General features: G+C 33.1%; 2 long non-coding RNA genes across 3 annotated transcripts; one reads left to right on the top strand and one right to left on the bottom strand.

Annotated features, from left to right (window-relative positions):
* Nucleotides 1-42,172: 42,172 nt before the first annotated feature.
* On the bottom strand, nt 42,173-47,360 carry LOC127738927 (uncharacterized). 2 transcript variants are annotated; one of them, XR_008000222.1, is made up of 4 exons: nt 47,316-47,360; nt 45,583-45,658; nt 44,738-44,773; nt 42,173-42,411 (listed from the first exon to the last, which is right to left on the bottom strand). It is a non-coding gene; the product is annotated as an uncharacterized LOC127738927 (long non-coding RNA). The 2 variants fall into 2 exon arrangements; XR_008000221.1 differs by lacking the exon at nt 44,738-44,773.
* A 16,447-nt stretch (nt 47,361-63,807) lies between these two features.
* LOC127738923 (uncharacterized) lies at nt 63,808-64,974 on the top strand. The gene is made up of 2 exons (XR_008000218.1): nt 63,808-63,900; nt 64,416-64,974. It is a non-coding gene; the product is annotated as an uncharacterized LOC127738923 (long non-coding RNA).
* The last annotated feature ends 7,115 nt before the right edge of the window (nt 64,975-72,089 follow it).

The following is a 72,089-nucleotide window of genomic DNA, read 5'->3' as shown; positions in this document are numbered from 1 at the left end:
AATGACACAACTCTCCACCAGAGACCAAATGACATAGAAGTTAACATCTATAGGTCACCGTACGGCCTTCAACAATGAACAAAACCCATACCATATGGACAGCTATAAAAGTCCCCGAAATGACAAATGTAAAACAATTCAAACGAGAAAACTAACGGCCAGATTAATGTAAAAAACAATAAACGAAAAACAAATATGATAGACAGCAACAAATGACAACCACTGAATTACAGGCTCCTGACTTGGGACAGGCATACCACCTATTTTTGGCCCCGATTCATATCCACGTTAAATTCTATTTTTCACTTCCAAATCTTTTAGGGGGATCAATATACCGTTATTTATACATCAGACCGTACTGGTTTCCGGAACTTTGGATACACCAAACCAGGTACTTCATATCTGCATGAGAAACAGGCAAAATATGCCCTCAATTTAAGAATTCATTCATACATTTTTGTATTATTCAGAACTATCAGTCAATATGTGTTCTACAAGGATCACCAGTCCTTCACCAGTTGTGCGTTGTTGGGTTGCTGTTTTTTATTGATGGATACCTTGCATCTTCTTTTATTTATATTCTAAACATTGAAAATATTATCTCATTTTATAGCTGATGTTTATCATTTAAAAAAACTATATTTCACGGCAACCCCCTTTTCTAAAAGAAAAATCAAAACACAAAACAATGTAAAAAGCAAAAGTAAAACACAAAAAAATGTTTTCCACACATAATACGAAACAAAACAAGCTACTTCTCTCAGAGGTTAACATACAATGTAATTGGTTTGAAACCCTTATATAGTACACAATTTGCAAAATTTCCTCAGAGAAGGTATTGGCAAAAATCTGGATCTTTTATATACGTATTATATACGTTTGCAGGGTATTTGGCATTTTTCGTAGTTCTTGAAGTTGTGACCTGCACAGATTAAAATTAAATAGTTCCAAAAAATTTTAAACAACGGCTCAATCATAAAATGAGTCTTGATTATGGTTTTTTCCTGAAAACAAACACAAATTTTGCAAAACTTTGAAAATTTCCGAATTATCATACCTTTTTCATTAAATAATTTTTACATATAAGTTTGCATTACAAAATTTGTTATTTAACCGCAGTCTAGTGACTACAGTCTTGGTCTGTTGGGAACTTAGCCCTCGTTGGGACTGAGTGAAACCCGTACGTACATTGAGGCGACGGGATTAAATCTTAGATGCAACTATTCCTTTTTCTCTCCTAGTAATATTGTCTTATATAAGGGGGATGGTTGAAATTTTATATTTTTTTTAGTTTAACCCCGTTGCATTTCATTTTCTTTAACGTGTGTGACGGGTCATATATCGTAATGTTTCCCCCTTTCATTTTGAAAATTGAGGGTAAATAACAGGTCTTTGATTGTTTTTTTGTTGATTTTATATATATATATATATATATCTTTCATGGAATCGAGACAATTAAGAGCGAGACATATCGTGCATGTGTGGTCATCTGTCTATTTGTCGAAGACTGTATGTATGCATCAAGATGTATTTTTTTTATTTCTGTCGTCGGGCTGCTGTTCCATTGACGTATAATCCCAATCTGATTCCCCTTCTATTTCACACTTAATTTTCCGTGTACACTGTTGGCTGAAAAAAAAAGAAATCTGATAGCACTTATAAGACATATTGTTAGGACACCTGTCTTTTGTTGAAGACTACATATCTTCCTCTAGATGTCTTTCGGTTTAATTCTGTAGTTGGGTTGCTGTCTCATTGACGTATACCTCACATCTCCTTTTATTCGTGCATCGTGCTATGTTTTGTTTACTATAGGTTATTTGAGAATGATATGATGTCCTACACTCAAATATCGGTTGCTGTACTTCAGAGAAAATATCATACAGCAACGCCATAAACATTACAAGAGGGTCTGGATGGGGGCGGGACGGGGTGTTCCTCAATTCTGCATTCTTAGTTTTTTAATCCCCTTTTCTTGATTCATTATAAATTTTGCCTGTTATTCTCTATTCTTTATTTTTTTTCCTATTTTTCTCTATTCTTTTTTTTTGCCCTTTATTCTGCACGTTTTGTCCATTATTCTCTATTTTGTAAACCCCATCCAGACCCTCATATATTTGTGCAATGCAATGCAAAGATTAAAAAAAACATAACCTTGTCATACTGTCAAAGAATTTTATGAAACATCGGCGGAAACTTTTATGATTAAGAGATATACAGTTATAAAAAAAGAAGATGTGGTACGATTGCCAATGACACAACTCTCCACCAGAGACCAAATGACATAGAAGTTAACATCTATAGGTCACCGTACGGCCTTCAACAATGAACAAAACCCATACCATATGGACAGCTATAAAAGTCCCCGAAATGACAAATGTAAAACAATTCAAACGAGAAAACTAACGGCCAGATTAATGTAAAAAACAATAAACGAAAAACAAATATGATAGACAGCAACAAATGACAACCACTGAATTACAGGCTCCTGACTTGGGACAGGCATACCACCTATTTTTGGCCCCGATTCATATCCACGTTAAATTCTATTTTTCACTTCCAAATCTTTTAGGGGGATCAATATACCGTTATTTATACATCAGACCGTACTGGTTTCCGGAACTTTGGATACACCAAACCAGGTACTTCATATCTGCATGAGAAACAGGCAAAATATGCCCTCAATTTAAGAATTCATTCATACATTTTTGTATTATTCAGAACTATCAGTCAATATGTGTTCTACAAGGATCACCAGTCCTTCACCAGTTGTGCGTTGTTGGGTTGCTGTTTTTTATTGATGGATACCTTGCATCTTCTTTTATTTATATTCTAAACATTGAAAATATTATCTCATTTTATAGCTGATGTTTATCATTTAAAAAAACTATATTTCACGGCAACCCCCTTTTCTAAAAGAAAAATCAAAACACAAAACAATGTAAAAAGCAAAAGTAAAACACAAAAAAATGTTTTCCACACATAATACGAAACAAAACAAGCTACTTCTCTCAGAGGTTAACATACAATGTAATTGGTTTGAAACCCTTATATAGTACACAATTTGCAAAATTTCCTCAGAGAAGGTATTGGCAAAAATCTGGATCTTTTATATACGTATTATATACGTTTGCAGGGTATTTGGCATTTTTCGTAGTTCTTGAAGTTGTGACCTGCACAGATTAAAATTAAATAGTTCCAAAAAATTTTAAACAACGGCTCAATCATAAAATGAGTCTTGATTATGGTTTTTTCCTGAAAACAAACACAAATTTTGCAAAACTTTGAAAATTTCCGAATTATCATACCTTTTTCATTAAATAATTTTTACATATAAGTTTGCATTACAAAATTTGTTATTTAACCGCAGTCTAGTGACTACAGTCTTGGTCTGTTGGGAACTTAGCCCTCGTTGGGACTGAGTGAAACCCGTACGTACATTGAGGCGACGGGATTAAATCTTAGATGCAACTATTCCTTTTTCTCTCCTAGTAATATTGTCTTATATAAGGGGGATGGTTGAAATTTTATATTTTTTTTAGTTTAACCCCGTTGCATTTCATTTTCTTTAACGTGTGTGACGGGTCATATATCGTAATGTTTCCCCCTTTCATTTTGAAAATTGAGGGTAAATAACAGGTCTTTGATTGTTTTTTTGTTGATTTTATATATATATATATATATATCTTTCATGGAATCGAGACAATTAAGAGCGAGACATATCGTGCATGTGTGGTCATCTGTCTATTTGTCGAAGACTGTATGTATGCATCAAGATGTATTTTTTTTATTTCTGTCGTCGGGCTGCTGTTCCATTGACGTATAATCCCAATCTGATTCCCCTTCTATTTCACACTTAATTTTCCGTGTACACTGTTGGCTGAAAAAAAAAGAAATCTGATAGCACTTATAAGACATATTGTTAGGACACCTGTCTTTTGTTGAAGACTACATATCTTCCTCTAGATGTCTTTCGGTTTAATTCTGTAGTTGGGTTGCTGTCTCATTGACGTATACCTCACATCTCCTTTTATTCGTGCATCGTGCTATGTTTTGTTTACTATAGGTTATTTGAGAATGATATGATGTCCTACACTCAAATATCGGTTGCTGTACTTCAGAGAAAATATCATACAGCAACGCCATAAACATTACAAGAGGGTCTGGATGGGGGCGGGACGGGGTGTTCCTCAATTCTGCATTCTTAGTTTTTTAATCCCCTTTTCTTGATTCATTATAAATTTTGCCTGTTATTCTCTATTCTTTATTTTTTTTCCTATTTTTCTCTATTCTTTTTTTTTGCCCTTTATTCTGCACGTTTTGTCCATTATTCTCTATTTTGTAAACCCCATCCAGACCCTCATATATTTGTGCAATGCAATGCAAAGATTAAAAAAAACATAACCTTGTCATACTGTCAAAGAATTTTATGAAACATCGGCGGAAACTTTTATGATTAAGAGATATACAGTTATAAAAAAAGAAGATGTGGTACGATTGCCAATGACACAACTCTCCACCAGAGACCAAATGACATAGAAGTTAACATCTATAGGTCACCGTACGGCCTTCAACAATGAACAAAACCCATACCATATGGACAGCTATAAAAGTCCCCGAAATGACAAATGTAAAACAATTCAAACGAGAAAACTAACGGCCAGATTAATGTAAAAAACAATAAACGAAAAACAAATATGATAGACAGCAACAAATGACAACCACTGAATTACAGGCTCCTGACTTGGGACAGGCATACCACCTATTTTTGGCCCCGATTCATATCCACGTTAAATTCTATTTTTCACTTCCAAATCTTTTAGGGGGATCAATATACCGTTATTTATACATCAGACCGTACTGGTTTCCGGAACTTTGGATACACCAAACCAGGTACTTCATATCTGCATGAGAAACAGGCAAAATATGCCCTCAATTTAAGAATTCATTCATACATTTTTGTATTATTCAGAACTATCAGTCAATATGTGTTCTACAAGGATCACCAGTCCTTCACCAGTTGTGCGTTGTTGGGTTGCTGTTTTTTATTGATGGATACCTTGCATCTTCTTTTATTTATATTCTAAACATTGAAAATATTATCTCATTTTATAGCTGATGTTTATCATTTAAAAAAACTATATTTCACGGCAACCCCCTTTTCTAAAAGAAAAATCAAAACACAAAACAATGTAAAAAGCAAAAGTAAAACACAAAAAAATGTTTTCCACACATAATACGAAACAAAACAAGCTACTTCTCTCAGAGGTTAACATACAATGTAATTGGTTTGAAACCCTTATATAGTACACAATTTGCAAAATTTCCTCAGAGAAGGTATTGGCAAAAATCTGGATCTTTTATATACGTATTATATACGTTTGCAGGGTATTTGGCATTTTTCGTAGTTCTTGAAGTTGTGACCTGCACAGATTAAAATTAAATAGTTCCAAAAAATTTTAAACAACGGCTCAATCATAAAATGAGTCTTGATTATGGTTTTTTCCTGAAAACAAACACAAATTTTGCAAAACTTTGAAAATTTCCGAATTATCATACCTTTTTCATTAAATAATTTTTACATATAAGTTTGCATTACAAAATTTGTTATTTAACCGCAGTCTAGTGACTACAGTCTTGGTCTGTTGGGAACTTAGCCCTCGTTGGGACTGAGTGAAACCCGTACGTACATTGAGGCGACGGGATTAAATCTTAGATGCAACTATTCCTTTTTCTCTCCTAGTAATATTGTCTTATATAAGGGGGATGGTTGAAATTTTATATTTTTTTTAGTTTAACCCCGTTGCATTTCATTTTCTTTAACGTGTGTGACGGGTCATATATCGTAATGTTTCCCCCTTTCATTTTGAAAATTGAGGGTAAATAACAGGTCTTTGATTGTTTTTTTGTTGATTTTATATATATATATATATATATCTTTCATGGAATCGAGACAATTAAGAGCGAGACATATCGTGCATGTGTGGTCATCTGTCTATTTGTCGAAGACTGTATGTATGCATCAAGATGTATTTTTTTTATTTCTGTCGTCGGGCTGCTGTTCCATTGACGTATAATCCCAATCTGATTCCCCTTCTATTTCACACTTAATTTTCCGTGTACACTGTTGGCTGAAAAAAAAAGAAATCTGATAGCACTTATAAGACATATTGTTAGGACACCTGTCTTTTGTTGAAGACTACATATCTTCCTCTAGATGTCTTTCGGTTTAATTCTGTAGTTGGGTTGCTGTCTCATTGACGTATACCTCACATCTCCTTTTATTCGTGCATCGTGCTATGTTTTGTTTACTATAGGTTATTTGAGAATGATATGATGTCCTACACTCAAATATCGGTTGCTGTACTTCAGAGAAAATATCATACAGCAACGCCATAAACATTACAAGAGGGTCTGGATGGGGGCGGGACGGGGTGTTCCTCAATTCTGCATTCTTAGTTTTTTAATCCCCTTTTCTTGATTCATTATAAATTTTGCCTGTTATTCTCTATTCTTTATTTTTTTTCCTATTTTTCTCTATTCTTTTTTTTTGCCCTTTATTCTGCACGTTTTGTCCATTATTCTCTATTTTGTAAACCCCATCCAGACCCTCATATATTTGTGCAATGCAATGCAAAGATTAAAAAAAACATAACCTTGTCATACTGTCAAAGAATTTTATGAAACATCGGCGGAAACTTTTATGATTAAGAGATATACAGTTATAAAAAAAGAAGATGTGGTACGATTGCCAATGACACAACTCTCCACCAGAGACCAAATGACATAGAAGTTAACATCTATAGGTCACCGTACGGCCTTCAACAATGAACAAAACCCATACCATATGGACAGCTATAAAAGTCCCCGAAATGACAAATGTAAAACAATTCAAACGAGAAAACTAACGGCCAGATTAATGTAAAAAACAATAAACGAAAAACAAATATGATAGACAGCAACAAATGACAACCACTGAATTACAGGCTCCTGACTTGGGACAGGCATACCACCTATTTTTGGCCCCGATTCATATCCACGTTAAATTCTATTTTTCACTTCCAAATCTTTTAGGGGGATCAATATACCGTTATTTATACATCAGACCGTACTGGTTTCCGGAACTTTGGATACACCAAACCAGGTACTTCATATCTGCATGAGAAACAGGCAAAATATGCCCTCAATTTAAGAATTCATTCATACATTTTTGTATTATTCAGAACTATCAGTCAATATGTGTTCTACAAGGATCACCAGTCCTTCACCAGTTGTGCGTTGTTGGGTTGCTGTTTTTTATTGATGGATACCTTGCATCTTCTTTTATTTATATTCTAAACATTGAAAATATTATCTCATTTTATAGCTGATGTTTATCATTTAAAAAAACTATATTTCACGGCAACCCCCTTTTCTAAAAGAAAAATCAAAACACAAAACAATGTAAAAAGCAAAAGTAAAACACAAAAAAATGTTTTCCACACATAATACGAAACAAAACAAGCTACTTCTCTCAGAGGTTAACATACAATGTAATTGGTTTGAAACCCTTATATAGTACACAATTTGCAAAATTTCCTCAGAGAAGGTATTGGCAAAAATCTGGATCTTTTATATACGTATTATATACGTTTGCAGGGTATTTGGCATTTTTCGTAGTTCTTGAAGTTGTGACCTGCACAGATTAAAATTAAATAGTTCCAAAAAATTTTAAACAACGGCTCAATCATAAAATGAGTCTTGATTATGGTTTTTTCCTGAAAACAAACACAAATTTTGCAAAACTTTGAAAATTTCCGAATTATCATACCTTTTTCATTAAATAATTTTTACATATAAGTTTGCATTACAAAATTTGTTATTTAACCGCAGTCTAGTGACTACAGTCTTGGTCTGTTGGGAACTTAGCCCTCGTTGGGACTGAGTGAAACCCGTACGTACATTGAGGCGACGGGATTAAATCTTAGATGCAACTATTCCTTTTTCTCTCCTAGTAATATTGTCTTATATAAGGGGGATGGTTGAAATTTTATATTTTTTTTAGTTTAACCCCGTTGCATTTCATTTTCTTTAACGTGTGTGACGGGTCATATATCGTAATGTTTCCCCCTTTCATTTTGAAAATTGAGGGTAAATAACAGGTCTTTGATTGTTTTTTTGTTGATTTTATATATATATATATATATATCTTTCATGGAATCGAGACAATTAAGAGCGAGACATATCGTGCATGTGTGGTCATCTGTCTATTTGTCAAAGACTGTATGTATGCATCAAGATGTATTTTTTTTATTTCTGTCGTCGGGCTGCTGTTCCATTGACGTATAATCCCAATCTGATTCCCCTTCTATTTCACACTTAATTTTCCGTGTACACTGTTGGCTGAAAAAAAAAGAAATCTGATAGCACTTATAAGACATATTGTTAGGACACCTGTCTTTTGTTGAAGACTACATATCTTCCTCTAGATGTCTTTCGGTTTAATTCTGTAGTTGGGTTGCTGTCTCATTGACGTATACCTCACATCTCCTTTTATTCGTGCATCGTGCTATGTTTTGTTTACTATAGGTTATTTGAGAATGATATGATGTCCTACACTCAAATATCGGTTGCTGTACTTCAGAGAAAATATCATACAGCAACGCCATAAACATTACAAGAGGGTCTGGATGGGGGCGGGACGGGGTGTTCCTCAATTCTGCATTCTTAGTTTTTTAATCCCCTTTTCTTGATTCATTATAAATTTTGCCTGTTATTCTCTATTCTTTATTTTTTTTCCTATTTTTCTCTATTCTTTTTTTTTGCCCTTTATTCTGCACGTTTTGTCCATTATTCTCTATTTTGTAAACCCCATCCAGACCCTCATATATTTGTGCAATGCAATGCAAAGATTAAAAAAAACATAACCTTGTCATACTGTCAAAGAATTTTATGAAACATCGGCGGAAACTTTTATGATTAAGAGATATACAGTTATAAAAAAAGAAGATGTGGTACGATTGCCAATGACACAACTCTCCACCAGAGACCAAATGACATAGAAGTTAACATCTATAGGTCACCGTACGGCCTTCAACAATGAACAAAACCCATACCATATGGACAGCTATAAAAGTCCCCGAAATGACAAATGTAAAACAATTCAAACGAGAAAACTAACGGCCAGATTAATGTAAAAAACAATAAACGAAAAACAAATATGATAGACAGCAACAAATGACAACCACTGAATTACAGGCTCCTGACTTGGGACAGGCATACCACCTATTTTTGGCCCCGATTCATATCCACGTTAAATTCTATTTTTCACTTCCAAATCTTTTAGGGGGATCAATATACCGTTATTTATACATCAGACCGTACTGGTTTCCGGAACTTTGGATACACCAAACCAGGTACTTCATATCTGCATGAGAAACAGGCAAAATATGCCCTCAATTTAAGAATTCATTCATACATTTTTGTATTATTCAGAACTATCAGTCAATATGTGTTCTACAAGGATCACCAGTCCTTCACCAGTTGTGCGTTGTTGGGTTGCTGTTTTTTATTGATGGATACCTTGCATCTTCTTTTATTTATATTCTAAACATTGAAAATATTATCTCATTTTATAGCTGATGTTTATCATTTAAAAAAACTATATTTCACGGCAACCCCCTTTTCTAAAAGAAAAATCAAAACACAAAACAATGTAAAAAGCAAAAGTAAAACACAAAAAAATGTTTTCCACACATAATACGAAACAAAACAAGCTACTTCTCTCAGAGGTTAACATACAATGTAATTGGTTTGAAACCCTTATATAGTACACAATTTGCAAAATTTCCTCAGAGAAGGTATTGGCAAAAATCTGGATCTTTTATATACGTATTATATACGTTTGCAGGGTATTTGGCATTTTTCGTAGTTCTTGAAGTTGTGACCTGCACAGATTAAAATTAAATAGTTCCAAAAAATTTTAAACAACGGCTCAATCATAAAATGAGTCTTGATTATGGTTTTTTCCTGAAAACAAACACAAATTTTGCAAAACTTTGAAAATTTCCGAATTATCATACCTTTTTCATTAAATAATTTTTACATATAAGTTTGCATTACAAAATTTGTTATTTAACCGCAGTCTAGTGACTACAGTCTTGGTCTGTTGGGAACTTAGCCCTCGTTGGGACTGAGTGAAACCCGTACGTACATTGAGGCGACGGGATTAAATCTTAGATGCAACTATTCCTTTTTCTCTCCTAGTAATATTGTCTTATATAAGGGGGATGGTTGAAATTTTATATTTTTTTTAGTTTAACCCCGTTGCATTTCATTTTCTTTAACGTGTGTGACGGGTCATATATCGTAATGTTTCCCCCTTTCATTTTGAAAATTGAGGGTAAATAACAGGTCTTTGATTGTTTTTTTGTTGATTTTATATATATATATATATATATCTTTCATGGAATCGAGACAATTAAGAGCGAGACATATCGTGCATGTGTGGTCATCTGTCTATTTGTCGAAGACTGTATGTATGCATCAAGATGTATTTTTTTTATTTCTGTCGTCGGGCTGCTGTTCCATTGACGTATAATCCCAATCTGATTCCCCTTCTATTTCACACTTAATTTTCCGTGTACACTGTTGGCTGAAAAAAAAAGAAATCTGATAGCACTTATAAGACATATTGTTAGGACACCTGTCTTTTGTTGAAGACTACATATCTTCCTCTAGATGTCTTTCGGTTTAATTCTGTAGTTGGGTTGCTGTCTCATTGACGTATACCTCACATCTCCTTTTATTCGTGCATCGTGCTATGTTTTGTTTACTATAGGTTATTTGAGAATGATATGATGTCCTACACTCAAATATCGGTTGCTGTACTTCAGAGAAAATATCATACAGCAACGCCATAAACATTACAAGAGGGTCTGGATGGGGGCGGGACGGGGTGTTCCTCAATTCTGCATTCTTAGTTTTTTAATCCCCTTTTCTTGATTCATTATAAATTTTGCCTGTTATTCTCTATTCTTTATTTTTTTTCCTATTTTTCTCTATTCTTTTTTTTTGCCCTTTATTCTGCACGTTTTGTCCATTATTCTCTATTTTGTAAACCCCATCCAGACCCTCATATATTTGTGCAATGCAATGCAAAGATTAAAAAAAACATAACCTTGTCATACTGTCAAAGAATTTTATGAAACATCGGCGGAAACTTTTATGATTAAGAGATATACAGTTATAAAAAAAGAAGATGTGGTACGATTGCCAATGACACAACTCTCCACCAGAGACCAAATGACATAGAAGTTAACATCTATAGGTCACCGTACGGCCTTCAACAATGAACAAAACCCATACCATATGGACAGCTATAAAAGTCCCCGAAATGACAAATGTAAAACAATTCAAACGAGAAAACTAACGGCCAGATTAATGTAAAAAACAATAAACGAAAAACAAATATGATAGACAGCAACAAATGACAACCACTGAATTACAGGCTCCTGACTTGGGACAGGCATACCACCTATTTTTGGCCCCGATTCATATCCACGTTAAATTCTATTTTTCACTTCCAAATCTTTTAGGGGGATCAATATACCGTTATTTATACATCAGACCGTACTGGTTTCCGGAACTTTGGATACACCAAACCAGGTACTTCATATCTGCATGAGAAACAGGCAAAATATGCCCTCAATTTAAGAATTCATTCATACATTTTTGTATTATTCAGAACTATCAGTCAATATGTGTTCTACAAGGATCACCAGTCCTTCACCAGTTGTGCGTTGTTGGGTTGCTGTTTTTTATTGATGGATACCTTGCATCTTCTTTTATTTATATTCTAAACATTGAAAATATTATCTCATTTTATAGCTGATGTTTATCATTTAAAAAAACTATATTTCACGGCAACCCCCTTTTCTAAAAGAAAAATCAAAACACAAAACAATGTAAAAAGCAAAAGTAAAACACAAAAAAATGTTTTCCACACATAATACGAAACAAAACAAGCTACTTCTCTCAGAGGTTAACATACAATGTAATTGGTTTGAAACCCTTATATAGTACACAATTTGCAAAATTTCCTCAGAGAAGGTATTGGCAAAAATCTGGATCTTTTATATACGTATTATATACGTTTGCAGGGTATTTGGCATTTTTCGTAGTTCTTGAAGTTGTGACCTGCACAGATTAAAATTAAATAGTTCCAAAAAATTTTAAACAACGGCTCAATCATAAAATGAGTCTTGATTATGGTTTTTTCCTGAAAACAAACACAAATTTTGCAAAACTTTGAAAATTTCCGAATTATCATACCTTTTTCATTAAATAATTTTTACATATAAGTTTGCATTACAAAATTTGTTATTTAACCGCAGTCTAGTGACTACAGTCTTGGTCTGTTGGGAACTTAGCCCTCGTTGGGACTGAGTGAAACCCGTACGTACATTGAGGCGACGGGATTAAATCTTAGATGCAACTATTCCTTTTTCTCTCCTAGTAATATTGTCTTATATAAGGGGGATGGTTGAAATTTTATATTTTTTTTAGTTTAACCCCGTTGCATTTCATTTTCTTTAACGTGTGTGACGGGTCATATATCGTAATGTTTCCCCCTTTCATTTTGAAAATTGAGGGTAAATAACAGGTCTTTGATTGTTTTTTTGTTGATTTTATATATATATATATATATATCTTTCATGGAATCGAGACAATTAAGAGCGAGACATATCGTGCATGTGTGGTCATCTGTCTATTTGTCGAAGACTGTATGTATGCATCAAGATGTATTTTTTTTATTTCTGTCGTCGGGCTGCTGTTCCATTGACGTATAATCCCAATCTGATTCCCCTTCTATTTCACACTTAATTTTCCGTGTACACTGTTGGCTGAAAAAAAAAGAAATCTGATAGCACTTATAAGACATATTGTTAGGACACCTGTCTTTTGTTGAAGACTACATATCTTCCTCTAGATGTCTTTCGGTTTAATTCTGTAGTTGGGTTGCTGTCTCATTGACGTATACCTCACATCTCCTTTTATTCGTGCATCGTGCTATGTTTTGTTTACTATAGGTTATTTGAGAATGATATGATGTCCTACACTCAAATATCGGTTGCTGTACTTCAGAGAAAATATCATACAGCAACGCCATAAACATTACAAGAGGGTCTGGATGGGGGCGGGACGGGGTGTTCCTCAATTCTGCATTCTTAGTTTTTTAATCCCCTTTTCTTGATTCATTATAAATTTTGCCTGTTATTCTCTATTCTTTATTTTTTTTCCTATTTTTCTCTATTCTTTTTTTTTGCCCTTTATTCTGCACGTTTTGTCCATTATTCTCTATTTTGTAAACCCCATCCAGACCCTCATATATTTGTGCAATGCAATGCAAAGATTAAAAAAAACATAACCTTGTCATACTGTCAAAGAATTTTATGAAACATCGGCGGAAACTTTTATGATTAAGAGATATACAGTTATAAAAAAAGAAGATGTGGTACGATTGCCAATGACACAACTCTCCACCAGAGACCAAATGACATAGAAGTTAACATCTATAGGTCACCGTACGGCCTTCAACAATGAACAAAACCCATACCATATGGACAGCTATAAAAGTCCCCGAAATGACAAATGTAAAACAATTCAAACGAGAAAACTAACGGCCAGATTAATGTAAAAAACAATAAACGAAAAACAAATATGATAGACAGCAACAAATGACAACCACTGAATTACAGGCTCCTGACTTGGGACAGGCATACCACCTATTTTTGGCCCCGATTCATATCCACGTTAAATTCTATTTTTCACTTCCAAATCTTTTAGGGGGATCAATATACCGTTATTTATACATCAGACCGTACTGGTTTCCGGAACTTTGGATACACCAAACCAGGTACTTCATATCTGCATGAGAAACAGGCAAAATATGCCCTCAATTTAAGAATTCATTCATACATTTTTGTATTATTCAGAACTATCAGTCAATATGTGTTCTACAAGGATCACCAGTCCTTCACCAGTTGTGCGTTGTTGGGTTGCTGTTTTTTATTGATGGATACCTTGCATCTTCTTTTATTTATATTCTAAACATTGAAAATATTATCTCATTTTATAGCTGATGTTTATCATTTAAAAAAACTATATTTCACGGCAACCCCCTTTTCTAAAAGAAAAATCAAAACACAAAACAATGTAAAAAGCAAAAGTAAAACACAAAAAAATGTTTTCCACACATAATACGAAACAAAACAAGCTACTTCTCTCAGAGGTTAACATACAATGTAATTGGTTTGAAACCCTTATATAGTACACAATTTGCAAAATTTCCTCAGAGAAGGTATTGGCAAAAATCTGGATCTTTTATATACGTATTATATACGTTTGCAGGGTATTTGGCATTTTTCGTAGTTCTTGAAGTTGTGACCTGCACAGATTAAAATTAAATAGTTCCAAAAAATTTTAAACAACGGCTCAATCATAAAATGAGTCTTGATTATGGTTTTTTCCTGAAAACAAACACAAATTTTGCAAAACTTTGAAAATTTCCGAATTATCATACCTTTTTCATTAAATAATTTTTACATATAAGTTTGCATTACAAAATTTGTTATTTAACCGCAGTCTAGTGACTACAGTCTTGGTCTGTTGGGAACTTAGCCCTCGTTGGGACTGAGTGAAACCCGTACGTACATTGAGGCGACGGGATTAAATCTTAGATGCAACTATTCCTTTTTCTCTCCTAGTAATATTGTCTTATATAAGGGGGATGGTTGAAATTTTATATTTTTTTTAGTTTAACCCCGTTGCATTTCATTTTCTTTAACGTGTGTGACGGGTCATATATCGTAATGTTTCCCCCTTTCATTTTGAAAATTGAGGGTAAATAACAGGTCTTTGATTGTTTTTTTGTTGATTTTATATATATATATATATATATCTTTCATGGAATCGAGACAATTAAGAGCGAGACATATCGTGCATGTGTGGTCATCTGTCTATTTGTCGAAGACTGTATGTATGCATCAAGATGTATTTTTTTTATTTCTGTCGTCGGGCTGCTGTTCCATTGACGTATAATCCCAATCTGATTCCCCTTCTATTTCACACTTAATTTTCCGTGTACACTGTTGGCTGAAAAAAAAAGAAATCTGATAGCACTTATAAGACATATTGTTAGGACACCTGTCTTTTGTTGAAGACTACATATCTTCCTCTAGATGTCTTTCGGTTTAATTCTGTAGTTGGGTTGCTGTCTCATTGACGTATACCTCACATCTCCTTTTATTCGTGCATCGTGCTATGTTTTGTTTACTATAGGTTATTTGAGAATGATATGATGTCCTACACTCAAATATCGGTTGCTGTACTTCAGAGAAAATATCATACAGCAACGCCATAAACATTACAAGAGGGTCTGGATGGGGGCGGGACGGGGTGTTCCTCAATTCTGCATTCTTAGTTTTTTAATCCCCTTTTCTTGATTCATTATAAATTTTGCCTGTTATTCTCTATTCTTTATTTTTTTTCCTATTTTTCTCTATTCTTTTTTTTTGCCCTTTATTCTGCACGTTTTGTCCATTATTCTCTATTTTGTAAACCCCATCCAGACCCTCATATATTTGTGCAATGCAATGCAAAGATTAAAAAAAACATAACCTTGTCATACTGTCAAAGAATTTTATGAAACATCGGCGGAAACTTTTATGATTAAGAGATATACAGTTATAAAAAAAGAAGATGTGGTACGATTGCCAATGACACAACTCTCCACCAGAGACCAAATGACATAGAAGTTAACATCTATAGGTCACCGTACGGCCTTCAACAATGAACAAAACCCATACCATATGGACAGCTATAAAAGTCCCCGAAATGACAAATGTAAAACAATTCAAACGAGAAAACTAACGGCCAGATTAATGTAAAAAACAATAAACGAAAAACAAATATGATAGACAGCAACAAATGACAACCACTGAATTACAGGCTCCTGACTTGGGACAGGCATACCACCTATTTTTGGCCCCGATTCATATCCACGTTAAATTCTATTTTTCACTTCCAAATCTTTTAGGGGGATCAATATACCGTTATTTATACATCAGACCGTACTGGTTTCCGGAACTTTGGATACACCAAACCAGGTACTTCATATCTGCATGAGAAACAGGCAAAATATGCCCTCAATTTAAGAATTCATTCATACATTTTTGTATTATTCAGAACTATCAGTCAATATGTGTTCTACAAGGATCACCAGTCCTTCACCAGTTGTGCGTTGTTGGGTTGCTGTTTTTTATTGATGGATACCTTGCATCTTCTTTTATTTATATTCTAAACATTGAAAATATTATCTCATTTTATAGCTGATGTTTATCATTTAAAAAAACTATATTTCACGGCAACCCCCTTTTCTAAAAGAAAAATCAAAACACAAAACAATGTAAAAAGCAAAAGTAAAACACAAAAAAATGTTTTCCACACATAATACGAAACAAAACAAGCTACTTCTCTCAGAGGTTAACATACAATGTAATTGGTTTGAAACCCTTATATAGTACACAATTTGCAAAATTTCCTCAGAGAAGGTATTGGCAAAAATCTGGATCTTTTATATACGTATTATATACGTTTGCAGGGTATTTGGCATTTTTCGTAGTTCTTGAAGTTGTGACCTGCACAGATTAAAATTAAATAGTTCCAAAAAATTTTAAACAACGGCTCAATCATAAAATGAGTCTTGATTATGGTTTTTTCCTGAAAACAAACACAAATTTTGCAAAACTTTGAAAATTTCCGAATTATCATACCTTTTTCATTAAATAATTTTTACATATAAGTTTGCATTACAAAATTTGTTATTTAACCGCAGTCTAGTGACTACAGTCTTGGTCTGTTGGGAACTTAGCCCTCGTTGGGACTGAGTGAAACCCGTACGTACATTGAGGCGACGGGATTAAATCTTAGATGCAACTATTCCTTTTTCTCTCCTAGTAATATTGTCTTATATAAGGGGGATGGTTGAAATTTTATATTTTTTTTAGTTTAACCCCGTTGCATTTCATTTTCTTTAACGTGTGTGACGGGTCATATATCGTAATGTTTCCCCCTTTCATTTTGAAAATTGAGGGTAAATAACAGGTCTTTGATTGTTTTTTTGTTGATTTTATATATATATATATATATATCTTTCATGGAATCGAGACAATTAAGAGCGAGACATATCGTGCATGTGTGGTCATCTGTCTATTTGTCAAAGACTGTATGTATGCATCAAGATGTATTTTTTTTATTTCTGTCGTCGGGCTGCTGTTCCATTGACGTATAATCCCAATCTGATTCCCCTTCTATTTCACACTTAATTTTCCGTGTACACTGTTGGCTGAAAAAAAAAGAAATCTGATAGCACTTATAAGACATATTGTTAGGACACCTGTCTTTTGTTGAAGACTACATATCTTCCTCTAGATGTCTTTCGGTTTAATTCTGTAGTTGGGTTGCTGTCTCATTGACGTATACCTCACATCTCCTTTTATTCGTGCATCGTGCTATGTTTTGTTTACTATAGGTTATTTGAGAATGATATGATGTCCTACACTCAAATATCGGTTGCTGTACTTCAGAGAAAATATCATACAGCAACGCCATAAACATTACAAGAGGGTCTGGATGGGGGCGGGACGGGGTGTTCCTCAATTCTGCATTCTTAGTTTTTTAATCCCCTTTTCTTGATTCATTATAAATTTTGCCTGTTATTCTCTATTCTTTATTTTTTTTCCTATTTTTCTCTATTCTTTTTTTTGCCCTTTATTCTGCACGTTTTGTCCATTATTCTCTATTTTGTAAACCCCATCCAGACCCTCATATATTTGTGCAATGCAATGCAAAGATTAAAAAAAACATAACCTTGTCATACTGTCAAAGAATTTTATGAAACATCGGCGGAAACTTTTATGATTAAGAGATATACAGTTATAAAAAAAGAAGATGTGGTACGATTGCCAATGACACAACTCTCCACCAGAGACCAAATGACATAGAAGTTAACATCTATAGGTCACCGTACGGCCTTCAACAATGAACAAAACCCATACCATATGGACAGCTATAAAAGTCCCCGAAATGACAAATGTAAAACAATTCAAACGAGAAAACTAACGGCCAGATTAATGTAAAAAACAATAAACGAAAAACAAATATGATAGACAGCAACAAATGACAACCACTGAATTACAGGCTCCTGACTTGGGACAGGCATACCACCTATTTTTGGCCCCGATTCATATCCACGTTAAATTCTATTTTTCACTTCCAAATCTTTTAGGGGGATCAATATACCGTTATTTATACATCAGACCGTACTGGTTTCCGGAACTTTGGATACACCAAACCAGGTACTTCATATCTGCATGAGAAACAGGCAAAATATGCCCTCAATTTAAGAATTCATTCATACATTTTTGTATTATTCAGAACTATCAGTCAATATGTGTTCTACAAGGATCACCAGTCCTTCACCAGTTGTGCGTTGTTGGGTTGCTGTTTTTTATTGATGGATACCTTGCATCTTCTTTTATTTATATTCTAAACATTGAAAATATTATCTCATTTTATAGCTGATGTTTATCATTTAAAAAAACTATATTTCACGGCAACCCCCTTTTCTAAAAGAAAAATCAAAACACAAAACAATGTAAAAAGCAAAAGTAAAACACAAAAAAATGTTTTCCACACATAATACGAAACAAAACAAGCTACTTCTCTCAGAGGTTAACATACAATGTAATTGGTTTGAAACCCTTATATAGTACACAATTTGCAAAATTTCCTCAGAGAAGGTATTGGCAAAAATCTGGATCTTTTATATACGTATTATATACGTTTGCAGGGTATTTGGCATTTTTCGTAGTTCTTGAAGTTGTGACCTGCACAGATTAAAATTAAATAGTTCCAAAAAATTTTAAACAACGGCTCAATCATAAAATGAGTCTTGATTATGGTTTTTTCCTGAAAACAAACACAAATTTTGCAAAACTTTGAAAATTTCCGAATTATCATACCTTTTTCATTAAATAATTTTTACATATAAGTTTGCATTACAAAATTTGTTATTTAACCGCAGTCTAGTGACTACAGTCTTGGTCTGTTGGGAACTTAGCCCTCGTTGGGACTGAGTGAAACCCGTACGTACATTGAGGCGACGGGATTAAATCTTAGATGCAACTATTCCTTTTTCTCTCCTAGTAATATTGTCTTATATAAGGGGGATGGTTGAAATTTTATATTTTTTTTAGTTTAACCCCGTTGCATTTCATTTTCTTTAACGTGTGTGACGGGTCATATATCGTAATGTTTCCCCCTTTCATTTTGAAAATTGAGGGTAAATAACAGGTCTTTGATTGTTTTTTTGTTGATTTTATATATATATATATATATATCTTTCATGGAATCGAGACAATTAAGAGCGAGACATATCGTGCATGTGTGGTCATCTGTCTATTTGTCGAAGACTGTATGTATGCATCAAGATGTATTTTTTTTATTTCTGTCGTCGGGCTGCTGTTCCATTGACGTATAATCCCAATCTGATTCCCCTTCTATTTCACACTTAATTTTCCGTGTACACTGTTGGCTGAAAAAAAAAGAAATCTGATAGCACTTATAAGACATATTGTTAGGACACCTGTCTTTTGTTGAAGACTACATATCTTCCTCTAGATGTCTTTCGGTTTAATTCTGTAGTTGGGTTGCTGTCTCATTGACGTATACCTCACATCTCCTTTTATTCGTGCATCGTGCTATGTTTTGTTTACTATAGGTTATTTGAGAATGATATGATGTCCTACACTCAAATATCGGTTGCTGTACTTCAGAGAAAATATCATACAGCAACGCCATAAACATTACAAGAGGGTCTGGATGGGGGCGGGACGGGGTGTTCCTCAATTCTGCATTCTTAGTTTTTTAATCCCCTTTTCTTGATTCATTATAAATTTTGCCTGTTATTCTCTATTCTTTATTTTTTTTCCTATTTTTCTCTATTCTTTTTTTTTGCCCTTTATTCTGCACGTTTTGTCCATTATTCTCTATTTTGTAAACCCCATCCAGACCCTCATATATTTGTGCAATGCAATGCAAAGATTAAAAAAAACATAACCTTGTCATACTGTCAAAGAATTTTATGAAACATCGGCGGAAACTTTTATGATTAAGAGATATACAGTTATAAAAAAAGAAGATGTGGTACGATTGCCAATGACACAACTCTCCACCAGAGACCAAATGACATAGAAGTTAACATCTATAGGTCACCGTACGGCCTTCAACAATGAACAAAACCCATACCATATGGACAGCTATAAAAGTCCCCGAAATGACAAATGTAAAACAATTCAAACGAGAAAACTAACGGCCAGATTAATGTAAAAAACAATAAACGAAAAACAAATATGATAGACAGCAACAAATGACAACCACTGAATTACAGGCTCCTGACTTGGGACAGGCATACCACCTATTTTTGGCCCCGATTCATATCCACGTTAAATTCTATTTTTCACTTCCAAATCTTTTAGGGGGATCAATATACCGTTATTTATACATCAGACCGTACTGGTTTCCGGAACTTTGGATACACCAAACCAGGTACTTCATATCTGCATGAGAAACAGGCAAAATATGCCCTCAATTTAAGAATTCATTCATACATTTTTGTATTATTCAGAACTATCAGTCAATATGTGTTCTACAAGGATCACCAGTCCTTCACCAGTTGTGCGTTGTTGGGTTGCTGTTTTTTATTGATGGATACCTTGCATCTTCTTTTATTTATATTCTAAACATTGAAAATATTATCTCATTTTATAGCTGATGTTTATCATTTAAAAAAACTATATTTCACGGCAACCCCCTTTTCTAAAAGAAAAATCAAAACACAAAACAATGTAAAAAGCAAAAGTAAAACACAAAAAAATGTTTTCCACACATAATACGAAACAAAACAAGCTACTTCTCTCAGAGGTTAACATACAATGTAATTGGTTTGAAACCCTTATATAGTACACAATTTGCAAAATTTCCTCAGAGAAGGTATTGGCAAAAATCTGGATCTTTTATATACGTATTATATACGTTTGCAGGGTATTTGGCATTTTTCGTAGTTCTTGAAGTTGTGACCTGCACAGATTAAAATTAAATAGTTCCAAAAAATTTTAAACAACGGCTCAATCATAAAATGAGTCTTGATTATGGTTTTTTCCTGAAAACAAACACAAATTTTGCAAAACTTTGAAAATTTCCGAATTATCATACCTTTTTCATTAAATAATTTTTACATATAAGTTTGCATTACAAAATTTGTTATTTAACCGCAGTCTAGTGACTACAGTCTTGGTCTGTTGGGAACTTAGCCCTCGTTGGGACTGAGTGAAACCCGTACGTACATTGAGGCGACGGGATTAAATCTTAGATGCAACTATTCCTTTTTCTCTCCTAGTAATATTGTCTTATATAAGGGGGATGGTTGAAATTTTATATTTTTTTTAGTTTAACCCCGTTGCATTTCATTTTCTTTAACGTGTGTGACGGGTCATATATCGTAATGTTTCCCCCTTTCATTTTGAAAATTGAGGGTAAATAACAGGTCTTTGATTGTTTTTTTGTTGATTTTATATATATATATATATATATCTTTCATGGAATCGAGACAATTAAGAGCGAGACATATCGTGCATGTGTGGTCATCTGTCTATTTGTCAAAGACTGTATGTATGCATCAAGATGTATTTTTTTTATTTCTGTCGTCGGGCTGCTGTTCCATTGACGTATAATCCCAATCTGATTCCCCTTCTATTTCACACTTAATTTTCCGTGTACACTGTTGGCTGAAAAAAAAAGAAATCTGATAGCACTTATAAGACATATTGTTAGGACACCTGTCTTTTGTTGAAGACTACATATCTTCCTCTAGATGTCTTTCGGTTTAATTCTGTAGTTGGGTTGCTGTCTCATTGACGTATACCTCACATCTCCTTTTATTCGTGCATCGTGCTATGTTTTGTTTACTATAGGTTATTTGAGAATGATATGATGTCCTACACTCAAATATCGGTTGCTGTACTTCAGAGAAAATATCATACAGCAACGCCATAAACATTACAAGAGGGTCTGGATGGGGGCGGGACGGGGTGTTCCTCAATTCTGCATTCTTAGTTTTTTAATCCCCTTTTCTTGATTCATTATAAATTTTGCCTGTTATTCTCTATTCTTTATTTTTTTTCCTATTTTTCTCTATTCTTTTTTTTTGCCCTTTATTCTGCACGTTTTGTCCATTATTCTCTATTTTGTAAACCCCATCCAGACCCTCATATATTTGTGCAATGCAATGCAAAGATTAAAAAAAACATAACCTTGTCATACTGTCAAAGAATTTTATGAAACATCGGCGGAAACTTTTATGATTAAGAGATATACAGTTATAAAAAAAGAAGATGTGGTACGATTGCCAATGACACAACTCTCCACCAGAGACCAAATGACATAGAAGTTAACATCTATAGGTCACCGTACGGCCTTCAACAATGAACAAAACCCATACCATATGGACAGCTATAAAAGTCCCCGAAATGACAAATGTAAAACAATTCAAACGAGAAAACTAACGGCCAGATTAATGTAAAAAACAATAAACGAAAAACAAATATGATAGACAGCAACAAATGACAACCACTGAATTACAGGCTCCTGACTTGGGACAGGCATACCACCTATTTTTGGCCCCGATTCATATCCACGTTAAATTCTATTTTTCACTTCCAAATCTTTTAGGGGGATCAATATACCGTTATTTATACATCAGACCGTACTGGTTTCCGGAACTTTGGATACACCAAACCAGGTACTTCATATCTGCATGAGAAACAGGCAAAATATGCCCTCAATTTAAGAATTCATTCATACATTTTTGTATTATTCAGAACTATCAGTCAATATGTGTTCTACAAGGATCACCAGTCCTTCACCAGTTGTGCGTTGTTGGGTTGCTGTTTTTTATTGATGGATACCTTGCATCTTCTTTTATTTATATTCTAAACATTGAAAATATTATCTCATTTTATAGCTGATGTTTATCATTTAAAAAAACTATATTTCACGGCAACCCCCTTTTCTAAAAGAAAAATCAAAACACAAAACAATGTAAAAAGCAAAAGTAAAACACAAAAAAATGTTTTCCACACATAATACGAAACAAAACAAGCTACTTCTCTCAGAGGTTAACATACAATGTAATTGGTTTGAAACCCTTATATAGTACACAATTTGCAAAATTTCCTCAGAGAAGGTATTGGCAAAAATCTGGATCTTTTATATACGTATTATATACGTTTGCAGGGTATTTGGCATTTTTCGTAGTTCTTGAAGTTGTGACCTGCACAGATTAAAATTAAATAGTTCCAAAAAATTTTAAACAACGGCTCAATCATAAAATGAGTCTTGATTATGGTTTTTTCCTGAAAACAAACACAAATTTTGCAAAACTTTGAAAATTTCCGAATTATCATACCTTTTTCATTAAATAATTTTTACATATAAGTTTGCATTACAAAATTTGTTATTTAACCGCAGTCTAGTGACTACAGTCTTGGTCTGTTGGGAACTTAGCCCTCGTTGGGACTGAGTGAAACCCGTACGTACATTGAGGCGACGGGATTAAATCTTAGATGCAACTATTCCTTTTTCTCTCCTAGTAATATTGTCTTATATAAGGGGGATGGTTGAAATTTTATATTTTTTTTAGTTTAACCCCGTTGCATTTCATTTTCTTTAACGTGTGTGACGGGTCATATATCGTAATGTTTCCCCCTTTCATTTTGAAAATTGAGGGTAAATAACAGGTCTTTGATTGTTTTTTTGTTGATTTTATATATATATATATATATATCTTTCATGGAATCGAGACAATTAAGAGCGAGACATATCGTGCATGTGTGGTCATCTGTCTATTTGTCGAAGACTGTATGTATGCATCAAGATGTATTTTTTTTATTTCTGTCGTCGGGCTGCTGTTCCATTGACGTATAATCCCAATCTGATTCCCCTTCTATTTCACACTTAATTTTCCGTGTACACTGTTGGCTGAAAAAAAAAGAAATCTGATAGCACTTATAAGACATATTGTTAGGACACCTGTCTTTTGTTGAAGACTACATATCTTCCTCTAGATGTCTTTCGGTTTAATTCTGTAGTTGGGTTGCTGTCTCATTGACGTATACCTCACATCTCCTTTTATTCGTGCATCGTGCTATGTTTTGTTTACTATAGGTTATTTGAGAATGATATGATGTCCTACACTCAAATATCGGTTGCTGTACTTCAGAGAAAATATCATACAGCAACGCCATAAACATTACAAGAGGGTCTGGATGGGGGCGGGACGGGGTGTTCCTCAATTCTGCATTCTTAGTTTTTTAATCCCCTTTTCTTGATTCATTATAAATTTTGCCTGTTATTCTCTATTCTTTATTTTTTTTCCTATTTTTCTCTATTCTTTTTTTTGCCCTTTATTCTGCACGTTTTGTCCATTATTCTCTATTTTGTAAACCCCATCCAGACCCTCATATATTTGTGCAATGCAATGCAAAGATTAAAAAAAACATAACCTTGTCATACTGTCAAAGAATTTTATGAAACATCGGCGGAAACTTTTATGATTAAGAGATATACAGTTATAAAAAAAGAAGATGTGGTACGATTGCCAATGACACAACTCTCCACCAGAGACCAAATGACATAGAAGTTAACATCTATAGGTCACCGTACGGCCTTCAACAATGAACAAAACCCATACCATATGGACAGCTATAAAAGTCCCCGAAATGACAAATGTAAAACAATTCAAACGAGAAAACTAACGGCCAGATTAATGTAAAAAACAATAAACGAAAAACAAATATGATAGACAGCAACAAATGACAACCACTGAATTACAGGCTCCTGACTTGGGACAGGCATACCACCTATTTTTGGCCCCGATTCATATCCACGTTAAATTCTATTTTTCACTTCCAAATCTTTTAGGGGGATCAATATACCGTTATTTATACATCAGACCGTACTGGTTTCCGGAACTTTGGATACACCAAACCAGGTACTTCATATCTGCATGAGAAACAGGCAAAATATGCCCTCAATTTAAGAATTCATTCATACATTTTTGTATTATTCAGAACTATCAGTCAATATGTGTTCTACAAGGATCACCAGTCCTTCACCAGTTGTGCGTTGTTGGGTTGCTGTTTTTTATTGATGGATACCTTGCATCTTCTTTTATTTATATTCTAAACATTGAAAATATTATCTCATTTTATAGCTGATGTTTATCATTTAAAAAAACTATATTTCACGGCAACCCCCTTTTCTAAAAGAAAAATCAAAACACAAAACAATGTAAAAAGCAAAAGTAAAACACAAAAAAATGTTTTCCACACATAATACGAAACAAAACAAGCTACTTCTCTCAGAGGTTAACATACAATGTAATTGGTTTGAAACCCTTATATAGTACACAATTTGCAAAATTTCCTCAGAGAAGGTATTGGCAAAAATCTGGATCTTTTATATACGTATTATATACGTTTGCAGGGTATTTGGCATTTTTCGTAGTTCTTGAAGTTGTGACCTGCACAGATTAAAATTAAATAGTTCCAAAAAATTTTAAACAACGGCTCAATCATAAAATGAGTCTTGATTATGGTTTTTTCCTGAAAACAAACACAAATTTTGCAAAACTTTGAAAATTTCCGAATTATCATACCTTTTTCATTAAATAATTTTTACATATAAGTTTGCATTACAAAATTTGTTATTTAACCGCAGTCTAGTGACTACAGTCTTGGTCTGTTGGGAACTTAGCCCTCGTTGGGACTGAGTGAAACCCGTACGTACATTGAGGCGACGGGATTAAATCTTAGATGCAACTATTCCTTTTTCTCTCCTAGTAATATTGTCTTATATAAGGGGGATGGTTGAAATTTTATATTTTTTTTAGTTTAACCCCGTTGCATTTCATTTTCTTTAACGTGTGTGACGGGTCATATATCGTAATGTTTCCCCCTTTCATTTTGAAAATTGAGGGTAAATAACAGGTCTTTGATTGTTTTTTTGTTGATTTTATATATATATATATATATATCTTTCATGGAATCGAGACAATTAAGAGCGAGACATATCGTGCATGTGTGGTCATCTGTCTATTTGTCGAAGACTGTATGTATGCATCAAGATGTATTTTTTTTATTTCTGTCGTCGGGCTGCTGTTCCATTGACGTATAATCCCAATCTGATTCCCCTTCTATTTCACACTTAATTTTCCGTGTACACTGTTGGCTGAAAAAAAAAGAAATCTGATAGCACTTATAAGACATATTGTTAGGACACCTGTCTTTTGTTGAAGACTACATATCTTCCTCTAGATGTCTTTCGGTTTAATTCTGTAGTTGGGTTGCTGTCTCATTGACGTATACCTCACATCTCCTTTTATTCGTGCATCGTGCTATGTTTTGTTTACTATAGGTTATTTGAGAATGATATGATGTCCTACACTCAAATATCGGTTGCTGTACTTCAGAGAAAATATCATACAGCAACGCCATAAACATTACAAGAGGGTCTGGATGGGGGCGGGACGGGGTGTTCCTCAATTCTGCATTCTTAGTTTTTTAATCCCCTTTTCTTGATTCATTATAAATTTTGCCTGTTATTCTCTATTCTTTATTTTTTTTCCTATTTTTCTCTATTCTTTTTTTTGCCCTTTATTCTGCACGTTTTGTCCATTATTCTCTATTTTGTAAACCCCATCCAGACCCTCATATATTTGTGCAATGCAATGCAAAGATTAAAAAAAACATAACCTTGTCATACTGTCAAAGAATTTTATGAAACATCGGCGGAAACTTTTATGATTAAGAGATATACAGTTATAAAAAAAGAAGATGTGGTACGATTGCCAATGACACAACTCTCCACCAGAGACCAAATGACATAGAAGTTAACATCTATAGGTCACCGTACGGCCTTCAACAATGAACAAAACCCATACCATATGGACAGCTATAAAAGTCCCCGAAATGACAAATGTAAAACAATTCAAACGAGAAAACTAACGGCCAGATTAATGTAAAAAACAATAAACGAAAAACAAATATGATAGACAGCAACAAATGACAACCACTGAATTACAGGCTCCTGACTTGGGACAGGCATACCACCTATTTTTGGCCCCGATTCATATCCACGTTAAATTCTATTTTTCACTTCCAAATCTTTTAGGGGGATCAATATACCGTTATTTATACATCAGACCGTACTGGTTTCCGGAACTTTGGATACACCAAACCAGGTACTTCATATCTGCATGAGAAACAGGCAAAATATGCCCTCAATTTAAGAATTCATTCATACATTTTTGTATTATTCAGAACTATCAGTCAATATGTGTTCTACAAGGATCACCAGTCCTTCACCTTTCATTTAATACCTTGATAACTAAAATATATTCTTCATAGTTTTATATTTACACCTATGCGAAGGAACTATTTTGTTTTAAATATGTACTACTTTCTTCTATGTTCTTTGTGACCGGGCCCGAATAAGTGGTTCTATACCTTCTGGCAGTCAAGTCAAGCGCAAAATACAAGAATTTACACACAAAACCGTTTTGGGGAAATTAGCACAAACGTCCTTACGCGCTCTATGTAAGTCTTTACTAATTTTCTGGAGACAAATTCAAATAAGCGAAAACTAAACGAAGAGGAAAATGAAAGAGAAAAAAAAACACTCCTTCCTTCGTGATTTTAAGATTTTATATCAACAATAGTCAGACTCTTTTTGAAATGATTTTGTGACTCATAAAAAGAGCCGTTTTCAATATACCGATCTGCATCTGTCAACAATACTTTACAAAAATCTTAGACAGATTTCAATTTAAAAACAGCATAAGTATGATTTGCCAATATCGTGATGATGGATTCATGGTTACAGAGTGCAATAAATCACAAATTGATGAGTTCTTTGCAATTGCAAATAGTATTGACCCTCAATATAAGTTTACGTATAATTTCTCCAATACAGAAGTGACGTACTTAGACACCGAGGTGTACAAAGGGGAACGAACGGTTTAAATCAAGTGGTGTCCTAGACATCAGGTTACATGTCAAACCTACTGAAACATATCAGTATCTCCCAATTACTAGTGCACACCCTAGACATACTTATAAAAGTATTATAACAGGTGAAACAATTTGTCACATAAGAAATAATAGCAACGAAACTGATCTCATAACATATTATGACTTTGGAGAATAAACTTATAGATAGAGCGGCTATGATAAGTTACAAACTGCGAAAGACATAAAAGATGTGAAACACAAGGTTTAAAGATGCAGTACTCTGTGAGATAATTTTAGAAAAAGGGAAATTCAACTTACACTGGTAACTAGATATAACCCCACAGTTATAAATCTTAACAGAGCTATTAAGAAACAAAGAGATGAATATTGTAAAACAGTATTCAACAAGATACCTATCATAGCGTATAAAAGCGTTCTTATGTTGATGTTCTAAATAATAAATAAGAAAGGTCATCTCTGTGTAAAATAAGATTGAGTGCACACAATCTTGCTATAGAAAAAGGGCGACATTTAGGTTTACCCACCAATGAACGAGTTTGTAATGTATGTAAATCAGGTGAGGTAGAAGATGAAAATCACTTTCTACTGAATTGTGAAAAATTTTCTAAATACAGAATAAACTTTAAAACTATTATATTAAATATACTTCCTACAAGTTCTAGTGAGAGTCAGCTAAATATGAAACGTTGCATTAATAGCAACTCTTTAAAAGTCCTGAAAGTGACAAGTTCTTATATACATAAATGTCTGGTATATAGAAATGAGATTTTAGCTTCTTAATTATAACATATTATTTTATTATGCTGTATTCATTGTTATAATGTACTGAAATATGGGCCTTTGCCAATTATTGTAATTGTGTTTGTGCCAATAAAATATTTGTATTTATATAAACGCAGTAAAAATTTAACAGAGCACCTAGCAAAACAAGACTTTTAAATAGGGAGACTTTTGAGAAGGGACCTTTGCTAAGTACGTCATAGATCTTAGCTAAAAAATCATGAAACACCGTTAGTTAAAAAAATATAACTTTTAGTTAAAAGGCAATTAGTATTTACGACTCTATAAAAACGGCGTCAAGTCTTGAGGTTTTAGTATGTATGTTGGTGATGGGAATTATTGCATTTGTGGAATGTTTTACCCAAATGTTTATAAGCTTAAATTAAAAGATAAAATGGAAGAAAATAATGCTGAAATTCCATGTTCACAAAGGGAAATCATAACACCAACATTTTAGTGATAGTGATTCAAGCACTAATTGGAAGAAACCACTATCTCTACTACAACTACTGAAGGAAGTATTAAAAAACTTAAATACCTTAGTGAAGTGAAATTTAATTGCAACACCTTGCAAGAGGGACTAAATCTGGCAAAAAAGTCAAAAGCCTTGCCGCCATACCTTAATATAAGTCTTGGTTACAACACAGTTCAAAAGATGCTGTGAAAGAAAAAGTCAGGGAACTGAACGCTAGAATCAAAACGGAGTTATTACCTCACTTTTTAGTATCACTGCAAAAGCCATCACTGATGTTGGCAAAGAAATGGATGAGATTGTTCGAGAGGGTGAAGAAAGAAACAAGGTCATTAAGACCGTTATTGAAGTAAAAGAGGCTGATGCCACTAAACTGGCAAAATACAGAGAAAATCTACCGAGGAAAAAAGACTTTGGTGATGGATTTCAACCCAAAGACAAACACAGGAAACATTAAAATTTAATACACCCTTAAGGTGAATAATATATCGTAGCGTAGAACTTATCTGAGTGAAGTTTTTTGAAAATGAAACAAATCAAACAGAGCTAGTGTCAGTTGGATATTTAAAGTATCTGATGTGTGTGTATCAGCTCGCTTAGATCTTTGTAATATTGGAATTTTATGTTCTTGTTTTTTTTTTTTCAATGGAAATAATAAATCATTTTATTACCCTGTGTTTTATCGTTTCTGAAGTTTCTATTGGATAATAGTTATTTGTGTACTGCGCATGCGCGCCACATGCTGCCACTCCTTCTGTAAACCGTCTTCTAACTCTACTCATACTGTAAGTATGGGTTGTAGAAGATTTAAGAAATCCTACAGATATAGGAACAAAACAAAACGGGAAAAACTAAAAACCCGTAAACAAAATAACAAGTGTAAAATTAGAAAGATTCGAGAAAAATCTTGCAAAAAGTTTGTGTTGAACTTGTCAAGTAGACCACTGACAAATGAGGAATACCTCCTCTTATGAAAAGGGATGAAATTTATCCCTACTCCTAAAATTTCAAGTACTAAAATACGTAAACAAATCATGATGGATTTTCGTGAACTAGCTAGAAAATTGAGATATAGGTTTCACTACTTTACAAACACTATAATACAGAAACCATCCTCTATATTCAAAAACAGGGCATAATCCACCAAACGGAAACAATGCCCTTGAAGGTTACACAACGGATACAAAACTTGAAATTTCTAAATTAAAGGTTAAACAGTTCAAACACAACCTAACACTAGCAGAGCGGAAAGCTTTCAATAATCTTATAAAAGATGACAGCATCTATATATCTAAGGTAGATAAAAATAACGCCACTGTGGTGGTAAACACATTAGATTATATTAATGCAGGAACTAATCATTTGAACAGTGATCACTGCAAGAAAATAAATCCTACAAACACAGAGATAATCACTAGTTCTATTTCAAAAGTTTTACCCAAATGTTTATAAATACGTATACCTAAACCTCCTTTTATTCAAATTGCTTAGTATTTATATTTATAAAGCGCCTAATGTACAGGCGCTTAGGGGATGGATTCCCTATATATATATTTGTGTTTTATTTTTTTTAACACATATTCCTTTATTTTTTTTTATCTTATTATCTCTTATGTTGTGTTCTTGTTCTTATCTATAAGATTTTTCTTCTAAAAAAATAAAAAGCACAAAACTGATATATATATATATATAAACGTATGTAGCCTAATGCATACAAAAAATCCAAAGATGACCAAATCGCGATATGTTAACATCAACTCAAGTGAACCTCAATGTTGTAATACTAATGTGGTAGTCCTATAACATAAGCCTTTGTAGGTTCATGTCGTTTGCTTTCGACGTTTTTTATCGGATTTTTTTTTACTATCAATGCCGAACCACGAAGACACGTCGAAAGCAAACGATATGAACCTACGAAGGCTTATGTTATAGGACTAACTAATGTGGAAAATTCTAAAGTCTTACATAATCCTATCAACAGTTGGGAAGACAAGGTCGGACTTTTTGTTGCACGATGGTAACGAAAAATATTAAACAACCAGACAATTTAGCTACGGAAAACATTTTAAAACATAAATCATGGACAACTGAATGTAGATGACAAGAAAGAATGCCAAAGCAACTATTCATTATCGATATTGTGTTAGTGATATTATAGTAAGCGTGTAATATGTATTTGCTACAGTGTTATATTTTGTATTTCCTAGTGTTGGTTCATTGCAGAATAGCTTTGTATTTAGTGTTAAGTGTGGGTAGTTTTGGTTATTGTCCTTTAGAGAGTCTGTGTAATGTATCAACAACCTCTGAAATTGTTCAATGAATCATATGTAGCAGCTATATCAGCACGATGCGGAAATTCTTTGTACAGGATCTCCCATTCCTCATTCATATAAAGTTTCAAAAACATATTTTTACAGTTACAGAGAAGAAATTTGAAAACCGACCAATCAGAATCTACAGAAATATCTCCTGGGTCATCTGTTTCAGCCAATCGAAATAAAATGGTTGGTATGTAATAGAGGACTTGTTATACATTGTTCCTAGGTGCTTCGGTGGCCGAGTGGTCGAAGTAGTTCAATTACTGTATCACTAGCCTGTCAATACTGGGGTTGTGATTTTGAACCCCGCTCGTGACAGGGTACGTGGTATGAAGGTGCGCCCGACTGCAAGCTTTTTAAATTGACGAGGATTGTCAGTTTTTTTGCCGAAGGTCGGTGGTTTTCTCCGGGCACCCCGGCTTCCTCCACCAATATATATTATTGGTTATTAAAGACATTTATTTTTCTACTGATTAAAATATAAAATAAGATGTGGTGTGATTGATTGCCAATGAGACAACTATCCACCAATGATCAAATTACGTAAGCCACAATATGTCATCGTACTGCCTTCAACAATGAGCTGAGCAAAACATACTAAGCCGAGTCAGAATTCTTCATTTGTATAGATTTGCAAAAGTTCACTCTGTTTGCTAAGAAAATGCAAAATAAAAAAATCATTAGAATGAAAACTTAAAATTAAATTTACACTATGATATTCAAGGTCCTACATTTTTTGTAAATCTTTCGTTCAATAGATTTGATATTTGAAATGAATGGTTTTAAAAAGGAGTTGCGAATATAAGATATTATCTCCCTTATGTAGATATGGCAACGCTCATGAATAGAAAGAAAAACCAAAATATTTTCTTTTTTTTAATCAAAAAAGATTATGTGAAAGTTTAAATAAAATCGATGGTTTAAAATGAATTGATTCATCATAGATACCAGGTTTAAAATTACGGGGAGATATGGATATAAGTTCCTAACCTCTTTTGAAAGTAAGGAAAAGTTCAAGTTTTGTGATGAAAAAAAGAATGCTTTGAAACAAAAACTAAAATAAGAGGTACGCAATACAATTAAGATTTTCTGACTGAAAGTTTCATGACGCGGGAGGAATAGCAATATATATACTAGACAAAATCACACAAGGTATAGCTTTCATCGTCTTGAACATCCAATTCTGTTTCGTAGTCATCTTCAACGTCTGGAAGCATATACTCTGTTACCTTTGTAATGTCGGTCGAATCGACCGCATACTGCGTTGCATTCTGGACAAGAATGAATAACGTTCTTACAACTTTTGCATACAAATGGCAACCAAAACAGACAGATACATCTACAACATAAACATCATATAACTTTTCAACATAGGATTTTGAAAACGTTTACAGAATATTTATATATGTTGGAACTTGATAAAACGAAACAATGTCCAGTGGCTTTATTTCAAACTAAGTAAATTAACTTATTTTCATCAATTATGAAATCTTTAAGATATATAATGGTTGGTTTAATCTTTTCTTCACGATGGTGACTCCACTAGAATATATAATTTGTTAAAATTAACCTGCAACCTTTAAGAAGCCGTGTATGAATCGAAATATTTTGTACAAGACTTTTATCTACAAAATATAAAATCTACACTTATAAATTTCTTGTGTCCGAAGGTCTTTTCTGGATTTACCTTTATCAGGAACCCTCAAAGCCGAATATTTGAAAGACAAGTTTGTGTAAGATACGAAACAGTTGATGATCGAAGGTAAACTTTCTTTGAGGGAGTTGAAACCTTACGAAAATTTTAGACAGGTTTGTTATAAATAATGTCAGTACCGAAGTAATGACTACAAATCTGATGATACCCTCGGAACTAATAGTTCACCAGCAGCGGTATCGACTCAGTGCTATAAAGTCGCCATTTCGTAATGATTACGAATGCGTATGAAACATACAAAAACATCTTTGGCATTCATTATGCTCACCCGTAAACATCATTATTCCTGCAATATTCCAAAAATGGTGTTGTATTACATGATGATTCGTAACTGAATGGACGTTCTGGTGGGTAAATGAACTATTAATAACGAAGTCCCTGAGACCAAGTAACTAACATATAAAACTCTGGTGCACACCATAGTCCGCATAAACACCCCCAATCCACCATCCCGAACTTTCTGTTTGTTTTCATTTTTTTTTTTTAAAGTTTGTGTGTTTTTAAAATTTTCTATAATACTTTAATATATTTCCCCTTAGTTATATGTGTCCTTGCGCTTGTCAATACAGTCTTACTTTATAACTGGGTTATAAACGTGCTGTCCCTTGTTTGTACCTTTTATTTCCCTTTGTTATCCAGGAAATATTTTAATAACTGTAGTTTACACGTGCTGTCCCTCTACTCTTATTTTCCATGGTTACCCATACAATCTTACAATAACTATTGTTTACACGTGCTTCCCCTCTACTCTTATTTTGCATGGTTACCAATACGATCTTACAATATCTAGAGCTTATATACGTTCTGTCCCTCTACTGCCATTTCCATGGAAACTTGGAAAATAAGAGTAGAGGGCAGCACGTTTTCTCTACAGTTATTGTATTAATAAGATAGTATTGATGAGTGCGAGGACATTTCAAATTATGGAATATAAATGATATATTAAAGGTTGATTTATTATCTAAAACAACAATAAAAAAGCAAAAAAGAGGAAGGTCCATACCAAAAGCGCCTGTTTTACAAACCAGCTGATCATCGGCACCTTCTGTCTGTATAAAAAAAACCTATGAGCGAGCATAGAACTATACCCGTTACTTTTGGAGTTTGGTAAAATTAGTCCCTTTAGTACAATGAATAATAATTGAATTGACCGAAAAATGTTTTGTGCAGTTATCAATTTGGTATCGATATTTTTAGTAGCATAATAGTTTGTCCTAGACAAAGAAGTTTAGTTCGGATTTAGCTTTAAAGTAAGAGAGTAAATTTGAGCCCCAAATGAAAAAACAAAACCCACAACATTTGGTGATTTAAAAATTGTGTTAATTGACTTTTCAATTTATTTTGCACAGAGATTTCACTTTCAATTTCATAAGACCATTTATAGAATGTGAATGGAAGAAAATATTACAGAATAGTCTTTGAAAGTATTGAAAGTCCGGGTTATTTTGTAACGAGAACAATCCAACATGCACAGTACACATAAAAAAAAAACATCTATTGGTAAAAATCATACCGTTACTTTAAAAGACTTACCCCACTAACACTAAAGCAATGGCTAAAATGTACGTGTCACAGCTAGTAACATATTTAGTGACCGTCGTTATATTTTCTTCGCAGGAGGGACATTTCATCTTGACAGGCGTTTCTCTGTTTGCCGGGTTATTTGGGTCATTCAATCTTACAACACCTAACGCTCCGTCAATTATAACTGGGTCATGCTTGCACGTGTCTTGTCCATTAGAAAATGGCGGTTGATTGTGTATTTGTGGCGGTGGCGGCTGTCCGTAATTAGGACATAGTTGTGGCGGCTGTATGTATATGGCTGGCGGTGGTATCTGTGAGTAGGAAATTGGTGATTCATCCTGTATTTGCTGTGGTGTGTTCATTACACTTCACTGAACCAGCTTTATGGATTGCAAGTCAATAAAATCTTTACTCTCTCTCTCTTTCTGATCTAAAATATATCAAAACATTATTTTCTACGCAATATTTATACACTTTATTTTAACTAAGCTTATTCGTTTTCTCTCTTTTTTTCTCCTTGTAGTAAGTTGAAGGAAAAAATGTTGCGATTTGTACAATAACTGGAGTAACCTTTAGAAATGCTCGTAAAACAATTTTGTCGAAGTTATGAAAAGGTTACCAATTATTTCATACTGTTTTAAACAATCATCTGCCTACAAATTAAATATAATAAAACTGCAGTCATAATTTAATATTCGATATGCACAAATTACGTGTTGTAGATTTTTTTTTGTCTTAGTCTAACATAAACGTAAAGAACCGATTTCTGTGTTAATTAGACGTGCTTCTTGGAGTATTCTCGAGATCAAAATTTAAAGTATTTTTAAATGTTAGCGAGTACCAAAACCGATCATATTTGGCTGTGTGAGTGTCACACCGTTGATATTAATACAACTACATAATTTATAAATTGCTTATTAATTATGAGTCAAAAAGATATAAAATTAGACATGTTGAGCGATACTTCAGAATCAGGAGTCTATTTTATGATTTATTCAAAGCATACAAATACGCATACATATGTTGGCATTGCACAAGGTCATGCTTTTATTAGATGATGATGGTGTCTTAAGATCATGACTTTCTGTACTGTTCATGACGCTGTTTTTTTTTGTGTTTTTTTTTTTTTGGTAATCTGTTATTCTACCTTTACCCCGCTATATTTTCATGTACAACAAATCAACCTTTTGCTACGTTTTGTAGAACAAAAAAATGGATTAGTCTAATATAAAAGTAACTAAAGTTAGACGTGCTTCTTGGAGTAACTTTCATCGGGTATTCTCAGGAGACCAAAAGTATTTTTGACGTTTGTGAGTACCAAAACCGATAATTTTTGGCTGTATCAGTGGCAACCGTAATTGTAATACAATTACATAATTCATATATAAATTGCAAATTATCCTTTTATTAGGTTGTTGATGGTGTATAACGATCATGTACTTTCTGACGCTGCTATATGGTATCTTCTAGGATGTACTGCAACCGATATTAAGTGTATTTCATATCAATAGGTCTATTCTGTGTTTTTGGGGGATAATTTATTATTCTACTTTAATTTAACCCCGATTTCAATTGATTTGTACAATTTGTTCTAAAGTGGTTTACAAACACGCAACTTACGGTATGGATTTTGCTCATTCACAGATGAATGCCCTACGGTGATCTGTAGTTGTTTAAATTCATCAGCGCATAATCATTTTCCTTTCGTCTTTGGTGGTAGTTGTCTCATTATCAATCACACTACATCTCCTTATTTTTGTAAACAACATCAAAATTTATTGGTGGATCCAGCTGAAGTTTTAGTGGTAATTTTCACTTTCTTGAGAAATTGAAAAATAGACAAGTAACTGCGAGTACCCTCAAATCGTACTTTCGTGTTAATTTGACCTGTTGACACAATTTGTAATACATTTCTGTAATTCGATGTTTACTTATTTTGTGTTATATCTCGTCTCACTATTTTTAATATTTACCACCTTTGATAAGTATTTAGTATGACGATAAATTGTCACTTCTGTACTCTTACTCTGAACAACAAATTTATTGATTTTGTATAAAAATGTTTACTTCCGTACTCCTAACAACAAAATTGTTCCAGGTAAGAGTTGTCTTATTGACACTCTTCCTACATCTTTTTTATTACTAACTTTAACGTCTATGTTATATAGGCACCTACGTTTTAATATTGTAATTATATTGTGTCAGAGATCAAACTTATTTGTTCAGTGTATGTTTACTTGTTTTTGTTTAAATTCTTTTTGGTCGAGTTAAGCCATTTCAATTGATATTTTATAGTGTGTCTTTTTATGATGTAATGTTACACTACTGTCTCAGGTTAGGATGACGGTTGGCGCCTGTTAAAACGTTTAAACCGGTTGCATTTTTATGCACCTGTCCTTATACAGGAGCCTGTTGTTCACTGGTGTGGTTCATAGGTGTTTCTCGTTTCAAGTTTTTTTAGATTTGGCCGTGAAATTTAGGATGAGAAATACCGTTTTGAATAAGTTTTCGACAAATTTACTAATCAAATTTTTGTATCTATGAAAGAATTTAGTAAAAGTTTTAAGCAATTTATGGTAACGAAATCCCTCACTACACACACGGGCATAACGAACGAGTTGGGATATATAAATACCGTATGATGGAGCCAAAGGAACATCGCCGCCTAAAAAGGGAAAATTAACAATAGGGAATGAAAAATCGTCTCTTTCGTCGTAAATTTTAGTATGGAGTTTCCTTTTAAAAATTGAAATGTCTAAATCTAGAAAAGGACAACTACTGCTATTTATGTTAGATTTATATAAAGTAAGTTCCTTTGGGTAAATTTCGGTAGTATATTTAGACCGTTGGTTTTCCTGTTTGAATTGTTTTACACTAGTCATTTTGGGGCCCTTTACAGCTTGCTTTTCGGTGTGAACCAAGGCTCCGTGTTGTAGGCCGTACTTTGACTCATTTTTCAATTCGAACTATATAAATACACGGGCTGGCATCATTAGTGACATGTAGACTGATTAAAGACAGACAGTAGGATTTTTTGTAGACGAAATATATTCATTTCATTTGTTGCTAGGCCGGAGAGCCGCGCGAAATAAATTTCCGATTTTGAACGTAATTATCAAATTTTCCTCTCCATCCTGTCATTGGCCAAAAACAAATTGTCATCACCAAATATAATGTCGAAAAAAATGAAGAACGTCTAAAAATCGTAAATTGGAATGATGTTTGACATAGGAAACACGAAACGTAGAAATAGAGATTACACAAACATTTAACTTTAAAGATCATTGAGGAAGACATGTCACATAGGCAACACTAAACATAGAAATAGAGATTACACAAACATTTAACTTTAAAGATTATTGAGGAGGACATGTCACATAGGCAACACGAAACGTAGAAATAGAGATTACACAAACATTTAACTTTAAAGATCATCGAGGAAGACATGTCACATATAGGCAGCACGAAACGTAGAAATAGAGATTACACAAACATTTAACTTTAAAGATCATTGAGGAAGACATGTCACATAGGCAACACGAAACGAAGAAATAGAGATTACACAAACATTTAACTTTAAAGATCATTGAGGAAGACATGTCACATAGGCAACACGAAACGAAGAAATAGAGATTACACAAACGGTTAACTTTAAAGATCATTGAGGAAGACATGTCACATACTAGGCAACACGAAACGTAGAAATAGAGATTACACAAACATTTAACTCTAAAGATCATTGAGGAAGACATGTCTGTAAATTTAGAAACTGATAAACCAATTCTCAAGAGAGGTAAAGCCTACGGGCTTTATAATATAGTATATGAAATCATTACATTTAAATCTTTATTATGTTAATATTCAAATATGGGGATAAGAGACTTTATGTCAACTACAGAGGTATTTCCTTATCAAATGTCTGTCTCAAATATTTAGTAGTATTCTGAATGATAGAATAAATATGTTCATGATAAATAAATTTTCTGTCTCTCAGTTTGGTTTCAGGGAAAGGCATAGGACATCTGATAGTTTGTTCATATGGAAAACTTTGATTAATAAATATTTGCGTACAAATAATCGAACTGAAACATATTCATTTTTATGGACTTTAAATAGCATTTGGTTAGATGTTTGACGAGACGGCCTTCTTGTCAAATTAGCTAAATTAGGAGTGAGCAAAAGTATAAACCAAGTTATCAAAACCAGATTTCAAGCACAGAATCGTCACTTTAAGTTTGATAATTTTTACTCTCCATTTTTTAAAATACACATAGGGATACGTCAAGGCGACACAATCACTCCTTTATTATATATTATATACATATAAATGATGTGAATGATATATTTTCAAATGAAGAATGTAGACCACTTAAACTAGTAGATTTAGTCTACTCTTTTCAGATGACATAATTTTACTTTCAGAAACTAAAGATTGCCTTCTATTATCTCAATAGTATGATAAATGCCACTTAACAGATAACATTATGAAGACAAAATCTATGACATTTCAGAAAAATACAGCAAATTAGAAAAGCCATTTATCCAATATAAAAATCAGTTCATTGGTATGTTATAGAATATAGATTTGTTGGGTCTTTTTTTTAGTAGATATGTTATTCTGAATTCTAGCATTGATGGAACTAGCCTGAGACTACTATAACATATTATATAGTTATAGTAATCTCATATCTAGCCAAGGAAGCTAGGAATGTTTGATTTATCCTCTCGATACGAGCAATTGCTAATGTGCCAATCTAATTGGAATTCAGTTTGTTTAATTCGTCACAGTAGTCAGGATCATCTGAGATCAACCCTGGTTTTAGCGGGTTTCGTGTTGCTCAGTCTTTAGTTTTCTATGTTGTGATTTGTAGACTACTAGTTGTCTTTTGGTGGTGTTTTTTTTTGCCATGACATTGTCAGTTCATTTCCGTCTTATGAGTTTTAGTAATTCTTTGGTATCTTCAGCCTCTCTTTTTCAGACCTGTATTAACTTAAAATAATGTTGAAATATGCATTATGGACTCGTACCGGTCTTTTATAAGAGCAAATTAAAGCTCGCGCAAACTGTAGTTACAAAAATGTTGATCCATTTTTTTACAGATAAATTACCTATTTATATACTGTATTGAAAAAGTCCATTTATCTTTGTGTAAATACCCAGTGTGTATAAGAAAATGCTCAACCGATTTAGAAACTCGTCTTGAAGTGGGGAGGTCAATGGAACTAAGGACAAGGGACTCTTGATTAACTGGTTGTTATAAAATTAGTTGTATATATGTTTTATGTAATTTGTATCTTGTTTGTCACAAGCTGTACTAATGCTTGACGAAAATAAAGATTGTTATAAAAAGAGATGATTTCAGCTTCCCAATTGTGAACTTTCTATTTCTAGCATGTAGCAACATTTCAGCAGCGCCTGTATACGGAGTATATATCTCTCCCAGTTGATACGATATTCCAGTGCTTGTATTTTCTATCATGAATTCCAAGTGGTGAATCATCCATTCGTAATTTGTACGGACGCCATAACGAGTTGGTTGACCTTTATGGAATATCTGTTTCACAGATGACAATGGATATGTTCCAATTGTCGTTTACAATCCCGTCCCCTTTTCCCCGAATGTGATCTACCGAATAAGACTTCTCACCAGGTTCTTACTAGCATGAGCAACATAACGGGTGTCGCATGTGGAGCAAAATCTGCTTACCCTTCCGGAGCACCTGAGATCATCACCAGTTTTTGGTGGGGTTCGTGTTGCTCAGTCTAGTTTTCTGTGTTGTTTTTTTGTGTACTGTTGTTTTCTGTTAGTCTTTTTCTTTTTTAGTCATGGCGTTGTCAGTTTATTTTCGACTTGAGCATTGAAAGTCACGGTCCCTTTGGTATCTCTCGCCTCTCTTTTATAATGTAAATTATTGCCGAAATATCTCTAATTGGCCTAAGGTAGTAGTTACAATCTTCCTGCAAATGTTTATGTTAGGGTATTTTTTGGCTATAATATGATTAGATTGAGTTAATAAAAGTTGTTGATTTACCTATACATTTACAGTACCTTTGCTCTGAACGTCTTTTCTTTTGGTCAGTTCGTTCTTGTAAAATGACGTCATATACGCTTTATGACGTCATTTTGCAATGCAACAGCCTTTGGCATTATCTTTCGCAGATTATAAGATCTTATAAGACTATCGCTTGTCGCGTTCGATATAAAGTTGTCAAGAATATTCTTTTACCTAGGTTGGTTCCCTCCGTAAAATATTCCGTATGCTTTCGAATCTCGACTATACAAGTATCATCCTCATATTATGGGGTTTCGTGCTATGTAGAATGCATTGTGACGTCAAAATCCATTGAAAAAGCATGCATGGTACGAATTCATATGACGTACGAAAACATATGATCTGACGATAAATTGGTGGTTTTACCTAGATCTAATATATTTTATTTTGAACAGTTGCAGTATAAAGAGAACAACCATGCTTTACGTTCTATAGTTTCATCTTTATACGTTCTGTCGTAATGCAGTTTTATCTCAACGTCATTCGGTTTTACCGTTTCATTATTTAGTACCAAGCACACCCACCCCTTCCTTTCCTATTTCCATGTTAAAACCCCTCTTCGGATATCCAGTATTCAAGTAGTTTAATTTATAACATGCCAATCCATTAATGGTAGGGTGATGGAATATAGTACGTAGTTGCATCTTTATATACATATATATTATTGATTGTTGGTCCTATTCTATAAGTAAGTACAGTCCCTCTATTGACCGTTTAATTTTTCCTTCATTCAAACGTTACCATCATGAAGCGTTAAATGATGGTCAGGGTTGCCTTAAAGTTTTGTAAAGCTCTATAAAGGGTCTGTTGTATATATGAGATATCATTTGTTTACCACAAAGTATTACCGGGAAATTAACATAAGCCACATTTCTAAATTTGATTAATATGGTTTAAATATGCTTTTTCGTCGTAAGCAATCCTATTGTAATCGTATGATCATGAATACAATCATTACTGCAATATAAAATAATTAATGCAATATAAAATTAATTCTTAAAGTGTTTTAGGTTGATTCTTTTCGACTGTCCATATTTTTTTCCCAGGAAAAACACGTGATTTTGGAATTATAGACATATGAGTAAAGGGTGATGTGGGGTAAACATTAACAACAACCAAACAATGAAAAATATTATTCTGCTTTAAAGCATGCTCATTTATCCACATGCTTATATAATAACAAAATTTCAAGGCTTAAATTGAATTCATTAAACCATAAGGTTTCCATGTAATTTCAAGCAATATCCTCCTGTTTGTCCAAAGATCTTCCTTTGTAAAAATCTCCCAGCAAATGAAGAATATCTGGATAAGTATATTCCCTCGGTGCAACTGTACTCTTTTCGTGGACAGGATATCCTTCTAAAACAATAAAGATCAACGAAAATTATTTTGTAGTTTTTAAAGGACTGGTCACTTACCAAATTTGAGGACGAAATAGTAGCAACAATGCTTTCAAAAAAGAATAACAGATCTCCCTCAATGTTTCTTAATATAGATTAAAATATTCGTTCTATCTGTCCTCTAATTAAGGGGGAACAAAGAGGACAAATATATTTACTAGGGAGAGCTATTTTAACAAATATTGAAGAATATCTTATATAAGAATTGAAATTAAACGGCTGTCATAAAGTTCAAATATTGATACTAATTTATGAGCATATAAACATCTCAGAAATTCATGTAGAAGACTTATTTTACATATAATTTAAGTGCAATGAAATTGGTACCATATCTGTTGTCTGAACTACTAAAATACAAACACATTACACGACATAACAAACATGCTTAAGCTGGTCGAATATTTGGGGTATCTTATCAAATAGCGAATGTACTCTTTCTTAATAACATTGCTTATTAGAGAAAATTAAGGTCTGAGTTTGATAATATTGACCATTTTAACCGACAAGGGCGACTTTTTTCCAGAAAGGCACCATACATATACATATACTTTCCTCAATACTAGAAACGTCAGAATCATTATAATAATGTGATTAAGATTATTTATCAGTACTTTATAAATATATAGGTTTCATAACGAGTTATTTAATTTCAATATACATTTAATAATGAACGAGCATTCGTTATATCATATGTCATGATGCTGGATAAGCCAATCAAATTAACGCATTTTTCGTATCACATTCCGTGCAGTGTGATACGAGAAATATCTTATATCTTTATATAGCCTCCGTTAGGGGCAATAATAATGCAAATACATATTAATAAATAACACAATAGATAAAACGCCACAATCATAAGAGACTGAATAATCATTATTCGGTGTTGCCAGGCATGCCGCTTACGGATATTCAATCATATTTACAACATTATGAATTAATGAGGGTGGTAAAGGGTTATTTTCGTGCAACGTTTTCGGTCTATTTATTTCACGTGCTTTCGTGTTTTGACGTGTTATTTCTCGTTTTCTCGTGTTTGGTTCGACGTTTGTGCTTCGTGTTTCCCTTTATTTATTTTCCGTGTTTCGTGTCGGTACTCCTAATATTCTCGTGCTTGTCCCGCATTTCATTAAAAAGTAAACCGGGAATAATTTCAAAGTCAGTCCGGTGATTTTTTTAATTATGTGATCCTAGGATATTAATTGCTATCAAATTATGAATAATATTTTTCTTTCAAATCAGTTGCAACTAGCGGACGATAAAAGGTGACTGCAGGGTCTTTATGCCCATTAATAATGACTGCATGATCTCCAAGAACGGCCGCTGAGTAATAACTACTATTACTTTTTTCCTTAATATTAAGGATTTTATTTCTCGTGCTTCGTTTTTTAGCGATTTTTAATTTCCGTGCAACGTTTTTGCGATTTTTATTTCACGTGTTTCCGTGTTCAGACCCCCTTTACCATCCTCATTAATCGATGTAAAATCTAATTTTACAATAAGTATAGTACAACACAGTTAATGATAGTAGACAGTTACATCAAACTGGATGTACAAGGGGATGGGGGTAACAATAACATTTAATTCTAAATTACAGATTTGTTTTCCAGTCTGAGACTAACATATCAATCAGTATACATTGGCAACGAATTTTGTCTGGGAAAAGCAGTCTGGGGAAAACATGATCTTGTACAATGCAAAACATAAGTATCGACAGGATATAAGTGTTAAAAACTGGATATCAATATATGTTTAGTTATGTATTAAACTTTTGAAAATAAATTCAATATAAGTACCGATAAAGACAATATTGAAAGATCTTAATACAATGTTACATGTAGATTGATAACCTTTAACATGTTTAAGAATAAATTTATTCAAAGGACCTACATACACATGTATCAAGTTAAGAGTAAGATAGAACATGTACATAACATCCAATCTTATAGAACTATAGAAATCTAGCATATATTTTAGGCAAAAACAGTTATGATCATGAATGTGTGTGCCAACTACTGAAAAATCTAGCAAAATGAAATTAAGGTCATGCGATTTATTCACCAAACCAATTATATGTTGTACGTTTATTTACTAAAATGTGAACATCAGCAACTAGGATGACTTCATCACTAGACAATTTATATTTTTTTCTATAGCTTACACTGTTCTACTGATCATATATTAATTGTGTAATAAAATATTCGCTGATATTACATTTAAATGATTCAAACTATATGTTACGAGCAATATATATAGAGTAATGATGTGCGCGTCTTGTCCACACTAACCTGGGCGGTCTCTTTCAATAAACCCTACAATATCTGCTGAAATATTGTTTGAAAAATATCAGTTGATAGTAAAGGAGGTCTAAATAAAGTGCAAGCCCTAAGCAGGATTATGTATGACAAAACTGGTTTGTAATTAAACTGTCAATAATTGATTGTTAAACTTCAGAATACCCAATAGGCGTCCAATAAAGTTCCATGCACCGGTAATTACCCCTTGTGATTCCAAAAATACCTGATTGTTAGATATGTTTAACAAATAATGAAAATAATTTCCAATGAATTTAGGAGGCAAAGTTCAAAAAAAATTATTTGAGATCTAAAAATACTTTTATCTGCATCCTGGCACTAAAATGCTTTTAAACATAACAAAGCAGACAATTTTAAAATTTAATATTGTCAAAAAATGCTGTATGTTATTGCATTTTAATGGAAATATTCTATCTGAAGAAACAAAAAGTATTAACAGAATGCTGAATATACTAATACAACAGTCTATTGTTAATATTTTCAGCAAGATTGATTAATGGTCGTAGAAATGATTATGGCATTTAAGAATAAAATAGTTTTGATGATATGATGTATCATTTCAAGGTAGATGGAACAACACAAAAAAGAAAATAGAAGTTACGAAGGAGCAAACAATATGAAAATTATTGTAAAGATTATTCGAAATCAAACAATACCATAATGGATTAATATAATACAGCAAAAGAGACGGAATAAAATTTAATGGTAAACTTGACTTTGCTGATGTATAGTCCATGGGTTCCGTTTAAAATTTTAAAATACATACTTATAACCCGTCCGTCATAAGTAGTAACATATTTCTTGATAATAATACATACCTTCGATGGCAATTTTCTGTGTGCTATTTACTGCTATGCAACACGCAACTAGTACCCACCAAGTGTACCACTTCATCTTTGATTAGCATGAAAAAGAAAAGATTTTTGTGCATTCAATTTGAGGTGTATACATTTAAGATATAATTGAAAAGATTTGAAGTTTATCTTTGTTTCAGCAAAAAATGATTAACAGAAATGTGTTTTCCTTAGGACGTGTTTATATTTGGTTAACTGTATAAAAGTAATAATCTCTTGACTGGATGAAAGCAAAGTATAGTGTATTATGATTACAGAAACATATAATACATTAAAAGCACAACATGAATTTCCGAATGTATTGGACAACACAACATGAATTTCCGAATGTATTGGACAGCACAACATTAATTTCCGAATGTATTGGACACCACAACATGAAGTTCCGAATGTATTGGACAACACAACATGAAGTTCCGAATGTATTGGACAACACAACATGAAGTTCCGAATGTATTGGACAGCACAACAGACAACACCAACCGACTCCTTCTCACAAATAGATGCATAAAAACAAACAACACATGGTCTAGTCTGGTGGATTCATTTATTTTCGTGGGTACCAATTTTCGTAGATTGTTGAAAACTTGCATGTTCGTGGATATTTGATTTCGTGGTTTTGCCGAAGTATGCCTACAAGCCCATTGAACATTTGGTATTCGTTGAACATTGAATTTCGTGGTTGAACTGTTCCCACGAAATCCACGAAAATTGGTATACAACGAATAATAATGAATCCACAGTAGCCTAGCTTGATAACGACACGCAATGTGATGCTATAAGTCCGCACTAATCTCCTCCGTTTGCCTTTCTACATAATATGTTGCAAAGGTAATACACAAAATATAAACCTGCACAATTTAATCAAAAGCAGGACGACTACAAATTTGAACAATTTAATAAAAATGACGGCAATTAATTTAGAAAGCAGGGTCAGATGTTATTGTTATTACAAACAGCAAGTTAAGATACATTAGCCACAGTTGTTTGTTGACATGATTATGTCGCTAAAGCCAAAAGCAAAAACCAGAAACCACACAGTCACTCCTAACAAGTTTAATGAAGTTTCCTCATATGATTTAATTGAAAAATATAGATATTTACCTTGATTTATTTATTTGAAAGTTTTGTTCAAACTATGATGTAAAGATGGTACAAAAAGAAGCTGTCGCATTTTCTCCCAGATTCCTTCATTAAGTATACAAAGTTGTCACGGTATATTATTGAAATTCGATTTCATAAATATATTATCTTGTGTTTATACAGTCAATGCCGATTTAAACTTAAAAAAGTTCAAAGTAAAAGAAGAGATATTGTGTATCAATTAATAACACAAAATCCAGAGAAATACCTGTCAAAATCTAAAGAAAAGAACCAACGACTTTGTCTCAAAGTCACAGTGCAGCATTCAACATGGCACAAGTTTTCAGCTCATTGGAAGTTTAAGATGGCCTGTGACTCGCTTTGAGCAGAACTCTGCCCAATTGATATTTCTTTAGTGTAGGACGATTTGAAATTTAAAGATAATTAATATTCAGTCTGCACATGTGAAAACCAATGAGTTTATAGTCAACTTTGACAAATCTTTGTTTCAGTTCTCTTAGTGATTACAAGCTTAATTCTTTAGCTTCACAGTCTACGCTTGTGTTGATATTTTTAACTTTTGATTTTGTTTTGGTTCTATAATTTGTACTCACCTTTAAAAGCTATATATATAAAGTCCGTTTGTAAACACCATTTATCACTAAAGGCACATATTAGCTTCGTGTTAAGATAAGAAATCTTCATGTAAGATTACACAAGTCACATTTTGTAACCAAAACAAAGTGATCATATTTTTTTTTCTGAAGCAACATTTAATTCCTTGTAGACTCGTTATCGGCTGGATATTGATTTGCATTGAGCTTTGGCAGTTCAACTTGCTTATTCTCCTTTCTTGTATATTTACACGATTTCAAACAGAGAAAGATCTGAAATTTGAAATGTAACTCAAATCGTTTTCTTATACCAGTATTTACCCGCAACAAAAGTGCGAGGTTTTGCTCATTGTTGAAGGCCGTACGGTGACATATAATTGTTAACTTCTACGTAATAAATATGGTTGCATGTGTTTTTCAAAAGAATGTTGTAAAATTCTGAAATAAAATTAGTTTGCTAGCAATAACCAGGGGCGTAGCTAGAATAGTATCTAGGGTAGGCACATTTCACCGAGCGTAGCGAGGCGAAAATTTTTTTGGACTATTTTATGCAGAAAATAAGCTTAAGGCCCCAGAGGATCAAGAAAAACGATTTTTAACTTTTTCGAACGGAATTTTTGAACTCATTTGGCAAAAATTGGTTATACTTAAATAATCAAAAATTTCTGAACTTTTTATAAATAATTTTCAGGTCCAGTTTCATACACAAAGTCAATGATACACTTATTCAAAGTCCAGTCGACGGTTTTTTCTTCTAACAAAATCGATTATACTCACATCAACATCACCATTGAGGTGTCGGTGGATATGAAGAAGAGATAGATTAGAAAGTCTCTCGTCTCCCATTGTCGTTTTCAGACAGGACTTTACGCGTCGCATCGCGCTGAAGGATCTTTCACTGGTTGCCGATGAAACGGGCATTGTCAATAATATCCAAATAATCCTAAACACCGAAGGGTAAAAATCGGCGTTCGTGACATTAAGGATACCACGAAGTCTATCTGGCCTGTTGTCTTCAATACGCCAACGGGCTTTCCATCGAGCGACCTCATCGTCAAATTCTCTTTTTTCACCTAAATCCGAACGGTAAATGCTGTAGATTTTGTCTGTTATTTCAGGAGTCAAGTTCCCTTTCTTGGCTGGAATGAAGTAAGTTGCAAAGAAACGTTCCTCGTTGCTAATTAAGCGCTTTGTAATTTCAGCAACCAAGTGGTCGAGAAATACGAAGTACAACGAAACTCTCCAATAAACTGACGGGTCACGAATTGGGTGGTTAGGTCTGTGTCGTTGACGTCCAGCGATATGAGGAACTGATAGCTGAATGTCGTGTTCTGCTGCCATATCTGTTGCTCTTGCAAACAAAGACTCTCAAACTGTATCATCACCTCTTTCATCCGAAAGCCTTGGAATGACAATTTTAGCTTCTGTCAAAGCTCAGTCTATCAAATCAATATCGGGTTTCTGTAAATAATTTGTCAAGGCGACTGTTGAGCTTAATATGTGTTCTGCAACAACAAGACTTATGATAAATTCGAATCGAAGAATCGCATTTATACTCTGTGCTGCTTTGTCATCATTGTCGACTATCAAGGAATTCAGGACAAAGACAACAATTTACTGCAAATGCTGTTCGAAATGTAAACAGAGAATCTGCACGGCTTGACCAACGAGTCTCAAACAGCGTTCTTAACTTTGTTCGGCGTTCTAAACGTTCTTGACCATTTTCATTTTCGGAGAGTTCTTCTGTGAAAGCAGTCAAGCTTTTAGCCGAATAATCAAATTTGAACTCAATTTCCTGTACAGTTGACATCATATTTCTTACACAAAGTTCTTTCTTTTTTATTTTAAAGAGGTATAAAACTAGCAAATTTATGTATTGGCACGTGCCTATGTGTGTGTGTGTGTCATCGTTGGCAGTAATGACATTACCGCTTATAATCTTGATCAATAGAAATACCGTATGAAATGGTTTTTATTTTCTCGATATAATTCAAATTTTCAATGGTAATACTTACAAAAAATATATTGATTGGTCAATGCCAAGACGTGTCTATATCAGTCTTCTTTTCTTGATAATATTAATGTCCTTTTTTGGCGATGAAGTATATATCCATTATTTGATTTGGACAAACTGCACCTGTATAATTTTCGAATTTCATTTTTACGACTGAACTTCATAATATAAAAGTAAGAATATGTGGTACGATTGCCAATGATACAACTAAATGACGTAGAAGTTAGCAACTATATGTCACCGTACGGCCTTCAACAATGAGCAAAACCCAAATCACATAGCCATCTATAAAAGACTGCGACATGACAAATGTAAAATAATTCAAACCAGAAAACAAACGGCCTGATTCATGTACAAAACAACAATCGAAAAACAAACATGATGCTAGTATACAGCAAAAAACGACAACCATTGAATTACAGGCTTTTGACTTACGACAGGCACATACACAATGCTAGTATACAGCAAAAAACGACAACCATTGAATTACAGGCTTTTGACTTACGACAGGCACATACACAATGTTACGGGGTTAAACGATGTTGGCGGGCGCCCTACCTCCCTAATCTGGGTCAGTGGTGTAACAGCATAACATAAGGACAATCTATAAAAAAAAAAAGTTAAAAAATGGTTGACTCATCAGATTAACACAAAAAGCAAAAGAACACATGAACAAAAGCGTGTTAAGTATTTTAACAATACGTGTAGATAACATTATCCCCATCTGACTTTTTGTAGTATAATTATGTTTGCGGTGTCCCCGGCAAACATAGATTTATATTTTTTCCCTAATTAAAAAACATTATGTTTTTATAATCGTATATGATCCCCTTCTGTTGTGGTTTTCTTTAATTTATTTTGTTCAAATGTTCGTTTATTGCATGCTAATTTGTGACTGCACCGCGTTATGCAAACCGATTCTAGATATTTAAATTGTTAATGCTAACAAACAAACCCAATAAAAGTATTCATGTCACTTTATGATCATTTGCATATGTAATATCGGTGACCGAAAATAAATTGTAGATCATTGATTTGCAATCTTGACAAATTTGATAGACAAATAGTAACACTGAACATGTTAGACATACATTTGAAAAGAGGCTTTGCTATGTCATAAAAGATTAGTAGCCGCGCTCTGTAGCTCATTGTGCCAAGGTCTCGATTTGATCCCTGGTTGTGGAAGGTAATCAAGCTCTGAAGTTACGCGTGCAAACCATTTGAAGTTTTTTTAGCAAAGTTGTAGATTGAATAGAAAGACAGTGACAAAAACAACAAGAAGTACTTCATAAGAGTCATACCTATAAATATACCGATATTTATTATTATCAAATTATTTGTAAACAATTCAATGTCCAGTGTGATAAGGATAATATATGTGAATACTCTACCCGAATATAACAGTCGTGTTTACAAATAATCATACATAAGTTATCATAGGTCTATTTATGTAAATGATATAAGCTGAATAAAGTGCAAAGTCGTTTTCTTCAAACTAAAGGGATGGATTATTGCAAGGTGAGTTTTAAAAAATATTGTAAGTTAAATATATTTTGTATTGTTCTAAAGTCTCTAGCGCTTAGATGTGCGAATTGTTATTGTTATTGAAATTGGAATCTATTTTTATTCAAATTTTTTAATATTTTTATCCTCAAAACAAGATACGTAGTTTTTAGAGTATGTCAGAACTTCCTGACCCGATCCAGTATTGGTTGATTGATTGGTACTAACTATTTACTATTAATATTAACTATTAACTATAGAAACTATAAACAATTAGAATAAAAGGTAGGATCTGCAAGGTGGGACGAAAGGGATGAAGGACTGAAAATTTGGACTGCCGCTGCAAAACAATGGTATGTTGTAACCCCCCTCTCCAATTATTGAAGACGTAGATTTGTACTATAATGTAGACTGCAACACGATAGTATTTGTTATGTGTATTTCTTTTCATCACTTATTGTTTGGAGTCCATATAAATAATTCTTTTAGCTGTTTCTATTTAGAATGTTCTTGCCAATTCTTTCAACTGAAAATTGTTTTCAATTCAAATTATGATAATGGTCATGAATACGGGTTAGAGAATTAACAAACTACGACATTCGGTCATGAATACGGATTAGAGATTAACAAACTGTGACATTCGGTCATGAATACGGGTTACAGAATTAACAAACTATGCCGTGACATTCGGTCATGAATACGGGTTAGAGAATTAACAAACTATGACATTCGGTCACGAATACAAATACGGGTTAGATAATTAACAAACTATGACATTCTGTCATGAATACGGGTTAGAGAATTAACAAACTGTGACATTCGGTCATGAATACGGGTTAGAGAATTAACAAACTGTGACATTCGGTCATGCATGCTGGTTACAGAATTAACAAACTATGACATTCGGTCATGAATACGGGTAAGGTAATTCATAAACTGTGACATTCGGTCATGAATACTGGTTAGAGAATTAACAAACTGTGACATTCGGTCATGAATACGGGTTAAAGAATTAACAAACTGTGACATTCGATCATGAATACGGGTTAGAAAATTAACAAACTGTGAAATTCGGTCATGAATATGGGTTAGAATAACAAACTGTGGCATTCGGTCATGCATGCGGGTTATAGAATTAGCAAACCGTGACATTCGGTCATGAATATTGGTTAGAGAATCAACAAACTGTGACATTCGGTCATGAATATGGGTTAGAAAATCAACAAACTGTGGCATTCGGTCATGAATAACGGGTTAGAGGATGTACCGTAGTTTATAAATGTCTAACACGCTTTTTAAAAATCCCTTCTGCCGATTATAACTAAACCATAGATAAGATAGGATAAGATAATTTATTAATCAATCATGGTGCCCAAAATTTGAACAATATTACAAAATAAAGCACAGTAAATGATTAGAATGATTTGAGTGATTAAAGTACATTTAAACAAAAACATGTATACACATTTAAACAAAGTAACATATGAGCAATGTCATTGACAAAACCTTAATTCATTTGGAAGCCACTGGGACCTCGAGAAAATAAGTTTCTTAATCAACTTAGACCTAGGCGTATTTCAGACAAATCCTGATCGATTTTTTGTTTATTTTTCTACATTGATATTTTCTAGAAGTTTCTTTTGATCTTCAAAAAGGGAGTGCAATAATTTAGATAAGTTTGAAGTAACAAACAAATTTTCATATGAAAGAATCCAAACAAATTTCATCTCATCAGATAACTTTGAAACATTTTTGAATTTAGAATTTAAATGAGACAGAAGTGGAGATCTTGTATCTTTCAGAACAGGACATTTTAAAAGAAAATGTAGTTCATCTGCCACTGCGTTCTTACATAGCTTACATTTGTCTTCAGCTTTTATGCCAATACATCTCCCTCTTTCAATTGCAAGGTCATGACAGCTAGTTCTAAATCTTGTAATTATTTGCCTGTTTTTTTAAAATATATTCTTTAATATGGTTCAAACATAAGAATTGTTTTTTTAATTTTCTGTATGCTTGACTGTATACTGGTACTCTTCCCAGCAGCATTGCTTTCTAAACTAGCTACCCAAATTTCTTAAATTTTATTGTTAGAGAATTTTTTACTTTTTTTAATATATGTTTTTTTTAAAGTTTGACTGGTTTGCAAATAGATAGTCTAAATAAAGGAAATTTAAATATATGTCTAATGTTTCCTATCCAAGATTCCTGATTAGATTTGTTCATAGACTGGGCTAGATTTATGGCCTCCCATAGGACAGTATTTAAAGGTTCAATTTATTTCATAAGATGAATCCAATATTTTATCATATTCATAACATAAAAAAGTGTAGAGAGTGAACATAGTTCCCCTCTACATGCCATATTTGATGTTTTAATGTTAACTCCAAGTGAAAACTTACAAAGCAAAGAATGGATTTTCTCTAGTACAAGATAATCAGTTTCGGTCATGAATGCAGGTTAGAGAATTCACAAACTCTGACATTCGGTCATGAATATGGGTTAGAGAATTAACAAACTGTGACATTCGGTCATGAATAACGGGTTAGAATATTAACAAACTGTGGCATTCGGTCATGAATAACGGTTTAGAGAATTAAAAAACTGTGACATTCGGTCATGAATAACGGGTTATAGAATTAACAAACTATGCCGTGACATTCGGTCATGAATAACGGTTTATAGAATTAACAAACTGTGACATTCGGTCATGAATAACGGGTTATATATAGAATTAACAAACTGTGATATTCGGTCATAAATAACGGGTTAGAATATTAATAAATTGTGGCATTCGGTCATGAATAACGGGTTAGAGAATTAACAAACTGTGACAGTCGGTCATGAATAACGGGTTAGAGAATTAACAAACTGTGACATTCGGTCATGAATATAGGTTAAAGAATTAACAAACTGTGACATTCGGTCATGAATAACCTGCTATTGAAAAATGCCTTTCACCGATTATAACTAAACCATAGAAGATAAGATGATTAATTAACCAATGCCCAAGTCTAGGTTAGTCTATGGAAAGGTATATACTATGAAATTTAGAGCGAGGGGCTTGCCCCGAGCTCTTAATTTCATAGTATATACCTTTCCATAGACTATCCAATTTAGCACATATTTACAACTCGAGTAATCTTTTAATTGGTCTATTGATAGTTTATTTTGGCTGACTACTTGTATCACAGGTGTTTGTAAAACGGAGCTCATTAACGAAGTTTTGTAAATCTACTCACTAGTATCATTGTAAAATATGTGATTTCAAAAGGCCCTTCACTCCAGAATGAAAAGATGGTAGCTGCTGGTGTAAGTATGTATACTGATATAAAGCGGTGTTTTATTATACATGTTCTTCTTGCAAGGTAAGATGACAAAATAAATTGACCGAAAGCAGGCAATAATTAAATTGCAGTGGAAGCTTTACATGTTTTGAAAACATTTTTTAATCTCACAGTAAAACTAAAGCTATAATAAATTTGAAAAATATGGATAGTTTGTCCCCAAAGATATAGTCTAGCAGATAGGCATTAAAAAGCAACTACAAATAGATCAGAGATTATAGGTTTTGTGTTTTTTTTTTTATTAGTTCAAAGTAAAAACTAAAAGATTTATCAGAATATGTTTATATATATATATATATATAGGTGGCACATTATCTTCAGACATAATCACAGTTTTCAATTCATGACATCGTCCTGAACATGCATGAAATATTTGCCACTGGACATTAAGCAACCAATAATCAATAAATCAATCAATTCATGACGAAATAGATCACTTTCCTTAAGAAAGTTTAAAAAATTATCACCAAGTTGCTTTAATTTTCCTTCACAAGGTTTCATAGTACACACTTTTCTGTGTACAAAGTATGGATGATACATTATCATAATTTTAAGATATCGTTGTACTCTAATCAAGGTATAAAGAACCATATGTATTACCCTTTATTTAAATGATAAAATTTGCAATTGTCAAAAACATTTTTTAGGGCCAAAGATTTTAATAGCAGGATATTTAAAAATCAATGTGAAAACTAATTACAAACTATTTAATTTAATTTGGAACACAGCATTTTATTTCAAAACAGCCAGTGGCAATTTTTGTTTTAAATATCTTGATTACGATACAATGAAATCTTACCCTTGTGGTCATTCATGCGTAGTTACTTAGTACACAGGAAAAGTATGTACTATGAAAATTAGAAGGCAAATATAAGCAATTTGATTGGACGAGAAGTTGTAAGTATGTGCTAAATATTGAGCTATACAATGAAATGAATTACAAAATAAAGCACAGTAAATATTTTAACAGGGGTCATAATTGGAGTAGGAACTTCTTACCCTTCCTAAGCACCAGAGTTCGTCCACCTTTTCCCCTCCGATTGGCTTATCAAAGAATAAACAACTTTATCTAAATCTTAAAGCCAATCAGAAGCTAAATCATAAAGCCAATCGTATGTGGACTCTGTAAGTCACATTGTCAAACACATTAATGTCAGTGCAAAATTATTGAATGACAAAAACCTTGGAATTGTTGTTGGGAGTTTGGATTCTTTGTTCTGATATATACTTTATTTTAGGAAAATGCTGTTTTACAAAATCAGTGTGTAACCATGTTTATTTTTGTTTTTTACATCATTTATTGTATAAAGTTATTTTTTTGTTTTGTAAATATCTGTGGTGTTGCCAAACATTTCTATTGGTTTGCTCATTTGTCGGTTCAATATGATTATAAGTTTTGTGGTATGGATCTTGCCTTGTCATATTCATTTTCCCTAGTCTTTTAGTCGCCTCTGTACTCGACGTCAGCGTTTCTCTTCTCTCCTTCAATTATGTTTAAGTATTGCTTAGTGCAAATAAATAAGCAATGCTTGATTTCCCTAGTATAAAGTTTTGCTTTTTTTATGGTGACACCATCACCAGTAAGTAGAATGGTATTTTTTCCGAAACAAGAATTTTTTTGCATTGCATTCATTCCCAGTTTTTTTTTGTTTTTTTTTTCTGGGTACAAAATTCACAAAGCTCTCGTTCATCGTTTAGAAAACACTTCACAGTTCAGAAAAGTTTCGTGAAAAGATAATATAAAATTATAGCCTTTGTATGAGGTCGATACGAGAATATATCGACCTGACAGAAGTATTTTGACTGAGGACGAATTAAGTCCGAGGTCGATATATTTCTTTGTGTCAATAATAATATCCCCGTTTTCAATAAGCCAGAAGTAGAGCACCAATTCATTTGATTGGTTGTTTCGATTGTGTCAGATATTCTTAAAATAACCGTGCAATATCACTTTTCTAAAAATAACCGTGCAATATAACATTTCTATTTGCGGTTTTCAGTCTACCTTTGAAAATATAGTTGAACATGTGACTCTTTCAAAACGAATCAAGAATTTACACAATAATAATATTCAACAATACATTTACAATAAGGTAAGTCGATATTGTTTCACATTGTATTGTCGTTTTTGTGGTTTTGAAATATGTTGAAGATCAATAAAAGTTCTTCGAAAATTAAAAAAAGACAAAAAAAAAGAAAATAAAATTAAGGTCACCCTGTTTGTTTTCGAGAAAATTATGTTCAAAAATAGGTTTTTTTTTTTTGTAAATTCGTTAAATAACAAGTTTTCTCTAACATTTGAGATTTTTTCTAAAACGAGTGTTTTTAGTAATAAATTAACTGATAACTTTAATTTAATGCTATTATTATCGAATACTTGAAATAGCAGTAGTGTTTCATCTTAACATTTTGAAGTTTAACGACAAAAGTTTTTTGACGTTGAACGTTATAATCACGTTAATAATTATCTTCTGCTGAAACTGTATCGACTCCGCAATCGTTGATAGAAAAATAGTACAACAACAGTGCACACGCTGAAATGTCTCGCCTGCTTTACTGGTCATTGATTTTATGCTGACAGTCCTAAATATAAAGCTTTACTACAAGTACCACATAAACATGATCCAAGAAAATTAGGTCAAGGTCAGATGAACCCTGCCAGTTAGAAATATACACCTTACAATAATTCCATACACCAAATATAGTTTACCTATTGCTTATAGTTTAAGAAAAACAGACCAAAACACAAAAACTTAACATTGAGCAATGAACTGAGAAAATGAGGTAAAGGTCAAATAAATCCTGCCAGACTGAAATGTACATCGTAAAATTATTTCCATACACCAAATATAGTTGACTTATTGCATATGGTATTAGGAAAAAAAGACCAAAACACAAAAACTTAACTTTAACCACTGAACCATGAACATGAGGTCAAGGTCAGATGACACCCGTCAGTTGGACATGTACACCTTACAAGCATTCCATACACCAAATATAGTAGACTATTGCTTATAGTATCTGAGATATGGACTTGACCACGAAAACTTAACCTCGTTCACTGATTCATGAAATGAAGTCGAGGTCAGGTGAAAACTGTCTGACAGGCATAAGGACTTTGCAAGGTACGCACATGCTAAATATAGTTATGATATTACTCTATCAAGTAATAAGAGAGAAATTAACATTACAAAAAATGTTAACTTTTTAGCTCACCTGGCCCAAAGGGTCAAGTGAGCTTTTCTCATCACTTGGCGTCCGTCGTCCGTCGTCTGTCGTCCCGCGTCCGTCGTCCGTAAACTTTTACAAAAATTTTCTCCTCTGAAACTACTAGGCCAAATTTAACCAAACTTGGCCACAATCATCATTAGGGTATCTAGTTTAAAAAATGTGTCCGGTGACTCGGCCAACCAACCAAGATGGCCGCCATGGCTAAAAATAGAACATAGGGGTAAAATGTAGATTTTGGCTTATATCTCTGAAACCAACGCATTGAGAGCAAACCTGACGGAATAAAAATGTTTATCAGGTCAAGATCTATCTGCCCTGAAATTTTCAGATGAATCGAACAACCCGTTGTTAGGTTGCTGCCCCTGAATTAGTAATTTTAAGGAAATTTTGCCGTATTTGGTTATTATCTTGAATATTATTATAGAAAGAGATAAACTGTAAACAGCAATAATGTTCAGCAAAGTAAGTTCTACAAATAAGTCAACATGACGAAAATGGTCAGTTGACCCCTTAAGGAGTTATTGCCCTTTTATAGTCAATTTTTAACAATTTTTCGTAAATTTTTGTTATCTTTTACAAAAATATTCTCCTCTGAAACTACTAAGATGAACTTAACAAAAGTTGTAAACAATCATCATTAGGGTATGTAGTTTAAAAATTGTGTCTGATGACCCCGCCCGCGAACCAAGATGGCGAACATGGCTAATAATAGTACATAGGGTAAAATGCAGTTTTTGGCTCATATATCTAAACCCAAAGCATTTCGAGCAAATCTTTCATATACAAAATTGTTCATTAGGTCAGGATCTATCTGCCCTTGAATTTTCAGACCATTCAGGCAACCCGTTGTTGGGTTGCTGCCCCTGAATTGGTAATTTTTAGAAATTTTTTCAGCTTTTGGTTATTATCTTGAATATTATTATAGATAGAGATAAACTGTAAACAGCAATAATGTACAGCAAAGTAAGACCTACAAATAAGTCAAACATGACCAAAATGGTCAATTGACCCCTTAAGGAGTTATTGCCCTTTATAATCAATTTTTAACAATTTTCATAAATTTTGTAAATTTTTACAAAATAATTTCCACTGAAACTACTGGGCCAAGTTCATTATAGATAGAGATAATTGAAAGCATCAAGAATGTTCAGTAAAGTAAGATCTACAAACACATCACCATCACCAAAACACAATTTTGTCATGAATCCATCTGTGTCCTTTGTTTAATATGCACATAGACCAACGTGAGCGACACAGGCTCTTTAGAGCCTCTAGTTTTTTCAAGTAGTCACTGAACCATGAAAATGAGGTCAAGGACAATGGACTTATGATAGACGGAAACTTCATAACATAAGGAATCTACATACAAAGTATGAACCATCCAGGTCTTTTATCTTCTGAAATATAAAGCTTTTAAGCAGTTAGTTAACGCTGCCGCCGCCGCGGGATCACTATCCCTATGTCTCGCTTTCTGCGACAAAAGTCATAGGCTCGACAAAAATTGGTTTTCGATTTTTAATGACATAAGCAAATTTTGATGCATAAATGTAAATCATTTGGAAGACTTCATTTCAATGAAGAAAATGATGAGATGTTTATCTTATTATTACGACTGTTTAAACAAATACAGAATTCTTTTTGATTATTTTTTTTTAAATGAAGAATTATTTAAGGGGATATAACTCATATAATTTAAGTTATAAATGAATGTACAGCAAATTGTTCTATTTTGTATTATACGATAAAGTAACCCCATTTTTTCTCAAGCCTTTTGTAAGAGCTATCTTCTCATATCTTATTTTAAAATTCTGTCATTATATTTTCTTTCTATTCACATAATAATGTCTTTCCCTGTTTGGTGTTTTCAATATGTATCAATTGTTCACAATCTATAGATTGAAAACAAATTTTATCATATTTTTTTTTTAAAATAACACGATGTTAACTACATTTTGACAAAGTACATAAACAAATCTGTCATTTTTGTGTATATATATGCCATACCATATTAAAACTACTTTTAGTGATCGTTATGCATATTTTGCGGAAGCAATAACATATCAGGTATTTTCAATTTCGTTATCTTCATATAAAAATACTATTTTGTAACTTTCCTGTTATATATTTAAGGATGGCTCGTAAAGATTGTATTAACATGAAGGTGCCTATCTGAAAGACATCAATAAACACAAGACAAAATGAAGATACCTACCATACCAATAACAGCTTTACCAGCGAAAACAACCATATCATCAACGGTCTATACAACCCTTAACACAACAGCTTCATTAGCGTCAACAACAACAGGTTTGTATTCATGTATTTTAGTGGAATGTATTATGATAATATAGACACAATCTAACTTAACCTAAGAGTCAGAAACAGTAGGCCTAGACTATAAGGATATGAGCCATTCAATGTGAAACAAGTTGATTTCTTTAAAAAAAAGAACAGCAATTCGTGAACCCAAGACTGCTGACTGGTCACAAAATATTTTTTGCTGAATTTATTTTTGCTTTGATATTTAAAATAATTGAATGTTAATAGAATGAGGTAGTGAAGATATTAAAACACCTTTATTAAAAATATGTAATTGTGTGTAGATTCTTCCACAAGTCAATTAAAATCACTGTTGGATTTTAGTTGTAAATAGAAAATTGTATACAGCTACCATTTGAAATTACCTTTTAAGGCTTGACTATTATATTTATTACTAGGGAGTGTACATCATTTTCTCTCCGTGTTTTATGTTCAGAGACCTAATCCTATTGCAATTCTCAATTTCTGCAAACCGGATGACTGAAGCAAATTGCACAGACCAATCAAGATATAAAGTTTAGCACTCAGTTTGCTTTATAATCTGGATGCGTTTATTTTATCTTTCATATCTTCATATTTTGTTTCCTGGATGCTTTAAATTATTCTTATACTCATTGAAGCTGTCTGTACTCATAGAAGAGGTGGTATAGAGAAATTGAAAGTCCAATTTCCATATGAAGTGCAACTCTGTCACACAAATTATAAGAAGATTTCGTATTTTGTTCGTGAGAGTAACACACCAGCTTCATTAGGACCTCTTATATACTGACAATTATTTTGGTCAGATAAAACATTTCAAATTTTAAGGACTTTCTAAAGTAACTTAAATCAATTCAAAAATTCGACAGGAAAACTTAGTTTTGAAAAATATCTTGTTTTCACAGGTCTTGTGAATACCCGAACATGCACTCAAAAAGAAAAATCAATAAACTCATCATGGACACGTGGTCTGGATTAAAGTTATGTACGCCAGACGAACGTTTCGACTACAAAAGACTCAATTTCAAAAGTTTATAATAGGACAGTTACTCAAAAAGAAAGAAACAGATTAGAAAAAACAACTAGATGTCAAAGTCCCTCAATGATGAGCATGCTTCAAAATCACATGTAAAGTTCTTACTGCCGTGTTCTAGATTTAGATAAGAAATGCAAAAAAATCACCTACCCAGAGTGAAATCAATGTTTACGCATGCACGTAGATTTCTTGCGCAAGAAATAGTAAATGGCAAGAATTACGCGCTGATATTCTGGATAAGAATATGCATTTGCGTCATCACGTATATTTATTCCGGATTCATTGCCTTTCAATCCGGAACTTGTGTCAACGCAAACCTATATTGTTGTAAAACCAGATTTTTAATCCGATTTTGTTGTGTCGTGTGAACAGGGTGTAATAATAATAGTAATATTATGTAAATTAACAGCAAGACGTTTGTAGGGTAGCTGGTCAACACAATGCATACAATTTTCAAAATCGCACAATCATTGCAAACGGATTAAAATGCTATAAGGTTGAACTATGAAAAAAAAAAAGAATTACAATTTAATTAACATACATTACTAGCTGTTAATAAATCTTTTCCGGAAATTTAAAATATATTATCAATAAACACAAACGTCAAGTATTACTATTAATGGCAATTTTTTTTTTATCAAATCAATCTCTTCTTGAAGTCTAACTTTCTATTTTATTTCTATACAAAATATAAGCAGAGACTTATAAAACCATACGTAAACGGTATTAATTCTAAAAAGGAGTAAATCATGATAAAAACGTTTTTGACGTCACGGTCATATGACAAAATTATATCTATGAGCTGATAGACAAAACACTTTCAGGCAATCAGAAGACGTGTTACATTAATTTATTGTAAAATATTAACTTTTTTTGTGAAATGCAAGGATTCAACATTCTTGTGAATTATAACCATACAACTATTCTTTTTCATTCCTTACAGTTTAAACAAGCATGCAACTATTTTTTTTCATTCCTTACAGTTTAAAAATTATATACTAATTCATTTGTGTTCATTCCTGATACCTTGGTACTAATATGTTGCATATGATTTTCATAAATGTATTTACTGTTAAAACCCGATGATAATATAACATTATTAATTATATTCTATTAATGATAAATTAAGTTTCAGTTTAAAGTTTAACGATAATCTTAATAAATTTTCCCTTGGTCTCAGAGGCGGATTTAGGGGGGGGGGGGGCAGGGGGCCCGCCCCCCCCCCCCTTTTGTGGAAAAAAATTGGTTGATTACATAGGGAATCACTGAAGCATGACTGGAGCGGGCCCCCTCTTAGGCAGTCAGTGGGCCCCCACTTATAAAAATTTCTGGATCCGCCACTGGGTCTGTTAGTATCTACATTTGTTGTATTAATGAAAATAACTATTTTAGACAGAATTTCGTTTTGTTTAATTATCTTTCTGTGTTTTCCGATCTAAGGTAAATATTTTTAACAGTAATATCGTTTTGTTCATTTTCTTCTTGCTTTCCGACATTTGCTCAGGCTATGATGGATTTACAAATAGAACGTGGTAAACGTTTAGAAATAATCAATTTATTCTAGGACATAATTTAATGTCAGTATATTATTCCCATGTTTAATGTCACCATGCACATTAGCAACCCGAATAATTCAGTCCCTCCCCGTGATCGACTCTCCCACTCGCGAGCCTGAACTCTTTATACGATAAAACGCGTCACGAATCCAGGATTCTGATTGGTGCTCTCTGTGAGAGAGAGCCAATCAGCTAATAGCTAAATCCCGAGCTAATTCCGAATGATTTTTTGACGATTTTACATTGACTAAGCCTTCAGGCGTTAATGTAGCCATCGCAGAGCAGTGGAATATAACGACTGAATTATTCGGGTTAATACAGGGACCGTCTCAAAACATAAATTATATAATTGCAACATCATTACTTCATATTTAATGCTTTCAAATAAAACCCCATATGTCTGTCAAAAGCAAATAGGTTGAGATATATAAATGGCTTTCTTATTGCAATTCATTCTTTAATCTTTTACTTTCCGATTTACAAATGAACTTTGATTTGATTGTCGAAAATTGATAAAATGTCACGTGGTAATATATCAATTGAGGGACCGTATCAAAGACATAGATAACGACCTGTATAAATGATCGAAAAATTTCGAGACGTTCCGAGAATCATGTTTCCGTGGATATCGAATGGCCCATATATATATAGAAGCTTCCAAAACTCATCAATATATAAGCATGAACCCCTCAGGGGATTCACGAAAAAATACAAAAAATGTTTTTGTTAAATTTATAAAAAGAATCTATTTTTTTTAAATTGAAAGTTATATTGTTAAATATTATATAAACCAACAGTGTGAACAGTCGGGATTCGAAGTGCTGTCCCCATTAAAATGCATTGATTTCTGCTTAGTAAGCGAGGGCTTTATCCTCACTGCTATCTACACGTAGGAGAACATAATCAATTGACAAGTTAAGTAAGACACTAATACCATACATGGACAATATAAAATCAGGAGATTATGAAGAAATTGAGAACAATCTACATCACATGCCTGCTACCAATAATTATGCACATTTTTTTAGAATTTCGTTAAAATTTCGTTTTTGTACCTTTTTGTATGGACTGACTCATATGTTAAGTGACGATTTTGAAGCTTTGTTACTTACTAACTGCCTTGTAAGCCATTGGCGTGTATGGCAGTAGCGAAGATATATAAGCTTTATAGATTTAACAACATACCAGCAATCAGGGGTTAGGCACAAGCAAGCTGTTATATAATTTTCACATACGAAAATGTCTGGTATGATTAATGCCGCAATCATACGATCGATCCTCAGTTTGCTCATTCGAATACAACGGGCACATATGTAATGTTTTAAAAGATCAGCAAAATCAAAGCATCTCTTAATACTTCTAATAAGTGAGCATGATATCCACATATATATTAGGCAGTATTTAAATATTTGTAGTCTTTTCTCCTTTTCGCCTACAACTTAGAACAGTTTTTATCGAAAGTATCTAAAAATCATATCTTTGCCAAACTTTGTCTTGTAGACCCAGCACTAAGTAAGAGCACAGTCATTGGTGCTATCATTGGTGTAGTGATTGTTACCAGTGCCGTTATCATTTTACTTTATTATTTTACCAAATATAGGTATGTATATTTACAAAATATATAATTATAGTATTTTATATATACATTTACTTCCAAAGCAAGCACTCGTATGAACCTTGTGTAAGATCGGTTAGATCCAAACACGTATATTATCTTTATGATAATGACTTGGCCCTGTGTTCATGTTCTTTTTCTTAACTAAATCACAACCAAATTTTACAGGTAGACGGACATGCAAGTGCCGATATTTACAAAAAACTACTTTTCATATTATATAATGAATGTAAAATGTGTTTTTCTTATTATCAAATATTCAAAATTTACTGAATAATAAAAATTCAAGTTTTTGCGTTATAACGCAAATGTTTGCATTCGTTCGTAAAGGTTTGCGTTATAACGCAAAGGTTCACGCAAACATAGGAAGAAATATAAAAAAAAATGTTGTGTGGCGCTAATATGCTTCCATATGTATAATATAAATAATAAGCTAAATTTATAAAATTGAAGCACTCCAAAAGTTACGTGTTTCTTATATGTTCTTAATATGTTTTTAGAAAAAATAGATTTACTTTTTGTCGAAATCTCAAACGACGAACTTGGTCTTCGGGATCTAACTACAGTCAACACAACCCACTAGAACCAGATGAAACGGGTACCAGTGATCCTCCTCCTAGGACAGAGAGACAGCTGTTTTCGATCTCAGATCAGCCGGATGACGATGGATATTTGTATGATGAGATTTTCGATGCTTCAGAATTTACTGACGAAAAAACAAAAAGGTCAATAAAAAATTTGTATACAGCAACACGGACACATGAAGATGTTCCAGATCTGAATCTCAGAATTTAAATGTACAGAATAATCATACATATTAAGTTCAGAACTTTTTTTGGATATTTCTGAATGGAAAGATTTTTTAAATAAGTGAGAACTGTTCCTGCTTAACGACAGAGTGAATTCCAACGAGCACGTGGTGAATGGAAGATATGTTAACAAACAATGTTTTAGAACGGTCTAAGACCAAATCCAATGAATAGTTTACTTACTGTGTGATTTGTTCTGTCAAAAACAACCTAACATGTTCAATAACAATTAAAATTCAATATAAATCCTTTTTATTACAATCAATAGATAATATATAGCAACAAAAAGGTGCTAGAGAAAAGTCGAAGCGACCGTGTGTCTGAAACTTTCTTCTCTCATTTACACAGTGCTAGTTTACTATGAATAAAGTGGGGATAATTCAGATCTACTATCAGGGAAAATATTAAAAATAAGAAGATGGGGTATGATTGCCTATGAGATAACTCTCCACCAAAGACCAAATGACATAGAAGTTAACAACTATAGGTCACCGGTACGGTACCCCGTGTGTACCGCCTTCAACAATGAGCAAAACCTATATCTCATAGATAGCTATAAAAGGCCCCAAAATGACAAATGTCAAACAATTAAAACGAGAAAAATAACGACCGATTTATGTACAAAACAAAACAATGAATGAATAACAAATATGATATACAGCAACAAACGAGAACCACTGAATTACAGGATCCTGACTTTGGACAGGCACTTACAGAATTGGGGATGGGGTTAAACATGTTTGCTGGTGCCAAACCTAACCCCTAACCTAGGACAGTGGTGTAACAGTACGACATAAGAACAAACTATAAAAGTCAGTTGAAATGAGCTTAACCCTCTTGATGCCACATTAAAAAAATCAACGTCGAAACGTTGCCAATAGGCAATGACAATTTGACGTCGCCAGTACCAAATTCTTTTGACGTCGTCTTTTTGGCGTTTTTTTTTCTCATATTGATTTATAAAGTTGTTTTTTCTACGCGAACGGCATTCACAATAGCGGTGACCAGGAGATCATTTTGATAATGCTAAATTGACCGATTAAAATCTTTCTATACAAATTTGCTTCTTGATGGACCAAGGAGACTCATGAATGTAAAGTTAACTGATAAATTTTTGAAAATACTGTTGAATTTGTGCAATTTACGTGTTAGTTACTTTACCCATTTAAATTTTCGACTGATATAATTCTCCAAAACGCAAGACCAATTATTAAAAGTTCTTTTTTTTAATTGCAAGGGAATATTGTAAAGTATTATGCAATACGTATTTGCCACCTACAATTTTGGCTATATATTTTCATATCATAACAGTTTTTAAAAAGATATTTTAGGGTTTTATCTTCGATTGTTTTTGTTTTCTACTGATGTGAACATTGATATTAATATTTTGCAAACTAATTTGGGTAAAATATATGGCAAACTTCGGGATAAAAAATTATTGTTTATATCACCAGTAAAAGATAATTGTCCAAGGATAAATATAACTTATAAACAAATAGATTTGTGATAATTTTTTTCTATTGGTTGATTGAAACCCAATTAGAAATAACTTTATAAAATTTATATTTAAAAAATGTAATATATAGCCAAAAGTTGTTCGTGAAAAATACTTCTCGTCCACTGTATAAAAAGGAGTTGTACATAATTTCTTCTAAAAGGGAAATGCAGGGTCAGTTATAATCGTTTTTCCCCATGTTCAAGAACTTTTATTTTTCTATAAGTGACATTTTGATTTAACAATTACCGATAAAAAAGGAGGCGAGTAATGTCGTGATATTTTAACCTCGCAACATTGTCCTGTGCTGTCTCTATACATAAACCATATGAGCAGTAGTCTTTTTTATATTACATGTAAGAACATTTTTTTCTTGCATTTAATGTTTAGGGATAAATTCAGAAGACGGGCTTAAATTTATCTTAACTTGTCTCGACACGGGACTATTCATTATATGAAGTTATATAGATGTGATTGTGTATTGAATGTTTGTCAACCTCTGTTTGTCATGATTTTTTTTAATTTATTGTGTCTTTTGATGTAGGCCTATACCACTTCTTTTTATCTTGGAGATGGGGTATTGAAGGTGACAAGATTCCTTTTGTGTAAATTTCTGTAGAACAACCTCAATTTCAAAAACATACAGCAAATAAAAAACAGTATGAAAGAAAGTATTGCCCGTAACTATTATCGAAAATAATTTTAGTACCCATACTCCTTGTATTCTTCACCTGCAAAACAACTTATTTCATTTCTAAATGGTATATTTTACATCATTAACCGAATCAAAAGGTTAAAAATAGTTCCAGATTTTAGAGGCCGTAATAACCGCTGCTGGTTTTGTGTAAAAAAAATGTGTCAGTAGAGGGTGTCTCCTCTTATATATCTTTTCGTGTTCTCTTCTAACGAATGCATAGACATTGGGTGTTCATTTTGTATTTTTTAATGTGAATCATCGCACAGAGAAGTACTATTATCGACAAGATCCTTTTAAGTTAAATTACAAAAAATGAATGTCGAACACTCGGAGAACATATTGTTTCATCAGTTTATTCTCTATAATTTATTTATGAATATTTCATGACCAGGTCTGTGGTATCTGTTAAGCGAAATTCAAATCCCTAGCTTCTGTTAAATCCGGAAAAGTCAGACATCAAATAAAAAATACTGGTCCCTCAGGCTTTAAAATTTCAAGCTGGATACAGATGGTGCATGCATGGCTAAAAATACCAAAAAAAATGTCAAAAACATTCAGTAACTTTCATTTTTATTTCAATAAATGATTAAAAACTTATGTGTTATACTTGTACACGAGTATGAATAAGCCAAATATAGTATTAGAGTTGAGGTTTTTCACTACAGTCTAGTCTATATTTAATAAGACCTTATATAGTATTATGAATTAGGTCATTAATTTTCTAAATTGAATTATTTCACATTTTTTATTTCGGGCCTTCTATAGGCGACTAGTGGTATTGTTTTTCTCATCGTTGAAGGCCGTACGGTTGCCTGCAATATTGCTGACATCCACTTCTTTTCAACTTTGGTTTATTGTTGTCTCATTGGCAGTTATACCACATTCCCTTATTTTTATATTATAAGTATGAAATATTGGTCGCTGAACTAAATGACATGCAATTAATTAATCGTAAATTCAGTTTTAAAATAGCTTTACTTAAAATTTAAATTAAATATTTCGTCTATTAACTATGTGAAGCCGACTGAAAGTGTTCGTCAATAATGCACCATATAATGTTTAATGACACGATTTCATTCTAAAATGTTTGTAAAATGTTTTTCCTGCGGTGTTCACACAAATAAAACAGTCGAAGTTCACGAAATATATGTTTGTAAAAAATGGAATTAACCCTTTCCTCTTTCACGGCAGGAATTCAGCTAGCAATAATAAAGAACACTTTGAAACATCAAAAGGAGTAAAAAACATGGTTAAATTTCAATTGTCGAAAACTAATAAATACGAAATTTTGTTTATCAAATTAAAGTCAAGTATTTGTCGCTTATCAGTCAAACACCATTTGGATAAAAGGAATTCAATTTAGATAAGAAAATGTGGGCATTGGCAGTGTGTATTTTTTCGAGAATGTTAGGGAATTTCTGTTGAGTTCCATGTTTAAAATTAGTGTTTTTCTAAATTTTCATAACTCCAAATCTAAATATTTTATTTTAATATTTAGCGAGTCCTAACTGTGCTTTCTCTTGGGCCATGATTCTGTCATGGGTGGACCGATTTCCCGTTTCGGACTGAGAGTGTAAACACAGAAACATTACTATTCGAACATACGTAATGTGCGAAACTTTCTAAAGTATTTTTCAACACACAGTCTGACGAATATGTCGGATATGCGGTCAATAAAGTGTTTTATATTATGTTAGTCTGGTAAGTTACAATGCCAAAAGGAGGGCGGCACGGTCTTGTTGTTCAATTATCTTGTGTTTCCAGCTCTTATGTCGATCTTTAAATCGTCAGCATCAGTGTCATGTGCGTGCATGCAAATATAAAAACCAACGTTGTCGTTTGCCGCTGGAAGACGGGTTTTTTTTCAGAGAAAGAAAACTCAATTTACTTGTGCCATAATTATAACGTCACAATGACGTCATGGATACTACGTCATTGCTCCAAAATACACTTAGATGACCGATGGTCAACAATGTTATAAAGCATTAATTATTTAGTGTAGTATAGGTTGCAAAGTTTTGATTTATAATATATACTTATTGTAATATTGCTGAAACGACATATATGTCGCCTTGGCATCTAACCCCCAAACGACTTATATGTCGCTTTGGCATCAACACTGAAACGACATATATGTCGCGTTGGCATTAAGAGGGTTTAACTCATCAGATCGATACAAAGTAAATAAAAACTCTAACAAAATCACAAAAGACACTAAGTGTAAATCTGAGAGTACTCGCAATTAACTGAAAGCTAATTTTTATTATGGTTACTTTTCAATACCAAATAATACTACTTGCCAATGCAACACACAACAGATAGTACATGCTTTTTTAAACCCCTTAATTTTCCATTTTGGAAGTAATATGAGTATAATAATGCACCCCATACACAGCGCGCATATGTGCATATTATAGACTTAACAGTTACTGCCAAAGATCTGCATTCGACACCGAATTTCTTAATTGATACAATGGTAAAAAAAATAAAGATATATATGAAAACAAAGACAACTGACGAAGTTTTATCAACTGAACCCTCCAGAGTTTTTTTCTCTCTCAATCGTTGAAATAAAAAAGAAAGTATAAAGAAAAACGCACAATAAAATATATAGTTCAGATAAAAGCATCGAATTAAAAAATATCGACATTACAGATCATCAAAACACAGATACGTACATGTTATCTGGTTGTGGATATATAGATATAGAAAAATATCAGCCCGCGAGCCAGAATATGAAGCTAAATGTCGAGTGAGCGTAGCGAACGAGCCATTTAGCTTCATGTTCTGTCGAGCGGGCTGATATTTATCAATATCTATACAATCCACATTTAGATAACATTTTTATCATCTTTCAAAGCATTGTTTTTGATCAAAATTTCCTTTTTTAATAATTTCGCGGGAATTGTTATTACCGGAGTGTCTCTGTTATTACTAGGCAACACACGTCATCGACATATTAAAAACCGCGGAACACCTTGCGGCCAAAATACGCAGGGTAAAATATTCCCATTAACTACATGAAGAAAAATGTTTTTTGTACATGATAATGCATATATGGATGTATAATATTTGAAGATGATACAAAAAAGAAGAAACAATGCTTAATGATAGATTGAAAGATCGAAGTATTTCATATCACCAGAAGAAGAAAATTTCTACTCGCTGACTGCTGAACAACTTCTAAGCATACGCTGCACAAAAAAAAATCCAATATTTCGCATCAAAATGTTGTTTGTATCAAGTCTGAGAGTACATAAATATTCAGGAGTTCATGTAAGGTCACAGAGTTCAATTTAAAAAAAAAAGTAGTCCCGGCAGACGTTATTAAGAATCCGGTGGGACACGTTTTTACTATTGCTTATTCAAGCATAAAAGGTAAATTTTGCAACATAAAAATTGCACAATGAAAAAATTGGTATGCAAGTGTAATTTATTTGGTCAAGTCATCTTTGTAAGTGACATGATATCATTACAATGATGGAATAAATGTTGGAATAATTTGTTGATATTTCCTCCTCAAGTTGATAATGTCTCCTCACAGCCCGCGCTATCGTGATTCGAGTTTTACGGATACGTTGAGGAAACAGATATAGCCGTAGGGAAGGATGATAAATATGTCTTGACGTACTGAAATAATATCAAAATAATTTTAAGATAACTCTAATATCGGTCGTTGTATATTAGATTTCACAAAGTAACGTAACTTAATTGACCTTGAACAACCGTCAAATCAAAGTTCAAATTGTAAAGCAGATGATTTATATTAACTCCCCCAAAAATACAAGACAATGGTTGTTAACAATAGTGTAAATAGATATAAGAAAATGTGGCATGAGTGCCAATGAGACAACTCTCCATCCAAGTCACAATTTATAAAAGTAAACCATTATAGGTCACAGTACGGTCTTCAACACGGAGCCTTGGCTCACACCGAACAGTAAGCTATAAAGGGCCCCAAAAATTAATAGTGTAAAACCATTCAAACGGGAAAACCAACGGTCTAATCTATATAAAAAACGAGAAACAAGAAACACTTATGAACCACATCAACAAACGACAACTACTGAACATCAGATTCCTAAAGTTCATCAAAATCAAATCGCTTAGTTTATTCAGTCGACTATTTTTAAACGCGAGGAATTCTTTTGATTTCTTTGTTCGTGCATGCTTATATGAATAACATTGAAAGTTGCATTACCAACGAACGAGTGTCATTTTATTTGAAGTCTTTACTACTAGGCAGTGATCAACCAAACGTCGTGTACTGTAAACCTGTTTGCAATTAGTTTCATGTAATGAACACGGGTTTTCTTTAAGGACAAGGTTCGCTTTAGGCCAAATATTGCCTTTTCAACTTCATCATAAAATGTCAAAATGACCAGAATTTGGCTCTTAAATGGGCCTATTTCAAAGACCTAACTCCTAGGTTGAACAAATCTCATCATAAGAATATACTCTAGGCTTCAAAGTCAGCACATTTTTGGTAATATTGTCAAAAAGACATAATTTTGTGCATTTTTCAGACCTGTATAGCCAGACCATTTGCTGGGTATTAAATGAAGATTCAAGTCGGTATAAAGTTTAACAATTTAATAAACGATCCAACAAGAATATAAATGATGTTACAATATTGAGTCCGGTGTTTACGGTTCGAGAACCTTTCCAAAACTGAATATAAATTATTTTTAAGAAGTATATAAAACAGAATAATAAAGAAATACATGTAACTACGGATAAAGCAATTATTGTCCATTGTTTAGATAATCTGCTAAAATTGTCTTTGACACGTAGATACGAAGTCCATTATCGGATTAGTAGAAACATACATTTTTAACCAGAAGATAATTGTGTGGGAATATTTGAGCTAATAATGACAATTAAAAGATATAATAATTAAAGTCAGAAAGATGATAGTCCAAATAATTAACATGCTTTTCATCCGGTCATATTTTATTGGTCACCTCTGTCGCAAAATGTTTTGTGATCAAAAGATGTCAGAGATGATATAAAATCCTCAGATACAAAAATATTCTGGAATAGGGGTGGCGACCAAAGTTAATTATGACTAAAACTGATAAGAATTATTGAAAAGACCAAAACTAACATTTCAACACTGACAATTAAATAATGCATAAATAAGGGGTCATTACTACGTCATTTATAATGTGAA

The sequence above is a fragment of the Mytilus californianus genome, unplaced genomic scaffold (assembly GCF_021869535.1).
Source record: "Mytilus californianus isolate M0D057914Y unplaced genomic scaffold, xbMytCali1.0.p SCAF_4, whole genome shotgun sequence".
Taxonomy (NCBI): Eukaryota; Metazoa; Mollusca; class Bivalvia; order Mytilida; family Mytilidae; genus Mytilus; species Mytilus californianus.
Note: the sequence above shows the minus strand (reverse complement) of the source record. Positions and strands in the feature narration are given on the sequence as shown.